At 35.5% G+C, this 72,089-nt stretch overlaps 3 protein-coding genes across 11 annotated transcripts in view; all 3 read right to left on the bottom strand.

Moving 5' to 3' along the window:
- Window positions 1–19,831: 19,831 nt before the first annotated feature.
- LOC131151859 (uncharacterized) lies at window positions 19,832–32,616 on the bottom strand. Of its 5 annotated transcripts, none has more exons than XR_009135778.1 (6): window positions 32,378–32,616; window positions 31,324–31,759; window positions 28,576–30,595; window positions 21,471–21,555; window positions 21,282–21,366; window positions 19,832–20,378 (listed from the first exon to the last, which is right to left on the bottom strand). XR_009135778.1 is itself a non-coding variant. In XM_058103311.1 (3 exons), exons 2-3 carry the CDS (start codon window positions 31,723–31,725, stop codon window positions 29,774–29,776), a joined length of 1,224 nt encoding a protein of 407 aa, XP_057959294.1. In that variant the 5' UTR covers window positions 31,726–31,759; window positions 31,979–32,159; the 3' UTR covers window positions 29,516–29,773. The 5 variants fall into 5 exon arrangements, 2 of the variants coding, with proteins under 2 accessions (XP_057959294.1, XP_057959293.1); XR_009135779.1 differs by having other exon boundaries at window positions 21,282–21,333; XR_009135777.1 differs by having other exon boundaries at window positions 19,832–22,699.
- Window positions 32,617–34,762: 2,146 nt separating this feature from the next.
- On the bottom strand, window positions 34,763–47,283 carry LOC131151858 (tRNA (cytosine(38)-C(5))-methyltransferase 2). 3 transcript variants are annotated; one of them, XM_058103309.1, is made up of 10 exons: window positions 47,158–47,283; window positions 46,930–47,040; window positions 43,273–43,366; window positions 43,078–43,196; window positions 42,869–42,991; window positions 42,256–42,607; window positions 42,041–42,135; window positions 41,134–41,199; window positions 40,967–41,031; window positions 34,763–34,937 (listed from the first exon to the last, which is right to left on the bottom strand). In XM_058103309.1, the coding sequence occupies exons 1-10, from the start codon at window positions 47,227–47,229 to the stop codon at window positions 34,883–34,885; spliced, it is 1,152 nt and encodes a 383-aa protein (XP_057959292.1). In that variant the 5' UTR covers window positions 47,230–47,283; the 3' UTR covers window positions 34,763–34,882. The 3 variants fall into 3 exon arrangements, 2 of the variants coding, with proteins under 2 accessions (XP_057959292.1, XP_057959291.1); XM_058103308.1 differs by lacking the exon at window positions 34,763–34,937 and adding an exon at window positions 36,632–37,140; XR_009135776.1 differs by lacking the exon at window positions 34,763–34,937 and having other exon boundaries at window positions 41,007–41,031; window positions 41,134–41,208.
- A 10,509-nt stretch (window positions 47,284–57,792) lies between these two features.
- LOC131151346 (pentatricopeptide repeat-containing protein At4g32450, mitochondrial) overlaps window positions 57,793–72,089 on the bottom strand; it is a 19,149-nt gene continuing 4,852 nt past the window's right edge. Inside the window, exons 2-3 of one of the 3 annotated variants that reach the window (XR_009135716.1) lie at window positions 58,413–58,461; window positions 57,793–58,197 (exon numbers count right to left, since the gene is read on the bottom strand). The gene's annotated coding sequence lies outside the window, so the exon portion shown is untranslated. Of the gene's footprint in view, window positions 58,462–72,089 lie in introns of all 3 variants that reach the window. The other 2 variants (XM_058102586.1, XM_058102587.1) reach the window with 2 other exon arrangements.

Genomic DNA, 72,089 nt, shown 5'->3' with positions numbered 1-72,089 from the left:
CTCCCCCTTTTTGATGATGACAAATCGAGAGCAAAAATAATAAGTAAGATTTTAATATTCATGGCTCCCCCTATCAATAAGCATAATATATGTAAAGGTATAACTAATCCTTGAATATACCATACATATAAGTACAAAGAATATTCATCCATCCATTAAAATTCACAAACTATAATAAAGGTTTACAAACCATAAGTGTTACAAACCATAAGTGTATCGTATTTTTGCACTCACAACTTCCTCTTAAACATTCTCCCCCTTTGGATATCAATCAAAAAGGAGAAACAGATACAAAAACAGAGAAATGCTGCAAGTCAAAGTACTAGTTTTAGAACACCAAAGATTGCTCATCCGATAAAACTTGAATATATAAAAACATATAAAAGTGATAGATAAGAGCACATCAGTTAGAGGCTTCCATATTTTCACTTTCATCATCTCCTTCTTCTTGGTCTCCAGATTCATTATCTCCTTCCTCCTGTTCACTTTCATCTTCTCCTTCTTCTTGTTCTCCAAATTCATCCTCACTGGATGTAGCAAAACTGATACTCATAGGAGATTTTCCTTTAGAGGAACTGATCAACTGTTGCTTAATCTTTTCAACTCGCTTGTCAATTTGTGAACAATGAGTTTCTATGGATGTAACCTTCTCTTGTAAAGTACCAAGGCTAGATTTCATACCATCACTGAACGTCAAATAATGGTTAAAAAATGGAACAAACCATAAAGGAGTATCTGGATCAGGCTAAACTGAATGTGTTTGGATGGAAGATGAAGAAGGTGGTGGTGCAGATGAGATATTCCTATGTCCTCTATGGAACCACCCTTGAGGGGAATTTTTATAGCCCATTCGTTTTAGAACAATATCAGAAAAGATATCATAGTATGTCTTGCCAGTGAAATTGAATGATGGTGTTAAAACATTAAAATTAGCGAAAACCATATTCAACATTCCCGCATATGGTAGAACAACACGGGGAGCATCAACTTTCATGATAATCCACTGAATGATCAAACTTGGAATATCTATCTTCTTCCCTTTGAGAATGCACCACATTACAAAATAGTCCAGAAACGAAATGTGATTGTGAGAACCAGATCGTGGTAAAATATTGTTTGTAATGAGCTTGTGCAAAATTAGGGCTTTCAAACTAAGCTGCTTATAATGTGGAGGATGGCCAAAGTTTACAGGAGTGTCAGTCATAACCAAAGGCAAAAACTCTTGTGGTATAAAGCCTTGAGCCATAATCCATTGCTTCTCGATAATATGAACCTCAAAATCCCCTGGCTTAATTCGAAAAATCTTTCCCAAAGATATTGAAGTTAAGTGGATGTCTTTCCTAAGAAAATTTGTTTTGATCCCATTTTCTCATCATTCCATGTTTGCATAAAAGATACGTACAACATTGGGATAATAGCCTTTAGCTTGGTAGGTGATAAATTTATCCCATCCAATGTTTTTGAAAAATTCCATGATTTCGAGAAAATTGGAATTGAAGAACGTTACGTCGAGAACCTTACCTAATATCGGTTCAGCTGAAGCAATTTGATTTCGGTCAAGGTGCTTGGCGTGTGGAGTGACCTCATCGTTATTGATTCTTGTGGAAGATGAGGATCCTTTAACACCAACAGATTTTGATCTAGGCATGTTTGTATAAAGAAGAAAATCAAGGAAACTTTAAGTTAAGTTCAGGTTTTTGTGTGGAGGAAGGATTTGATATGAGGTAGCTAGATGCTTTGAGCAGGATTTGTGTATGGAGAGTGATGGAGACGAAGGGTTTCAGAGGGAAAAATGAATGGTCAAGCGCTTGGTGGGTTTTAAAATGACTTAAAATAGGGTTTTAAACCCTACCCACCGTGAGGCAATCGCCTACTTGAATGTGGCAGGCGCCTGTCTTTGTGGAATTCAAAAAGACAGTAGTCTGGCAGTCACCTGGCACCCTGGTGGCAGTCACCTACCAACCAGAACAATGTTTAGCTTACTTCACGACTATGAAGCATTCCCAATTCCTTTCTTATAAATATGAATCTTTCTTCTGAAAAAGGTTTTGTAAAAATATCTGCTAATTGATCATGTGTATTTCCAAATTCCAGTGCTATATCTTCGTTTTGTACATGATCTTTCAAGAAATGATGTCTTATATCGACGTGTTTTGTTCTTGAGTGAGATACTGGATTTTTTGAAATATTAATAGCACTTGTGTTATCAAATTTAATAGGGATAGTTTGATATTGTATTTGAAAATCTTTTAACTGTTGTTTCATATACAAAGTTTGAGCACAACAACTTCTAGCAGCAATGTATTCTGCTTCTTCTGTGGATAGTGCTACAAAATTTTGTTTCTTTGAAGACCATGAAACTAAAGAATGTTCTAGAAAATGACACATTCCACTTGTGCTTTTTCTATCTATTTTGCATCCAGCAAAGTCTGCATCTGAATAACTAATCATTTCAAATTCAAATTCCTTTGGATACCATAATCCTAGTTCAAGTGTGCCCAAGAGATATCTAAGGATTCTTTTGATTGCTATTTGGTGCGATTCCTTAGGAGCTTACTGAAATCTTGCACACATATATACACTAAACATAATATCTGGCCTACTTGCTATTAAATAGAGTAGACTTCCTATCATTCCTCGATAGTGTTTAATATCAACTTGTTTCCCTTTTTCATCTTTGTCAAGACTAGTTGAAGTACTCATAGGAGTTCCTATGGGTTTACTTTCTTCCATATCAAACTTTTTTAACTCAGGGCACCAATCTAATACAGCAGTTGTTGCTCCTTCATCAGATAACTCAGGGAATGATTCCTCATAAAGGGTGTTAATTCCATTCGTACTCATAATTGCTCACTTTCAGATGTTTATTGCATTCCTAAACTAACCATGAGTCTTGTCTCTGTTGGTCAATTGTGTGATGCATATTATTTTGTCTATTTTTCCTCTACTTCTTGTCATATGCAGGATCCTCAATCCAGGAAGCTGATTGGGATAGGCCGTAGAGAGATTGTCATATATGTTTTGGATTAGCTGCGTGTTTTGATCATGTGGCAGCATTAAGAGTAGACCTCTCCTTATTCCGCTTGGATTCCTCATCTTCTATTTTTAATTTCTGACATTATAGACTTGGTCATGTGTCGGCCTCTTATTTAAAAATTTTGGTATCTGATGGTGTTTTGGGTGACTTATAGATACATGATATTTCTGATGATAGTGGTTGCAAATTGGAAAAGTTTTCTACATTACCTTTTAATCACAACATGTCTATGTCTATTGCACCTTTTGATTTAATTCACTCTGATGTGTGGGGTCTTGCCCTTGTTGACACAAAAGGGGGGTCTAAATACTATGCGTCTTTTATTGATGATTATACTCGGTATTGTTAGGTCTATTTAATGAAACGTCGATCTGATTTCATCCATATCTATACTGCCTTCCGATCATTTCTTCGTACTCAACACTCTACTGTAGTTAAGTGTTTTCGTTTTGATTTGGGTGGGGAGTATACTTCTAAGGCACTTTCTGAGTTGCTTATCTCTGATAGTACTATTCATCAATTTTCTTGTACTAATACTCCTCAACAAAATGGTTTTGCCAAAAGAAAACATCACCATATTGTTGAAACAACTAGCTCTCTTCTCTTATCTGCTAAGGTTCCTAGTGAATTTTGAGGGGGAAGCAGTTCTTTTAGCTGTACACTCGATTAATATAATCCTCACATCCCAAAATTCTTGTCTCTCCCCTTAGGAAAAATTATATGGTTCCCCCCCTGATTACTCTTGTCGACTCTATGAGTCATATCCCATTTTGACAATGACAAATCTCTTTGTATTTTACCTATGCCTTGAGCTTTTGTACAAGATTAACCTTAGCACTTATGGATGATAAAGATACAGTTGATGTCATAAGAAACCAAATGCTCACACCATAAGATGACACTTGAAGAGCAAAAGGGAATGAAGACAAATTTTCTTTATTGTAATAGCAATTAAATTTTTGGGTCTATAATAATTATTATGGTTTGTAATAACTGCATCTCATGCATGATAGGACTTTAATGCTCAAATGCTATAGACTTACTATAGGGACCAGACCTTTCACTTAAAATCTTTTTCAAAATTGTTTAAAACTTACAAAAGGTTTTGGAAGATTTCATCGACCGACGTTAGATTTTTGGGTCAAATTAAGGGCAAAATTGTAAATTGAAATGTCCTCGATCGACCGACCACCCTTGAGTTATAATATAACGATCGACCGAACCACCATTTGCCTGGCGTCAAAATGTTGACCATGGCTCAATCGACCAACCCAACTTTGAACTGAGTGTCCACGGCGACCGACCTCCGCTCTACCTTCCTTGAATGACCGATCCTTTAGTTCAAAAGAACTCCAAGCAAGCGAATGTCTAGAACCAGCTAACCGAACCATTCACCGAGTGACCGAACCTACGAAGGCTCGGGAAATCGCCTAACTCATTCGACCAATCTTTGCCCATGGTCAACCAAACCCGAAAAGTAACTTTAAATCTTTGTGAGTATTCGAGCGACTGACCCTAGGCGCCTGGCGATCGAACCTCTCGGATTCTCTATTTTTACCGCACTAATCAAGGGTTAATTTTTAATTAACTTTTTCCAAAATTCCCTCCGTATCCCCAACGGTCTAAAATTTTGGGAATCCTATATATACCCCATCATTTTTCTACATTAGCAATTTGATTAAGCAAGAATTATCCCTGAAATTTTTGAGCTTTTATTGCTTATACACTTAGATTCTTCAAGCACAATATACACACTCTCTTTGATTCTTCTTTGCAAAAATCAACTTTGATAAGAGAACATTTATTTCATCCTCTTCATTTGCATTATTGTTGCAACTTGAAGAGTGAGTATATTTGTGAGCTTCATACATATACTACAAAGCTAGTATACTCTCATTCATTATTGTTGAAAATTTTTTTTTTTTAGAGAGTTAGCTTGAATTGATTCCAAACTATTTCATTGATAATATTATCTTGGTATAACTCTTTTCTGCTTGAGAATCTTTGCATCTTTTTTATAAGATTTAAAGGCTAGGTTTTGTCCTTATTGCAAAAAATATTTTTGAGAAGCTAATCTTTACTATCTCCTGATTTTATTGTTGAAAAATATTTTGTGGAGATAAAGTTATTTGAAGTATAGATCTTTGAAATACCATTACTGACTTACACCTATTTGATTCAAAGATCAATCTTAACATCATCTCTTATATGAGATTAAGTATATAATCTCCATTGAGCATAAAGCTCTATCATACAAGAGTGCATTGGTTATATTGTGGTATAAATCTGCTTAGTATAGAAGTACTTGTATTGTATACAAATTTGTATTGATTGTTGTATTCCAAACGTGGCCTAAAGAGGGTGTACTCTGCCCTGTGAAGGAGTGGATTGTAAAAGGTTGGGGTTAGCCCTGTGAATGTGACCTAGGTTATTTCCTCGCCTAGTAAGGAGAAGATAGTGTAATAGGTGCCGCTCCATCCATAAGTGAGCAAGGTTTAGTGGAATCCTCATAGCTGGTGTAGCTTAAGGCAAGGGAGTAGGCACGGTTGCCGAACCCCGATAACATATATGGTGTTATCTCTTACTTTATCTGCTTTATTTTCAGGTATTTTCTTAGTGAGATTTATGTGCTGAATTTATTGCATTAAACTGTTAAAATATTTATTTGTGATTGTCTGAAAATACTAGAAACAGACACTTGTGCAAATCAATTGCTTCTTCATCTATCTGTAAATTCAATACTTGTTCTAGACATACTCTACGTTGTGATATACTAATTGCAAAATATTTGACTTAGAATTTTTAAATCTCCAATTCAACCCCCCCCCCCCACTCTTGGGTATACACCAATTCCAACAACTCCACTCTAAAAGTCTTTGGTTGCCTATGTTTTGTCATTCGTCCCACTATTAAGCATACTAAATTATTGCCACGTTTTGCCATGTTGTCTTCCTTGGTTATGGAGAGGGACAGAAGGGTTATAGGTGTTTTGATCCTGTTGCTCAAAAATTTTATGTCTCTCGTCATGTTGTCTTCCTCGAACACATTCCTTTCTTTACTATTCCCACTAGCTCTCCTTATATGGCATAGCCAGACCTTATTCGTATTGACCCTTTCTCTGATGATGAAAATGGTGGCGATGGTGGTGGTGATGATGATGTTCCTCTTGCAGCCCCCAAAGCGTGCTCGTAAGTCTACTCAATTACTAGATTTTTATTATTCTTGTTATTTTGGTTCTTTCACTTCCTTTTTAGTAGTTATTCACCTACTTTGTGAGCCTACCTCGCATAAGGAGGCTACTTGTGATCCTCTTTGGCAACAGGTTATGGCTGAGGAAATTTCTGAGTTGCATAAAACTCATACTTGGGACTGGGTGTCACTCCCTCCTGGTAAGAATCTATTGGTTCTCATTGGGTTTACAAAATCAAAACGAAGTTAGATGTATCTACTGAGCAATACAAAGCTCGTTTTGTTGCTAAGGGTTTTACCCAAGAGTATGGTATGGATTATGAGGAGACTTTTGCCCCGGTTGCCAAGATGAAAATTGTTCATGCTCTTATTGCTGTAGCTGTTGTTCGTCGGTGGCCTATTTCTCAGTTAGTTGTTAAAATGTCTTCTTAAATGGGGATCAGTAGGAGGAAGTTTACATGGTACCTCCGCCTAGTGTCTCTCATGACCCATGTGAGGTTTGCAAACTCAAGAAGGCTTTATATGATCTCAAACAAGGTCCTCGAGCTTCGTTTGAGAAGTTTTCGATGATTGTCACTTCTCTTGGCTTCTCTTCCAGTACTTATGATTCAGCTTTATTTGTTAAGAGTACTTATGGTAGTCGTATCTGTAACGACCTGATTTTTCATATCATTTTTTCCTTATAAATATATATTGTGAAATTTCACTACCCTAATACCTTTTATTATAAATCATACCACCATCATCACGGTCCAGATAGGACCCATGGAACCCGAGACACAATAAACTACCTAAACAACGGAAAGCAAAATACATTCAACCATATCGATATATACAATACCAAAGTGTCAGAATATTTTTCAAAATATATTTATAAGGAAAAAAATGATATGGAAAATCAGGTTGTTACAGTTTGGTATCAAAGCCTAAGTTGTTAGGTTCTGTAGACTTTAAAGTGCAACGGAAGCAATACCAAAGTATAGGAAAGGATTTGTGATTTTTTTTGTGGTCTGGGTATAAGATTTCCATGGTAGTTTTTTGTGTTTTTCCTGGGGTGACGATGTCAGGAAGTCATAGTAAACTATTGTTGGGTCGTGTGTCTAGGTTACAGGATTTGATTTTGAATTAAGATAAAGAAAAATAGTTAATAGTGAATATAAGATTTTAGTTGAATGAGTTAAATTAGATCTGTATGGGAGACAGAGACCTTAAATAGTGTTCTTTGTCTTTTCAGAATGGATCCAGGGAGCAGTGGTACGAATGCTGGGGGTGATGGAGCGGGACCTTCCAGTATGGGAGGTGGAGATACTGATGCGATATTGCGCAACGTCACCCAGTAGGTGACGGCCGAGATGGCCAAGAGCTAGAGGGAGCGTAGCTGTTCGATCGAGCAATTTATGCGGATGAAGCTCCCATCTTTTGTTGGAGGTGCTAACCCAATTGTGGCTGAAAATTAGGTCCAAGACATTGAGAACACATTGGCAGTGCTTCCATGTACGAACGAACAGAAGGTAGTATTTGCAACGTTCAAACTGACAAGAGAGAAAAAAAACTAGTGGAGATTAGTGCAATTGATTAAGGAGCAGAAACCGGATCCAGTGCCAGTGACGTGGAGTCAATTCAAGAAGCTGTTCTTCAAGCGATATTTTCCTACTGTCGTTTGGAGCGCAAAGATAGTAGAGTTTATGCACTTAATTCGGGAGCAAATGACAGTATCACAATACGAAGTTTGATTTATTGAGTTGTTTCTATTTGCCCCACATTTGGAACCATACAAAGAGAAGAAGGCAAGGAAATTTGAAGAAGGCCTGAGGCAGAACTTGTCTGAGCAGGTTATTGGTTTCTGGGCTCTGACATTCGCGGAGGTCGTAGATAGGGCTGCGATTATTGAGAGTGGCATGCAAAGAGACATTGCAACTCAGAGTCAGAGAAAAAGGCCTACGCCTTAGGGTTTTTAGGCAGGTTCTAGTCGGGGCCCATGGAGAGGAGACCATTATAGGGAAGGTCAGAGGCAAATGATGGGATCTCATGAGAATCAAGGTGTGCATAGATTATAGAGAAATAAACAAGGTAACCATTAAGAACAAATATCCTCTACCCCGTATAGATGATTGATTTGATCAGCTTTAGGGTACACAGGTATATTCTAAGATTGACCTTAGATCAGGCTATCATCAGGTGAAGGTTAAAGAAGAAGATATCTCTAAGACAACATTTCGATCCAGATACAGGCACTATGAGTTTTTGGTGATGTTGTTCGGATTGACTAATGCACTAGTAGTATTTATGGATTTAATGAATTGGGTGTTTCATCAATATCTAGACCAGTTCTTTGTGGTTTTCAATGATGATATATTGGTCTACTCGAGGAGTTTAGAGGAGCATGAGGCACACTTACAACCGGTACTTCAGATGCTTAGGGAAAAGGAATTGTATGCCAAGTTTAGTAAATATGAATTCTGGTTAGAGAAAGTTGCATTTCTGGGGCATGTTATATCAGGGGTAATTTCATTGGATCCTAGTAAAATAGAGGTAGTGGTAAATTGAGAAAGGCCAAGGAATGTTCAGGAGATTAGGAGTTTCTTGGGACTGGCGGAGATATTACCGTCGGTTTGTAAAGGGATTCTTAAGATTGTCAAGGCCTTTGACACGACTGACCAAGAAGAATACCAGATTTCCATCGGATGATGAATGCGAACAGAGTTTCTAAGAATTAAAACAGCAGCTCGTCATTGCACTAGTACTGACGATTCCATCTGGAGATGATGACTATGTAATTTACAGTGACTTGTCTTTGAAAGGGTTGGGTTGTGTATTGATGCAGTATGGTAGAGTTGTAGCTTATGCCTCCCAAAAGTTGAAAGAGTATAAAAAGAACTACCCTACCCATGATCTGAAATTAGCTGCAGTGGTACACACACTAAAGATTTGGAGACATTACTTGTACGCTGAGAGATGCGAGATATTCTCTAACCATAAAAGTTTAAAATACTTCTTCACACAAAAATAGTTGAATATGCGAAAAATGAGATGGTTAGAGCTCATCAAGGATTATGATTGCATCATCAGTTACCACTCAGGTAAAGAAAATGTGATGACTGATGCGCTAAGTCGTAAATCATAAGGTACAACGTAGTTAGCAACAATATTTCAACACTCAATTCAGATGGACTTGGAAAGCCTTGGCGTGGAGTTAGTGAAGGATGATCACCAAACATTTATTTCTAGTCTGGTTATGCAGCCTACGCTATATGAAAAGATTAAAACTGCTCAAGAAAAGGACCCAAAATTAGTAGAGGTAATAGCCAAAGTACAGCATGGTCAAGGAGAGGATATCAAAAGAACGATTCTAAAGGAGGCTCATAGATTTCTATACACAGTTCATCCTGATAGTACTAAAATATATAGGAATTTGTGAGAGTATTTCTGATGAAGTGGCATGAAGAGGGAGATTGCCAAATTTGTGCAGCAGTGCTTGACGTGCCAGCAGGTTAAAGTTGAGCACCAGAAGCCAGCAGGGCAGTTGCAGCCACTTTACATCCCTGAGTGGAAGTGGGACCACATATCCATGGATTTCATCACTAGACTACCGCCGGCGCCGCATGGTCAAAATGTCATTTGGGTAGTTATTGATTGGCTGACAAAAAAAGCTCACTTTCTACCTATTAAAGTTAGCTACCCTATGAACAGATTGGTAGAGATCTACATTCAGGAGATTGTTCAACCTCATAGAGTGACAGTATCTATAATCTCGGACCATGACCCACATTTTACATCACGATTTTGGAAGAGCTTGCAGGAGGCTTTGCGGTCTCAATTAGCATTCATTACTGCTTTCCATCCTCAGACAGACGGTCAGACAGAAAGAACGATTTAGGTACTTGAGGATATGCTGTAAGCGTGTGTATTGGATTTCGGGAGTAACTGGACCCAGTATTTGTCGTCGGTTGAATTTGCCTACAATAACAACTATCAGACCAACATTGACATAACACCTTACGAAGCGTTGTATGATAGGAGGTGTTGTTCTCCTTTATACTAAGATGAGTTAGGTAAGAGGTGAGTTTTGGGGCTAGAAATAGTGCAGCAGGCGTACGATAAAGTCCGACTTATTCAAGATAGAATCAGTGCAGCTCAGAGTCAACAAAAAAGCTACGCAGATACTCGCCGCCGGGAATTGGAATTTAAAGTGGATAACCATGTGTTTTTTAAAATAGCACCATTAAAGGGAGTCATGAGGTTTAGGAGAATGGGGAAATTAAGGCCTAGGTTTATTGGCCCGTTTGAGATACTTGAGAAGGTTGGGTCAGTTGCCTATTGGCTAACTTTACCATCGGTGCTGTTCAAAATACATGACGTATTTTATGTTTCTATGTTGATGAAATACGTCCCAGACTCTTCTCATGCCATCAGTTATACAAAATTAGAATTCAGTGATGCTCTGGCATATGAAGAATCTCCAGTATAGATCTTAAACAGAAAAGAACAGGAATTGCGCAGTAAGAAAATACTACTAGTAAAAGTCCTATGGAGGAATCACGTGGTGGAAGAAACTTCTTGGGAACTTGAGGAGGAAATCAGAAAAAAAAAAAAAAAAAAAATACCCGCACCTATTTAGTGGGGTATAGTAGTGATTTGTAAAGTTCAAGTAATGACAGATTTATTTTGTTTAGTATAGAGTGACAAATGTGTAACTATAATTTAGAATATAGGATAGGTAGTGTTTTGGTTTTGGGAGAATTTTCTTTTATGAGTATATTTGTAATCCCCCATAACTACTTATGTAACCATGGTATTCCTCTACTATAAGTGAGGGTTAGTAATAAAATAAGTAGCCAATTTTATGCTAAGAATGGTGTACAATACAGATAGTAAATTTCGATGACGAAATTTTTATAAGGAGGGGAGAATATAGAGACCCGATGAATTATAATAATTAAATAATTAAAAAAAATATTTTTTAGGAGGGTCATAGTAGGATCTCGTCGCGTTCGTCGACGAAGCGGCTTATTGGGATCGTCGACGAGGACACGCGTCTCGTCGATGAGAAGTTACCGAGAGGGCTATTTCAGGGCCTAAAATTTATCGACAAAGGTTATTAGTTCATCGAAAAACTCCCTTCTTGGCCTCGTCGACAAAATGACTTGTCTCATTGATGAAGCCAGTAATATAAATAGCTTAAACTCGGGTTTTCAACGCAGAATTTCATCCATTTTACCTTCTTTCTCTCTAAAAGTCAGTGCTCCCTCCTTCTCTCTAGGTTTTTGGCTCCGATTGTCCTCGGTTTGATGATCAGAAGCTATTATGATAATCCTGGGGAGATTCTCTACAACATAACTGGAGCGAAATATTGATTTGAGAAGTTTGAGAACCATTCCAAAACTAGGATAAGTAGATTATTTGAGTATTTTCAATATTACCTAGTTCATTTAAGGCCAGATTCTGTATTATATGTGAATATACTAGAGTTTTGTGAAGTAAAATCAAGGTATTATATTTTCAAGAATATGGTGTTTTGGAACCCTACAGACAAGGGTTGAGGACCCCAGTGGGTAGTGTTTCAAGAACGCAGGTAAAATGATATATGGATTATAGTTTAGGAATTGAGCATATGTGGATTTGGGGAAGTATGTATGCGATAATTATTTAGGTGAATTCAATTGTTTGATTGAGAAATTATATGTGTATTATCTTAGGATGTTGAAGTTATAAATGCCGCATGTGTGAGACTGTAAATAGCAGCTAGTGTTTAAATAGTCAAGTAAGGGAAATATGCTATGTTAGGAGATTTTAGTATGGTTCCCAGTATAAAATATACGTTTTACCAGATTATTATTTAGATTATAAAATAATAGTATAATAGAAAATACAGGTTTTTCAAGCATGTGAATTCAATTATTTAATTGTGTGGCATAAGCTGATAACAGAGTAGTACAATATTTATACAATTACAAATACCATGTTTTACATTATATTAGCAGAAAATATCATTAGATATATATGTTTTATAAAATATTGAATTTTCAGTATATATACAAATAAAAATTATACAGTATATTTAGAAACATGATTTACAGTATATGTACAGAAACATATATTTTAAACAATTTCAGAATACAATAATTTCATAACCATAACACCTAGATTCTCAAATATTCAGACAGATATTCAGTTATACAAATATTAAATATTCAATCAAATATTTAGATTTTCATATTATTCAGATCAGTTTTACAGTGTTATGATTATTTCAAAAACATGGTAAAACAGTAATGTAGAAATATTAGTTATATATATATATATATATATGGACCAGATTCAGTCAGCAGAGCACAGTACCGTAACTATATTCAGTTCAGAGTGCAACCACATAACTTAGATAGTATGTGGATATTCAACAGTCGATCGTGCCTATGTTATGGACAGACTTCCCATCAGTTAGGGTTAAGGAGACCGATCTGACTTTAAGAGTTCAGTTGCCTTATCCTGGTTGGCCAGCCAGGATAGGTCTCGTCTTCGAGCCGCACAACCCTATCATGAGGGGTTAAATCATGACTTTCAGTTATCCACCTAGGAAAATTTTCTCAATTAATATATATATATATATATATATATATGCATATTTAGATTTACAGAAACCGTAGACATACCTATAAATACTAAAAGTATTATGAATAGAATATTCAAAAAATCTGTTTATGTTAAGCAACATAGGTATGAGCTATATTGTAATATTTATATGTGTTTTCTCAGACTCAGTTATTTATGGTATTTCTAAATCAGATTTCACAAGTATGTAAACTCACCTGTCACACACTAGTAATAGCATATTTCATCTTACTAAGCGTTATCTCATCCTAGTGATTTAACATTTTTCAGGTAATCCAACTAGGCGAGTAGATCAGACTCGCAGATAGAGGGGACTACAGTACTGCCCTGTCTGTAGGATGAGTATTTTGGAAATTCATTTTTTAGTAGTCCCTAGGTTTAGATGAGGGTATTTTGGGAATGGTTGTGTATACATATTTTGGAAAATATTCTGACACTCTAGTATTGCATATATCGATATGATTGAATGTATTTTACTTTCCGCTGTTTAGGTAGTTTATTGTGTCTCAAGTTCCACGGGTCCTATCTAGACTGTGATGATGGTGGTATGATTTATAATAAAAGGTATCAGGGCAGTGAAATTTCACAATATATATTTATAAGGAAAAAAATGATATGAAAAATCAGGTCGTTACAGTATCATTCTTTCTTTGTATGTTGATGATATAATTGTTATGGGTGGTTATGTTGATGGTATTACTCACTCGGATATTGCTTATGTTGTTCATATCGTGAGTCAGTTTGTTGCTTCACCTACATCTATACATTGGTCAGTTGTTTTGCACATCTTGTGATATCTTCGAGGGACTCTATCAAAATCTTTATTCTCTTCAACCTCGTCGTTGAAGCTTTGTGCCTCGCGGATTGGGCTATTGATCCTACTAATCGAAAATCCACTACCAGCTTTTGTATATTTTTAGGTTACTCATTTATTTCTTGGAAAAGCAAGAAGCAAGCAGTTGTTTCGCACTTTTTTACCAAGGCCGAATATCGTGCAATGGCATTTACCACAACTGAGATTGTGTGGTTACGTTGGTTGTTGGCTGATATGGCTTATTGGCCTTACAAGGCATAAAATCTTGTTTTGATAATAACAAACAAGAGGAACTTAACATATTTGATTAAGTGATGATATTTAAGACTCACAAGGATCAAGCATGCGAATAAAAGGTCAAGTGCTCACAAGAATCATTGGAAGCTTATACTCCAAAGCAAGATGAACTTTTAAAGTTTGAAGAATATGAGAGTATGAATATTAAAGAGAACTTGCTAAAAGCTTAAAATATATTGAAACTTGAAGACAAGATGGAGCCAAAAAAAGACAAGCATGAATACTTAAATGCTTAGAATGTCAAAGTCTTAAGAAGTCTTCATGTAAGTATTTCATTCGATTTCAATATGGATACATGAAGCTCTTAGGTTAATTACTTGAACCTAGATACCTTTTAAAATACTTGAAAAATATTTTTATAAGGTCAAAAATTATTTAAAAAAGGTTTATATTATTTTTGGAAAAAAAAAGCACCAAAATCGGATTTTCCAAATTCTGTTATTTTTTTTATATCTGTATTGATGAGCATTTTTTTTTCTATCAAACACTTTTTATCTTAAAAAGTGTTCAACATGAAAGTTATGAGATTTTCTCTTAACTTTCTAGTGATATTAACTTTATGTTGATACTAAGAACGTTCAATTTGGAGTTATATAGGAAAAGCTACAACCAAAATACTGAAGAGTGGTCGAAACTGACAGCACCTCAACCAACTGACTGGTCAGTCAACTGACCAAGATGAACTGGGTTTTGTCAGCCAACTGACTAGTCAGCCGACTGACCAATTTGAACTATGTTCAATCAGCTGATTGACAATTATTTTTTAAAAATCTTGGATAGACAAAATGGACTCAGCCGCCTGTCCAGCTAGCTGACCCTGTATAAACTCTTACCCAACCGTCTGTCCAACCAACTAACCCTACGGAAATTTAAATTTTGAACTTTAACGAGAAAATTATAAAAATTTATTTTTCAAATCTAAACGTTATAAAAACTTGGGGGACACTACAAGCAACTTGGGAAACAAGGAAACTCACTCAAAAAAACTCTATAAATACTTCTTTAACCCAATGAATTAATTGAACCAAGTCATTGAAAATCAATTCTCAAAGCTAAAACTCTCATACTCTCAAAGCTTTCATGCTTTCTTCTTTGCATATCTAAATTGCTGAGATTTTATGAAAGCAACTGATCAATCCTCTTCTGTGTTTCTGAATTGTTGATTCTCATCTAGAAGGAAAACTTGGTGAAATCCCTTTTGAGCTTCAATTGTATTTCATATTAATATTTTGATTCAAGTATATAGTATTTGAAATTGTACTAATCCACCCTATCTGAGGGTAATTCTTTGTACATAGATTATTGATCTTATTCTTGTAGATTTGAAGATTCAAGGATTGTTTAAATTGTTGCCCAAGCGTGGGATATCGCTTGGAGAGGTGATTACTCTAGCCTAGTGAAGGAGTGTTTGAGCATGAGGTATTATTGCTTGTAAGGTTTTGTTCCGCCAGGAAAGGAACTGGTATAGTAGAATCCTTAGGTGGTTTGCCTAAGGCGAGGACATAAACTGGGAATAAGTCAAACCTCGTAAAAACCCGATGTCACACTCTTTCCCTTACTCTTTTTATTTTCAGCATAGATTAACTGCGTGGATGATTTATATTTCTTAATCATAAAAATTACGTGGATTGAATTTTAAATAAGCTAAAATTTAATTTGTTTTTTAGATTGCGGAAACCGAAAGGGAGTACGTTGGTTGATCAATAATTTACGGAAACCTTAAGAGAGTACGTTGATTGGTTAACAACTCAAAACCTATTAACGAAAGGTTTATTTGAAATCTGAATTTTGGGAAGAGTGTGCATGTTATATTGATTATCATAAAGAAAAATCAAATTCATTCTCTGCAAGGCTTGAATCAAATTTCATATACACAGGGTTACAAAGGCTGAAACTTATCTAAGAGCTAAAGCTCATATATTAATTGAATATATTGTAGTTGAATGGTTTAAAGTTTGATATTGATTAGGGTGTGTTGATATTCCAAAGTTGTGGTTAAGCTAACTAAGTATTAAAGGTTAAATTAATTTTGATAGTACTGCAGTGCATATATTGACTTATGCTTGGTAAATCAATTGTTTGATTGGGTGATTAAATTTTAATAAATTGTGTTTTGGTTTGAGGATTGAATAAGTAAACACTTTACTGTGTGATTGTTAAATCAACAAGAGGTTACGAATCTTAAAAAAGAATTAAAAGAAAATTTAAATAACTCAATTCACCCCCCCCCCCCTCTTGGGACTACACCTTAGTTTTCATGAGTTTTATATTTTATGCTCCTACTTCTCTGTGTTGTAACAATAGGAGTGTTATCCAAATTGCAAGGAATTCAGTGTTTCGTGAACGGGCCAAACACATTGAAATTAATTGTCATGTCACCAGACACCACCTTCAATAAGGGAGGATGTAACCGATAATAATTATTTACATTTTATCAGGGTAGAATAGTCTTTTTCTATTTTATTCTTGTAGGGTATATGAGTTATCTTTATCTCTTATAGAACCCTAATGATTCAATGAAAGCTTTTTCTTTTCCTAATTTTTTGCTCCTCTTTGATTCTATGAGAGACAGCTGACTTTGTCTTACTCACTAGCACTATTGCTCCCATAGGAAACAATAAGCAAAGGCAACAAAAATAATAGAAAGATTGAAACACTGACCTGCTTTTGGAAACATGAAGTTTAAACTTTCAATTTGATGCATGTGTACTTAAATAAAATTCAGTAAAAATTATATTGAATTTCTTTGAAATCCACAAAATTCAAATTTTAGCCTCAAAATCTATGCTCTCAAACACTATTGAATGGAGGAACATTGTGTAGGTACTTTAACCATCCCCCCCTACCCCCCCCCCCCCCCCCCCCCTTTCTCTCTTAATTTATGCTCTCAAACACTATTGAATAGAGGAACATTGTGTAGGTAGTTTAACCATCATCCCCCCCCCCCCCCCCCCCCCCCCCCTTTTCCCTTTTTTCCTCTTTTAATCTATGCTCTCAAACACTATTGAATAGAGGAACACTTTAACCATGACAACAAAACTCCCCCCCCACCTCCCCTAATAGACCTCAAATTGAAGAGGTTAAAAAGGACGGACCATTTCTCTTGATTTCCTATTTCAACCAATTAACAAATTGACGAAGTTTTTTCCCGTTTTATCCTTTTTTTAAATATATTAAATAATACCTTTTCTGAAAAAATATTTCTCGAAATAACTCTGACGTAATCTCGTTACTTGAAGTAGCGAGATTTGCTACATGTCATTCCCACAAAAAAATATTATTTAATATATTTTTTAAAAAAAATGATAAATCGGAAAATAAATTATTCAGCATAATAAATCGGGAAATAAATTATTTTAATATATTTTTTAAAAAAATGATAAATCGAAAAATAAATTCTTATACGTAATAAATCGATTTATCATTATTATAATAATAAATGATAAATTTATTATGCAAAAGAATTTATTTCCCGATTTATTATTTTTTTTAAATATATTAAAAGAATTTATTGCATAATAAATTGAAATTTTGAACTTTATTTAAATTACCAATTTTAATTGTACCTGAAATTAATATATATACACATTGACGCAACAACAAAAAATTACTTTAATATTTATTCAATATAAGATTTTTTATCAATATCAATTAAGAAAAATACTTATTATTAACACTGCAAAACTACGAGTAATAATTTCAATATTTATTCAATACCAAATTTTTTTGTGATAAACTGCTTCTTCACTGTACAAAAATGAATATAAAAAAAAAAAAAAAAAAAGTGATACCATAGTTTAAATTCTAATTATTGAGATTAATTAGACAGTTTAGCGTCACTTGAGTTGTTCCAAAGACCCATACATATTAAAATTATGAGCAATAAAAAATAAAAAAATAAAAAAATTAGGAGATATTTTAATTCAATTAAATTATCAATTTTTGGGATTTTTTTTAAAAAAAAAATTAAAAAACCAAAGCAATGCATACAAGGTAAGAATTACAGATAATTATAAGGATATTTTTAAAATTTTAAAATAGTGTAATATATATATATATATATATAATATATAATAATTTTATAAATGATTTTGTATTTTAAAATTTGAATAAATCTTCATAACTTTTTATTATTATTTCTTAAAATAATAAATATAAAAAGGGTAGAGATGCAAGTGTTTTCTTAAAATAAAATTTATTTTGGATCGTCATAAATACTGTCTTGCCCGCGATCAATGGCTAGTTTCAAATAATTATTATATATATAAATTTTCCAATCACAGGACGGGTATAGAAAGTTTTCCAAAACGTTCCCAATTTATAAATGTTAATTACTCAAAACTAATAATAAATGCTAAATTTATTATGTAGAAAAATTTATTTCTTGATTTATCATTTTTTAAGAAAATATATATTAAAAGAATTTATTTTTCGATTTATTATTTTTTAAAAAAATATATTAAATAAATTTTTTTATCAAAACTTGCTACTTCAAGTAGCGAGATTTAGTTAAGATTTTCTTAAATCTCGCTATTCCAAGTAGTGAGATTACGTTAAGGTTATTTTGAGAAATATTTTCTTAAAAAGGGTATTATTTAATATATATTTTTTTTAAAATGATAAAACGGAAAAAAACTCCAAATTGACGCCTCTCTAATGTCACATCAAATCATTAAATCCTCGTAACAACATACTTACTGCAATACTAAAGGCAATCTAACGCATGTTCAAGGAGCTTAATTGAGTAGTGAGGCGACAGTGGACCTAGAAGGTAATCTAAAAGCCTACTAACTAATAAGATAATAAACAGAAAATTCTAATAAGGAAACCTTGAGTGAATGTTCTTATGGTCATTGAATTATTGACTAAAATTTTTTTCCTCTTGATTGCAAATTGTTGCAATATTATTCTTTCCTTCCAAAAATAGCAGCCCTTTATTAAAATTGTTCACATGATAATTCTAACTTTTGAGACCCACGCTTACCACCTTTTCTTTTTTATTTTTGGAACAACAGGTGTTTACTACCACCCAGGGGAGATGGCGCATTCAGCAGTTTTGGGACAATGGGTGTTAGTACCAGTGGACATGGGGTTTCCGTCGGTTTTGGAACAATAGGCGCTGGAGGTTTGTAAGACAGAGAAGGTTTGGGTGGTGACGAATACAGTGGCGAGGGAGGCGGAGACGGGGTTCCCCGCGGCTTTGGAATGGTGGGCGTTGGCGGTGGATATGGAGCTTCCGACACCTTTGGAACAATAGGTGACACGGATTTTTGGTGGCTTTGGAACGAAGGGTTCCGATCGGAAAAGAAGATACGAAAACACAAAAAAGATAAGTGACTCTTTCACATGGGTCCTTTAGTTTGTAGATAGAAATAACGGCTGCACCATTAACATTGAAGAGGGAAAGAAAAAGAAAAGATGAAGATACCTCTTCAAAAAATTATTATTAAAGTAAATAAAAAAAATGAAACAAAAAATGATAAGTATGGGTCTTAACTATCATGTAAGCAATTTTAACGAAAGAACATTTCTGATCAAGGAGGGAGATTACAATAATTATATAGTTGAGAGATCTTGGTGCACCAAAAAATCATCTACAAACCTCATTGATTTTAGTCAATGATTTAATAATTATGGATACATTTAATCTAGAAAACTTACCTTGGTTAAGAGCAAATACAACCGCACACAAACCTGTAAAAATCTCCATAAGTAGAAATGGAAGTGCCAAAAGGACAGCATCGGAGAATTTTAGAACACAGATAAATTAGAATAGAAATATAAAACTGTCAATACGTAAAATAATGAAGAAAATATAGTAATGGTATGCAATCTGCAGAGGCAACGTGTGGAACAAACAGGCACCTGTTAGAAACTCATCGAAGTCTATTCTTAGTTGAGCATAAATGAAAAATAACACATTTAGCTCATTTTATTAAATGGATGCAGTATACAAGAGCTGGTACAAAGGTGAGCCTAAAATTTGCCAATTCCTCAGCTAAGCAATAGATATTGCAAATCAAGTTCCTACAGCGAATTTCTTCATTGCAGCTTTATGCAAACACAGGAATGGGATGAAATCGAATTTGTTAGTGTATCTCTATTTGTCCTCCATTCAATTTTTTCTTCTATTCCATTTCTTGTCCCGTGCAATACTTTCAAAAATAGAAACATTCATAGAGACTCAACCTCCCTCCATTGAACATAATACCTTTCCAATGCAAGCAATCTCATACTTTAATACACCACCGACCAGTCTTCAATGGAACTGGTTAACCCTCTTCAACCTTTGAAATGATTCCCCATTTGGAAAGCCATGAAAGTCTGTTAACCTTATTTCCATGTGGAATCTGCTCTTTGCATGATGATGGATGAAGAACTTGAACCATCCTCATATAAAAGGCACAATCTCTCTGGATTATGCTCATCATCCTGAGAAAAATAAAAGGAAAGAATAATAAAAACAAAACAAAGCCTTAGTTCCCACTAGATGGGGTCGGCTAAATAGAAAGAATAATGCAACATATATTTATGCACTCATTTTCTACTCATTTGATGTAACATTCTATCATGCGTTCTAAAAAATAAATGAGACAGTATATATGATGTGGCATGTGTCACCTCAAAAAATACAAAAAAGCAAGAGAAGTTTGTCAATAAATATTTTCCCAAAAAATTTGCAACAAGTGCAGCTCCTTTTCTAGCTACAAGCAGACATGCTATTTCAAACCAGCTTCAAAACAATCATAATCATCTAAGATGCCATTCGGGATGGTAACTTATAAAAACGACATTGTGCAGCTTGTGATAAACTGAGTGGCATTTGTTACTGTTTATTAAAAAAAAAAAATGCTTACTAGGTGTTTCTCAAACTTAATTTCACTAGCATCTATTATGCCTTGATTGAAGCCTATAGCCCACTTTCTCTCTTTTTTGGGATAAACCATAAGAATCAAACCACAAAATAACTTGACAAAAGTTAATCAATCTTATCTTCACAAAGTAATGTTTGTTATGACTTAAATGAAGCCTTGGTCTAACTCAAGTTACATTCTTCCTCTCTTTTTCTCCCTCTCTGACCAACCATATGAATCAAAAGAAAAATACTCTCCCTGCATTACGGATGCCTTTATTTCCATGCTCTTAGCCTCACCAAACAATGTTTCCCAAAATCAACACAAAGAAACCTTTTGAAGATGGTATGCCTGCTGGTTAGATAAATCCAAGGACCTAAATCCAGTCCCCAGTCACCAGAATCAAGGAAGTTCTAAGATATTGGAATGCCATAAGACCACAAAAAAGCAATAATAAAAATAAAATAAAAATAAAAATTACCACTACTGGGCTGTGAACATCAAACTTAGTTGATACCCACGTGGATAAAACCCTGAAAAATCCATAAGCGGCACTGCTTCATAATCTGCTATTGTTTATATTGTAAACATGAAGATAAAAACAATGTCATGATCATATAATATAATCTAACAAAGGTAGCACATGTCAAATAGAAGGAAGAAATAAAACCTTGCATCCAAGGAAATTATCTGAGGGCAGAAGCAATTATTGTTTCGTCAGAAGTACCAAGTGACAAGGTTTTTCTTTCAGGATGCTGCAACCAAACTTTTTCACACATTAAAAAAATATATAGAAGTGATAAACCAAACATTTTAACACCAAAAAAAAAAAATACAGAGTGAAATTGAGTGTGCAGTGACAATCAAGAGGATAGCGGCCAACAGAACAAGCAAGAAACCCTCCCCACCACCCCCCCCCCAAACCCACCTCCACCCTCCAAAAAAAAAAAAAGAGAGAAAAGAAGATCCTCCAGCAAACAATCCTGATCTTTGATTTTCCCATTGATAGGTGATAACTTCATACCAGCATAAACGCCTCTCATAAGACTACATTTATGGCACCCAAGCTTCTGGATTACCCCATCAAGTATTCAAGGCATCTATTTATTAACTCCTAATTTCAATTTGAAGAGCACTATAAAATGTGGATCCGGCACAACTTAAACCAGCAAGTACTCCTAATAAAGCTTAGGATGTGTTCGGTTTGGTTGCTAAGGCTTCCAGGACTGGACTGGTCTGCACAGAAGTAGACTAGCCTGGGCTGGCTATAATTAACAGCCCACCCATGTTTGGATTGGGATACCCATTGAATCATCAAATTATTCAAGAGACCAAAATAACCCTTAAAAACACATTAATTTTTTATTTTTAGTTCATTTGAACATAAAGAAATGAGCACAAAGAAAACATTATGATTTAAAAAAAGTGAGAGAAAGCAATAAAACTAGGCTGGTATATTCCCTCACACATCCCATCTGCTTCTCCCACCCCCACCCCCACCCCCGCCTCCCTACATTGCTTTCTCTCTATACCATGGAATCCAACAGTGGTCCATGCTTCCGACGGTTGAGACGCCATTCTGCAAATGAGAAATGCAAGCTCACAACTTTCCTCTGCTTCTTCTCTGGAAGAAGTCAAGCTTGCTACCTTTGTTCTCGCATGTCGCCATAGTTTTTCGGGCAATTCAAGAGCCGTAAGCAGCTTGTAATTCACTCTCAAGCATCACTCTTTTCATCATTGAATCTTGAGTTCTGTGCAATTCTAGTGCCATAAACAACTCATAAATCTCTTTGTATATTGAAATTGGTAGTTGATCATTTGTTTTTTTGCCAGTGTTTATTGTCTTTAAGACTCAAATTCTCCAATCAAATATCGATTGTGTCCGCCATTGGATTCATTCTGCACTGTTCAGTCGGACGATCATTAGTGCTTGGGTGATACATATTGGCCTCTACGAAGCTTAATAACAGGAAATAAACTAGCGAAACAACTTCATCAAAAATATTAATCATGTTTGATCTCAATATGAATGTCGGTTCAAGTGATTCCTCTCAGATTGAAGAGTCGATGAAGCTAGGGATGCTCCCAGAGAGTTCAAAAAGCCAAATGGACAAGACAGCGGCCTCAAATTCATCAATATGAATGTGGAAGCCTTCAGTGATGGAGGCAATGATGACTCCTGCTCAACTCAGAGCATTTTCTCGCCTTAAATTCTGACATATTGAAGGTCAGAGGTGATGAACTGGAGTTGACGTGCAGCTGTTCTCAATGAGTGGTGGTAAAGAGGGTGGAGATTCAATTCAGCGGGGAGCAAATGACAGCGAGGACAAAGGTGAGCCCCTAGATGATTGGCATGAGGGGAACACCTTGTGGGGAGATGCATAGAGGAGAGCTTGGCTGTTAGGATGGAGAAGGAAACCATCCAATTTGGACAAGTCAGGGTCTAGCTAGGGCTGGCCCGTGGGGCGAACCATGACAAGAGTGTGCCCAACTAGTTCAAGTGAATTTAGGCTGCTGAAATGTGACTTAATCACGCACACAAGGTCAGTTGTTGGCGTTGTGGATCAGCAGGTTTTGGCCCAGTTTTGTGACCATTTTCGAAAAGGTTCTAAAGGTTGAAAATATGTATGTCTTATGTAGAATTAAAGTTGAAGAAGTGCTCTTTTCAGCATATTAAGTTAAACATTACTTTGAGTTGTCTGCTATAAATTATGGTTTGAATTTTAAGTGCAGAGTCTGCCAGTTTAGGCTTTCTATATGTCTGTATCCCCTATGTAAGAAACGTGGTAAGCTCTTATTCTGAGCCGTTTTCTTTTGTTTTTTTTTTTGTCAGTGTCAACTATATTTAGCTACAAAACAAACAAAAGCAAGTATACAAAAGCTTCTGAGAGTACATATTAACATATGAGAGTGTGATTTTGAATGACAATTGGAGACTTTGGCCTCGCCTTGTTTCTCCTGTTCTACATCTCCTTTTTGAATGGTGAACTTTATATATTGAATTCTGTATATCTCTAAAGTAATGAATTATATGTGTCTTTCGAGTGGCAAGTTTTCTTGCTTCTGTATCCCTTTGGTGGATTCCGTTGTGTGGTGAGCAAGGCTACCTGTTATGTGTGTGAGAGTGACCTGCTAGTTCCTCATTTCTAGCAACTCAGAGTCAAACCATACCAACTCTATCCCACATAAATGGGCCAAGCACCCTCTTTTTGGCTAGCCTTATTCTACTTGTGTGTGTGTTATCCCAAACAGGGGCTCAGGACCCTTAGCCTAGTCTAGACTCTAACCTACCAGCGAAACAAGTGCAACCTAAATAGCTTTGATTGTTATTCATTTTTGTCTATTAATAAATTATATTGTGTATGCTTCTTATATTCACCAGATCCTCACTCCAAAAATGTAGCTAAAATTAAGTTTCAGCAACACAACATATGCTAACAATAAAATGAAAACCTGGTTTTGTCCTTGTTAACAGTTAATTAAAAGCTTAAGCTATTAGGTTGTGAGCCAACCAGGGACATCATGAACCAAGCTTAGCTGCACTGAGCCAAACTGTAACATGTTCAGCCTTGGCTTGTTCAATAAATGAGTTTAAAAATTGAGCCAGAGCTTCGTTCGTTTATAAACCAGCAGAGCTCAGTCCTCTATATATTTGGTTTGTTTATTCAACCAACCAAAATAGGTGAAGCCTAATCATGTAAAAAACTTACCTCATTTATTAAATGGCCTCTAAAAGAGTAAAGCTTGCAATTGCTCATTACTGTAAATAAACAACCTCTACCTGGACAGCCATCCAAGCTTTTGACAAATGACTCAAATTCATTTTTAAAGCACGGAAAGAACATAAAACAGAGGAAAAACAAAAACAAATAGAGAAAAAATTAACAGAACAAGCCACACTGGCTTCCTTGATTTGCAACTATAAGGCCAACAATTTATATCACCCTGCCCCGTGACCCGAAACAGATTTCTCTTTGATCGATCTCTCACATTTTACAGTCACTACCACAAAAACGATGCAGGAGAAGATTTCTAATTTTAAAATCTCATTTCTGCTTGTAAAATGTATTTTCTACTTCAGCTTTTTCGGTGACACTCCTGATGCAATACAAACCTAATTTAAGCACACACCCACCACCACCAACTGGAAGAAAAGATTCCATCCCCTGAAAACATCATCAAGAGCACAATCTTTAGTCGAACTACCTAGAGTCAGCTAACATATTTAATTACAGCTACCCTTAACATAGCAGTGAATCTCAACTAAAAACTAGTGCCTACTAGAAGACACAAGACTTACTAGAGCCGCCACCCATATACGATAATTAGAAGAGTGGAAGTCTCATCCAAAATGAATCGACTTGTCATAAACTTCCAATATTTTCCATTATTTGAATCAGAAGTTCAAAAAGAAATATCACTTTATACTAAGGGTCTAGAACTTCCACTCAAATGTTATCTTAATTGAGAATCTGAGAATGAATTAGTGTCCTAACAACTACATATGTCTTAAAATTTCTATCACTTATATTCTTATAAGATGAAATCTAACTTGCAAAGCAATGCGAAGACTTGGACCATTCTCCCCCAGTGAAAAAGTATGGACAAATAAAATAAAATAAAATAAAAAATAAAAACATAAAAAGAAGAGAAGGCATCACAAAACTATACTGCATCTTTCCCTCTCTCTCTCTCTCTCTCTCTCTCTCTCTCACACGCACACACACACACACACTCAAAACTAGTCACCCTCAAATCAAAATTAAAAAATGCAACTATGCTGGTGCCATTAGTTCCACTGCCCTCAGTTCAAAATTGATGACAATATATTGCCCTACACATTGGCTTGAAAAAGGTTTTATTTGGTTGATTTCTCATATTTTACTTAGAAATCCTTTTTTGGGTTTTACCTCTACAGTCACTGCTTCAAAAATGCAGCCGGAAAAGGGTTCGGCTTTTGAAAATCATTTCTACTTCATTTTCTTGGGTAATACTCCCAAATGGTATATCACCTGCTTTAAGCACAGAGCTGCCACCACCTACATTAAGCACAGAACCACCGCCACCAGCTTGAGGAACAGATTTTATCCACCAAAAACATCAACAAGAACACAACTTTAAGACCCACTATGTAGGGTCAGCTTCAATTACAGCTACAGTTAAGTGAAATTCTTGTAACTAGAAATACAAGACTTTTATAAGAACTATTAAAATGTATTATTAATTAGGCGAGTGAAACTCTCAGCTTGGAAACTGCCAAAATGAATGGACCTGTCATAACCTTCCATATTTTCCATTATTCAATCAAACGCTCAAATAAAGACTATTTTACCCAAAGGATCAGGGACTCCCACCTAAAGGTTATCTTAATTGAGATTGCATCCTGTTCACACAACTACATGTGAATCATAAAACTTCTATAACACTAACAAGATAAAATTGAACTTACAAAGCAATGCATGGCAGACTTAGGTGACTCTCTCTCACCCACTAGTCTCCTAATGGCAGACTTAGGTGATTCTCTCTCACCCAATAGTCTCCTACAAATCAAAATTGACAAATGTAACTGCGCCGGTGCCATTAGTGCCACCGCCCCCACCCTAGCAATGAGATCAAAAATTGATGAAAATATTTCGCCCTGCAAACTGACCAGAAACAGAAATCCTTCTTTTTAAAATCCTTCTTTTTTAGGATTCCCCTTTATAGTCACTACCAAAAACAAAAATGATGCAGGAGAAGAGTTCTGCTTTGAACTCTCACTTTTACAGCCTTTTGGGTAAGACTCATAATGGAATACCAACTATTAAATGAAGACCCACCACCACCTGCTCGAAGAACAGATTCCATCCACCAAAAAACATCATCAAAAAGAAAACAACCTTAAGACCCACTATGTAGGGTCAGCTAACAGATTTAATTATGGCTACATTTATACCATTTAAATATAAGAGTGAAAATCTTATAGTAACTAGAAGACACAAGACTGCCTAGAGCCGTCATCATGTATAATAAATTAATAATTAGAAGGGTGAAAGTCTTGGTCTGAAATCTACCAAAATGAATGTACCCATCACAAACTTCGATATCCTCCATTATATCAATTAAAACTACATCTGAGCCTCAAAATTACTATTCACTAGTAAGATAAAATTGAACTTATAAAGACAAGGGCACATACTAAGGTGATTCTTGCCTAATGAAAAGCAGAGACAAATAAAAACAACAGCTAAGGCATCACAAAACTACACAAGATCTCTCTCTCCCTCTTTCTCTCTCTCTCACACACACAAACACAAATAAGCTAGTCACTCTTACCAAGTCCCCCTCCCCTAAAGCTGACAAAAAGGAATTGTATTGTGTTCAATCAAGTGCGTGTAAGTCACGGTAAATTTGCGTAAAAACTAACTTATTATCCCCATGAAATCTCAATCAACTCCAAAACAATAAAACCGTAAGAACCAGATTCCTGATAATTACTAATGCTGAATTGCCAGCCTGAGGGGAAAAAAAAGGACAAAAATTTTGTTTTGACTAGTTGCTCTTCAAAAGATTCAATAACTACATTCAGAACTTTGACCCCCAATAGAATGGTAGCAAAGAAAATGTAACTGAAAAATTCCAGTAAAATCACATTTTTTATTAGTTTAAAAATTAACGAAATATGACATGCTGTGAATATCATGATAACATCCCCCAGAAAATAAAAGGATCCATGTCAAGTGCACTACTCCGCTTGTTGTCAAAGAAAAATACAATCCAAACATTATAATATCACGGGACCACAGATGTAAATAAAAGGAAAAAAAAATAAAATTCATAGAGACAGAAGAATACAACTTTTTTGGACAAAAAGAAGCATGTTATTAATCAGATGAAGATGGGAAGAATATGAGGGAGAGGGCCTAAAAGGTATTTTATAAGTATTCATCCGACTATCAAATGTTGATATAAAATTATAAATTACCATGGCAAACATCAATATAAGCTTCATCAACAAGTTCTTTCAAAAAATTATATTTATCTAGGGGTGGCAACTAGGGGTAAATATTTTCCAGTTTTTTACTTTTTCTATACAGTCACAATGCATTCCTTTCCTCGATCGATTGTGTTCATACTCCATGTAATTTTGGGAAGATGGGAAAGGAGGCCAGGCTGGAGCAACCAATTAATGACATTCCAAACATTAATATTATCAAAACAATTTAACTTTTATACATAGCACATTTTTTTTTGTAAGCACTAAGCATTATACAATCAACATTGTTTGATATATAGTAAAAGATAGGTTTTAAAATGATGTATTAATGTATTTTTAGGGTGTGTGTGTGGTAAAAACGAAAAAAGAATTAAAAAAACTAACTTTTTCATCATAAAATTGTACAATTTCATATTGACATGAATAAATCATTTGTATTTCCTTCTCACATTAGTGACGTGATTACTGGGTAATTTACATAAAACCACTTTGCATTTAATATACTGGTCACTTGTATAATTATTAAAGAGCCAACTTATGCAAACACAAGTAGCCCACTATCAAACACAGTCTATCAGCAAAATAAAGCCTACCAACAAAAGCCAAACCACATCAATGATGAGAATGCTCCACAGCAGCAATGAAAAGGGGAATGGGTAAGGAGTCGAACAATGTAAAAATTGAGAATTCTCGAGAGCATTAAAAATTGAATAACTGCCTGACAGCAATAACATGAAGCCCATAAGAAAGTAAAACACATATGAGTAGGCAAAACATGCAATAAAAAGATTGAAGCAACCTTCCATATCAGGATATTCATGGCAGCTCTTTAAGAGTACTGGTTCACTTCTTTCAGCACAAGATGTGTTGAGAGTTCACAGCTGACCAGAAGTGAAAGATATCATTGAACCAGAGCAAATAATGATTCCAGTGGGAAGCCATGAATTGCATTAATTGTAGGAAATTGATCGCAGATATTGCCCCAGTGCCTACACCAAGAGAAAGTGGTATCATCTTTAGACCCTTGGAAGCAATGCATTCATGCCTCCAACTTTGGCCCTGGAAAATGCAGGGGATTCATTAATAACAGCCTCAAATGAGATTTCCCATGCTCCCAAATAATATGGACTATGGAGGAACTGAAGCTATTCTGAATTTGGTTTATAAAGATGCTAATGACAAAACAGAAGAGCATAATATAACCTCTTCTTCAGAGTATTATATAAATCCATAATGTAATGAAATCCAAAAAGAAATGGGAAATGTGTGAAGAAAGTAACTAGCATGATTTCCACTGGCCAGAAGATACAATGACATTTTAACATCCAGCTTTGGATTCCAGTTAGAAAACCCTATAACCAATTACAGAGGTACGAAAGGTTGCAGTTTTGTAATTTTTATAAACAGAAAATTTTCTGGCACTCATTAAAAGAAAAAAAAAATAAAAGAGAGAATGATGGAAGTTTGATTTTTTACTCTGCAAATAAAATTAAAAAACACTTCCTTAATCACCTTGAGATATGGTCGTGTTAGTCTCTTAGAACAACTGCCAAAAAAGTTCCATAAAACCCATACAGAGCCACAAAAGATATATGTTTGGGAATCCAAACAGCACAGAATTTGTAGCTGCTAATTATATTTTCACATTTTTTCAGAATTACCCCTTGTAGTAATTAAAAGTTACTCAAAATATCCAATCAAAATAGTTAAGCACTACAAACCCAACAGAAATACAAAAGTAAAACCAAAAGGAGTCATTATGTATTCATTTCTATGGAAGAATTTCAATACATAATAAATTTCAAGTTACAGCAATTCACTGTCTAGATCACTACAAAGAGAGGTGGGGGGAAGAAAAAACTAAAGAGAAAAGCTATGGTATGTAACAGATTGGATGGCTTCTTACAGTGTTGCAAGGGCATTGGAAGAGCCAAGTAAAGCAAACTGAATGATGTACTATTTTAAAACAAAAAACAAAAAACAAAAAACTCCTTGATTTACATATAACTAATATGAGGGCTTGTCCCAAAAGAAATTAAGTTTCTAAGCTCCCTTGAATGTTCATCATTTGAAATGTTCAGTGAAAGACGAAGATTTGTCAACACTGCTTCTTGTTCCCAACTCAAGGGACCAGAAGCATACAATGCCTCTAGAGTGTTGCGGTAAGAATGCAACCCTAACATATGGACTCCTGCTGCTAATTCCTCTTTAGAACGAAAGGGACATTTTTCCTCCTTAATTACTTTAGAGGAAGAAGACTCCGCATCACTACAAAGTGCATCTGTATCCCGACTAGTACCCACTAAAAAACAACTGGACGACTTGTTTGGACTGTTACTGGCAACACTACTATTACCAACAGAGCAAGCATCACTATTAGAATCATTAGCTTCTAACTTTCCTGCAAGAGAACACTCAACAACACCATTTTCTTTTCGCCTTTCAAATTCATAGTACCCAATTGTTTGCTTGTTAAAGGAAGCATGCACGTATTTTTCACCCAGATTTTTTCCTGGGTGAGCTACAGCATCTACCTTTCCCAGTGGTGAGGCAGGAAACACTCGTTGACGCCTAGCCTCTGTCTCAATCACTCTCCTTTTCCTACTGTTTCCACCATATGCTTCAAAATGAGTACTGCGATACGAGGATGCTCCTTCCAGAAATTTTGAAGCAAGGCCAGCATTATGCCAAAGTGCTAAACATTCACCTGCAGGAGCCTCTTTCCTTTTTGTGTCAGCTGGCAGTTCCAGGAAGCTCTTCTGGTAACAATTCACAGTTGGTGGCATGTTAAATCTCACATCTCTAGAGGTACTAGGACCCTGTGCACAGAAGTCAACAGATAATCATTAATCAGTCCAGGAAAAAAGGCATGATAGAGCATAGTGAGAGTATTACAATACAAATTCTTGCAGTTATGAAAAAAAAAAAACATCAGGATTTGTGTTAGCGTTTCCCAGAAGCCCCAATTCCATAAATTAAATAGATTATTTAGAACATTATGAAGAAAAGAACTAAGTTAACTATTTCTTCTGATCCATAGGGAGACCCACTAGGCTTAAGCTACACATATAGGGGTAGACCATCCTGCATCCAAACCCCATCCCAAGGTTTGGACTAGAGGCCATAGTGTTCCTTTGTAATAAGATGCATTCTTAAAATGCCGATTCTTCTAAAGGAAATGAAAATCCACGAACACATGCATCTAAAACAAAATGATAACAATTTGCAAACCACTATGTCCAAGGATTGCATTTGGATTTTAAAGCAATAAAGCACCAATGGAAATTCTTTTATGAAAACAAAAAAGAAAAAAAACAAAAACAAAATATCAATGAGTACATATGTGGGTGTCATGTTCAACACACACACACACACACACACAACTGTTTGAAACCCCAAAACCAAAAATCAGGATCCTTCTGTTAAATTTATTTTTATTTCTTTTTTTCAATTTGGTTTAACAAATTAGGTCTAAAAACAACCTCAAAGAATAGCACTGCTGAGGAGTAAAACGGGATAATAAATAGACCAAGATAAAGAATATTACCTTTCCAATGACAACCCACTTATCATCTTGCCATGATTGCCGCAGCCTGATGTTAGATTTGTGTATTGACAATTCCTGACGAGACCCAAGCAGCCTCACAAAATAGCAACCTCCACCGATAAGGGTCAAAACCCTGGCAATTTTCCAACAAAAATCATTGAACACCTCCACAACATCACCAACCATCCAACTCTTTACACCATCCACAAGAGGAGGAGAAGGCCTAATGGTCTTCCTAGACACCCTCTCCACAACAGCCTCACTTGTCAATCCTGAAGAACAATCATACCTCACACTGTAATTGTGGCCATTACCAGATATGATCTCACCACAACGCCATGAACCTGAAGGCACCTCTGTCTTGTTCAATACCTCCACCTTACTCCCTTTCTTGAATCTCATGGTGGACGTAACAATCAATCTGAATGCTCAAACCCTAGTATAACCAAAAGACAATTTTTTAATCAGCCAACAAACTCAATATATTCCATCAGAACAAGCGTACCACCACTTATTTAATCCAGGAATTAGCAGCAAATCAAAACAACAGAATATAACTTCAAAAACAATACCAAATTAAACTATCGCCGCATAAAATATTTCACCAAAACATCCGAAGTTTCAAAAAAAAAAAAACAATCTAATGAAATCACACCTATAAAAGCAAAAAGAACCCGAGAAAGCGAGACATGGGTGAGGATCTGCCATGGAATACACCAAACATAAGATAATAAAGGGGAAAAAATCAAACTTACCCAAAAGCATTCCAAAACAGTCAAAATTTAAAAGAAGGCATAATAGAAGGATACTCGCACACCCACAATAAACCGTCTCATGAAACACAAGCTACATTCCCCAACCAAAAAAGAATAAATCAAATTTAAATCGAAACAAACTAAAAAGATAAAACCTAAAAAGAACTACACCCCAAAAAAAAATATATATATATATATATATATAATCTTTAGTATGAATAGAACATCAAACCCTTCTGCAACAGAATTACAAAACAAATTCAGAAAGGATAATAATTGATAAGCATCATCGCAAGTACCTTCGTGAACAATTCAGAGCCGTTTGATCTCAAAAGCTCCTGCCTTTGATCTCCTTTTACCAGCTAAATGGAGTCTGTGTTTGTGTTTGCCTGTTCTAGGGTTTCTGGAAATGCAGATTGAATTTACAGAGAAGGCATTGGAGCGCAGCGTCTTTTAATTGTCCAACTTTTTACCCCGATATTCTTCTATAAAGGAAGTAGGAAATATGTGTTTTAGATGTTCTAGAATTCTAGAGCCTAATTGGTTTTGAGTCATATATATATATATATCAATTTCCCATTATCACTTTAAAAATAATAATAAATTTAAAAATATAAGGCATATCACAATATTTTTTAAAAAAAAAAATATTAACCAAATCTTTATATCTCCCATTATCTCCTAAAAATAATGAGTTTAAAAATATGAAGCACATCAATTATTTTTAAAATTTTAAAAAAATTTAATAATTTTTCATTATCTTCTCAAATCTACATTATCCCCTAAAAATAAAAATTAAAAAAATTAAATATGTAATGGACACTCATAATTTTGCATGCAATAACTAGTCTATAATTATATTTTCTTTACACAATATTAAGGAATAAATAATTTTTAGACCAAACTATTTTTAGTTATTATCTTATAAATAGTGTAAAATTTTTTATAAGTAGAATTAACCATTTTAAAATTTTATATAATTTATATCCAACTTAGTAGAAAAAAAAAGATTTAGTCATGAATAAATTTTCAATGCATTTCCATTATTTGGCTAATTTAATTTCTCTGATCAAAATTTGGATAACATTAAGAGCAAAAAAAAGTTCATATGACTTCACTTTTTCATTTTTCGATATAAAAAGTAAAAAAAGAAAATAAAAATATCAAATTAGTCAACAAAAATTGAGTCCAAATTGATGGCTTCTCCGAACAAATTTACCTTATATTAGGTTCACAAAATGTCTATTTTTAAAAATAAATTAGCTACTAAAAAATTAAATTGATATCATAAAGTAAATAATAATGTGAAATTTTTTATGAGTTTGCGACAAGAAATAAAAAAAGGAATAACTATTCTCATATTTCACAGTGAGACTGTCCATTCCTCTTTTTATAATATGTAGAATGAAATATTAAAAAATATACAAGAAATATTTATTACCTTCATTCCTAATTTTTCAATATATTACATTTTATTCTAAGGAATACCTCTATTATAATTAATGCTAAAAATATTTATGTGCTATACAATTTTCACTTGAACTAAAGTTGAAAATATTTAATTTCATATAAAGTGATTGATTTTTTTTTATCTTGACTCATTAATATTTTAAAAATTAAATTTCAACTTATTCACGTCCAACTTATTTACACTAACTTTGCCCTAGCAGCTCCAACCATCAATCTTAAATTCTCAAATTTTGAATTTTAAAATTTTTTAAGTTAAATTTTGATTTTTTAGTGTATTTTCCCACTATTTAAATGTGTTGATTAAAAAAATTTTAAAAATAGTTACATTTAAGTTGACTTTGGACTCCTTAAGCTTAATATAACAATAAAATTTAATGTGGCAACTTAAAAATTAAATTCTTAAAGCCTAAAATATCAAATCTTTTGGATTTTATAAAATTTTTAGCTATATTTTGATTATCTATATATTTATGTACTGATGTCTTGATTGATTATTCGCTATTTAAATATATTTTTAGAAATGTGACAATTAAAAAATTAAATATGTAAATATTATAAATTGAATAATTATTTCAATGCATAAAATTATCCTCCTTTCACATTTCAATTCTTATATCTTTCTAAGTCATATAATCCATATGCTTTATACGACTATTACACTTATAATTCCTTTCTTAAACTCTTTTTTTTTTCTTGGTAAGGGTGTTTTGGGGAAATGAAATTTACAAATTTTGGTTTTAAATCTATCAGCCATTCAAATTTGTGTGCATTTTAAAGGAGTGTTATTGTTTTTTTTCTATTTTTTTGATAGTTAATGAAATTTTAATATTTACAAAATTATTTAACTATTTGCATGCCTTAGTTAAACAAATCAAGTATTTAATCTGCTATGAGTATTTGATGTTTAGGTTTTATGCGAAATCATTTCTTCTAATTCGATAAAACGTTGATTGAGAAACTAGGGCGGTATCCATTTTCATTGAATCACGTTGATTGAATGAGATCGGTATACAATTTTTTGACCAACTAGTGGTTTTTTTTTTTTTTTTTTTTTGGTGTTGAAATTTCATCGTGCTCCAGATATAATAGCAGCATGCTGATTTTTTACTATGCAAATTTTGGTTTGGATAGTAAAATTTGCCGTGCTATATTGCTTGGAGGTTTGAAAAAATAATAATAAGAATGATCAAATCACTTTCTAAGCTAATGATTACCTGCGTAAGTGGGTAGGGTGTCAATGAAGGAAATGTCATGCTGCCTGGAAAGCGTGTCTGCAGAAGAAGACCTCATGCGTAAGAAGATGGAGATGGAGATGGTGATGGTGATGGTGATGGCTAGGTTATTTTAGTAGTTGACGATTGACCATGCATGCACAACTTTTTCAAAGACCTGCGTATTCGCCAAGCGTTGCTATGTCAATAATATATATATATATATATATATATATATTTTGTGTCACCAAATCCAGTATAATTACAAGTCGTCCTTATCACTTGAGCCAACTCAATTAGACTAATAAAGTAATAACACTTAAAATGTTTAATCAAAATAGATCATTTACACTAGGTTAACCAATCAAAATGCAATGTATTATATATTGCGTCTTTGGGTCAAGAATGAGATGTAAGCATCTCAAGGAACAATGGAGTGAGATTAAGCTTCTATGAATCATAAATTCTATTGTAAGTCTAACAAGCTTATCATTTGCATTATAATCTTAAGCTTAACTATTCAGTGTGGATTGGCATGAATAGGCCATGCACCTTTGCCTAGATTTCATGATTAGTCTAGCAATATTCCCTAAGATGATATAAGAGCAATCCCACTCTACACTCATATAGGTGAAACCATCAAGTGCACACTACAAAAAAGTAACCGCCTACTGTGAAAGCTCAACCTCACACATTATAATAGTCTTACACTATTTTCACCATAGGAATAGACATTTATAATTTAATGATAGTGCATATTAAGTCAACCGTTGAGTTGTTATTATCCATATAAACCTACTTCACAAGATCCCCTATGTTGGATTACCATCATCATTGACCTTTGATTATAGGCGTAAGTCTCATTCCCCTCAATAAGTCACGCGCTAACTTTCCACCTAGTGGTTTAGTTAGAAGATTAGCTAAATTCATCTATGATATATCACATAACCTAGAGATATTATACTCTACTTGGCAATTATTTCACAACATCATGTCTTAGGTGTGTGTATCTATTTTTCCCATTATAAATTTTATTCTTTGCATAAGCTATCGTAGCTTGGCAATCAAAATCCATAGTCACAAATGGAATTGGTTTCATCCATAAAAAGATATCTACTAAGAGTTCTCACAGCCTTGGAGGATCAAGCTATAACAACTTAATTGGATGCTTTCCAAGACACAACACCTTCTTCAAGGATAATTACATAACTAGTGAATTTTGAGTCATAAGTTCACTATACATGAAACAACGATCCATAGTACCTCTCAAATAGAGTTAAAAACCATCACTCCGATACTTTGTCAAAATCTTCATATCACTGCTTAAATGCTTATTTTACACTATAAAGAGAATTTATCAATTTACAAACATAGCTTGTGACATATTTATCCATTAAAGTCACCATTCAAAAAAGCAATTTTTACACCTATTTGACAAATTAAACGTTTAAATCAAAGCCAAAACAACTGAAACTTAAATTAAATTAACTTAGCCACTAGTGCAAATATATCAAAATAAACCACATTTGTCTTTTGTCAGTGACCATTAGCAACTAAACAAGCTTTAAATTTATCAATTGACCAATCAGATTTATATATATATATATTGAATATCCACTTATATCCTATAAATTCTAAGGCAATTCCACTAATTCCCAAGTGTGATTTGACAAAGATTAAACAAACTAGTGGGGGTACATAAGTACAATGAGGAGCATACCAACATTTATTGGACATTCCTCACAAAAATCTGCAGATGGTAACCCCAGTTCAAATCCCCACAATCAAATTCCGGAGGATCTTTTCTAATAGACTTCAAAGGAAAATCGAGAAAAAAGACAAACCAACATAGCCTTCAGAGCAGAAATCATCTTGCAGAAATACAGAAGAATGTTGTATTTAACAAAACAACCCTAGGGTACCCAATGCCCACTGGTGAATATTCTGCCTTACATGGCAATTAGTTGACACAGGCTTCTGTTCTTCAGTACTATTTGAAATGAGTAAATAATCAAAAATAGTGTAAATGTACTGCTACAACAGGCAACCCTGTTACATTGGAATATTTTGTTCCACACGCCTGGAACAATTCTACATCTCTTATACTTTTTTTTTTCTTAAAAAATATTGTCATCATATGACCCCCATCCAAAAATTTTGTGGAACAGATGTAAGAACTTCAAAGGTCTGGAGTCATTAATTATCCCCGTCCATCTTCCCCCCAGGAGGATAACTGGTGATGAGTCTGCATGCCTAACGAGGAAAATCAGCAATTGTGGACGACGTCTCGTAATCAAATAGATCTTGATGGCTCTGAAAATAAATACTGAAGCAAGGGAGCAACAACAGATACACTAATACTGTTTCCCAGCAATGCATACCTGCAGAGAAATGCAAATTAGTCACATGCATTTTACTTAAGAAGCAAAAACTAGCTTCAAGATGATCTGTCTTGTCAGCTTATCTAGCAGATCAAACGTCTTTCTATGCCAAACTCGGCTGCAAACTTGCCACTCATAGCAGCAGGCAATGTAATGCATTCCCCTACTAACAAAATTTGTAGAGGTGAGAGGGGAAGGGGGAGGAAAGGAAAATAGGAGCAAGAACCAAGTTGGGGCGAGATTTTTCCTTGGTGAATAAAAAGGGTAGGAGGGGCCGATTGATCAGTGGGTAGGAGGGACCAATTGATCAGTGGGTAGGAGGGACCAATTGATCTGTGATTAGAGCCCTAACCAGCTGGGAATCAATGCCAAAAAAATGCCCAGAGGGGCAAGGCCATTTGCTGACTATTAGCAAGATACAACTGTGTAAATGCATACATACCTACCTTATATAAATTTACCAATGTGACACATTGTTGGGGACGTAGCTCATATCTAGAGCGGATCAGATGTACCGGAGAAAACTACGTGACGCAAGGCACAAAGGGACAGAAGCAAGGTGCAGCTAACCGTTGATGGTTTCAGGCAGTAGTTGCAAAGAGTTTTCTTCTGCTCCAAACCGTCGACGGTTTCCGTCGGCGCAGATTACGTATTTTCAAATCGAGGGCTTGTAGATTAGGCTTATCTAGAGGATTTTGCTCCAGGGGATCGATACAGATGTAGTTTAGTTATACTAGAACACTTCTATATGCATTAGATTGTTATATAAACATCATTATGTGACCCTAAATAGGATTAAGCTTCAAGTAAGCTTCAAACATTGTAGCTTTGACATTGATCATAGTGAAAACTAAAGTGCTGCTCTCGTGGGCATAGGCTATTGCCGAACCACATAAATCTTGTGCGTTCTAGTTGTGTTTTTATTCTTCTCATTATTGTTTGATTGCTTATTGAGTATATTTCATCGTTGAGTGATTGCAATAGTGGTTGTTGATTATTTCGTGATTGATTGTGTGCTTCCGTTGCGCGTGTTCAAGTTAAACGAACATCAACACACATATACCAACCTTGCATAAATTAACATGTGATCCATGTGTGTAAATACCTACCTTCTATGAATTAAACCATATGATTCATGTGCGTAAGAATGTCATATAAATTGAGCCCTTTAGGGCCAACAGCTGACACATCAATCATTCATTCATTTTTTCCGAACTTTGTTAAACTAATAAAGATCATGGATCATACCCTAGGGCGCTACCAAAAGATTGGTAAAATATGCACTTGATTCTTTGTTAGCACCAGAGGAGTCCCTGAATGTGTTTGAATCAAATAGGTGAGCACAAACTTGACCCAAAAGCTTAAATCTATTCGGTCTTGAGTCCAACCATGTATAAAAGCACCCATCTTTCATTCTATTTTTTCAATATGGGACAAACTCACAAGTAGAATTCTTAACAATCTCCCCCTTAGCTGTGAGTTCCAACTACTCCACCTTGAACAAAAATCATCTCCCTCATGAGAGCAAGCCCAATTCTCTAACAATTACTCAAGTGGGCCTTACCCCACACCTTACGTGCCTCGGATTGCATTTCACATGCCTTCGAATCAATCTTACCTCTCACGTCTTGACCCTATTTGGATCCATCTACCAAGATTAAATGATCCTTAATGGCATCAGTCACACACTTGGTTCTCGAATTGTTAGCACGTCAAGAGAATTAACTTCACACCTCAACTTTAAGATCTCACTCATCCAAAGTTATGAACAGTTTGCTTTGATACCACTTGTTAGCGCCAGAGGAGTCTATGAGTGGGCTGAGTGCACAACTATTGGGTCTTGGGTCCAACCATGAAAATAAACACCCATCTTTTACCCTATTTTTCCAAAGTGAGACAAACTCACAAGTAGAATTCTGAACATTCTCTACCCAACAAAGAGCCCCAAGCAATGATTTGATTGAAGCTAGTATTTCAAACTTGAAGTGAGTTGCAGAGTTTTTTTTATCACTCCTGGGAGGCAGGGGTTTGATTCACAACATCAAAAATATTCATACAGAATAACATTCCAAGGGATCTCGTTCCCAGAATGGGATGCCTGAGGATATTTTTTGTTTAGTTCATGTTGTGTGAATCCGAGGAATTTGCATGATGCCCAATGTTGGTGTTTGGTTCAACATTGGAATCTTGACAAGGATCTTAAGAAAATGGCCACATAAAAAATAATTGTATCTTCAACACAAAAACCTGCTAAAATATGTACCTAATTAAATTCCATGCCTTAAAATTTTCAACAATAATAAATTAAAAATACTCATCACTTAAAAATAAAAATAGCTGAAACATTAGGGGCAATATGGTCTCCAAAATTTAACCATTTAATAATAATAACATTGCCTTGATTTTATTAAAAATTTACTATTTTAAATATAATAATATCATGTAATACTATATTATGAATTTATGAGGGCATTGATTTCAAGTCAGCCAAAATAGTGAGGGCATTTTGGTCCCAAAAACCCCATTCCCATGACACTGTTAATATTCCTGCCAGGTCAGATTTCATCTCCCAAACAAACGTGGAATGAGATGCGATGAACATCACATTCTCAAGAATGTTGAAAGATGCCGTGAATCAATTGCCCCCTAAATAATTGGAATGCAAAGTATGTAACTGCTAGAGCAATTAGTACAGGGTTGGCCCAATACTAGATGCATAGGCACTGCTTTTAAACAATGTAGGCAAAAGTCCACAGCTTTGCATGTCTATATGCATATTTACTGCATACAGCATATATGTCCAATGAGCTTTAATGGATTTTGGAGCATGCATCTGGCTGAACCATAAAGTGTACGACACAACAGAAAATTCTATAAAAGACTTCAGACAAAAAACTGAATACACTTGCTCCCTGGACATCTTTGCAGCAAGGAATGGTGGGCCTGCCTAAAACAGGCCAACCAGGTGCTGGAAACAAGTAAGCCTGAGTGTCATGTCAACAAGTATACACACCAATCATTCACAAGGCATCCAACAAATCATAGGTTCTAAACCACACTAGCAGTTGATCTGAACAAAAACCTAATTCCAAAGCTTGTTACCAGTGGATAGAGTAGCAGCAGAATCAAAATAATTTGGGATTCTAACACTATCATTGTGCTTGAAACATTCCGATTGTAAATAAATGTTTTTAAGCTCCAAACAAAATGAGCTATATATCTCAATGCCATGCTTCTCATACATCCCAACTCCCATCCCAACTAATTTAAAAATAATGCAGAGAGAGAGAGAGAGAGAGAGAGAGAGAGAGAATGCACAAAACTTCAAAACCATCTCTTTTAACTCTATAATCTAATCTAACAATAAAATGAAATGAACGAAGGAAGAAGGGAAACTGTCTGTCCTCAACAAGGTAAACCTATCTAATTTCAAATTTTTTCTTAACCAGGTTTCCAGAATGTAATGATCAAAATCTTAAAAAGTAACGGTTAAGGCATGATATGCATTGTTGGCCCACAGCCTAACAACTTAAAGTTTTAGGTAGAGTGGTAATTTAACACAGTTTTAGAGTCATGGTTAACTGGAAGTCCTGGGTTCTAGTCTTCTTGCCCATGTTTGCCAAGTATGGGAGCTATTCATTGTTTGTTTATCTCTCCACATGCAATTGGGCCACACGTGCAAGCAAGCAGTAAGGCTTGATATACATTGTTGGCCCACAACCTAACAGCTTAAACTTTTAGGTAAAGTGGTAATCTAATAGTAATAAAATGTTTATCCTCAACAAACCCACTATGAACATAAATAAAGATGGAAAATAAAACATACCGTTGTCTCAAGCTTATATGGTGTGGGAAGTTGAAATCCTCAGGAAAAGAATGCAGATTAGCAACCTACTAGTCAAAGAAAATCATCTTGGCTAAATTATGTTGAAACTAACTGATAAGAAATTAAAAACTACAGACTACATATTAAAAAAAAGGGTATCCACATACCTCCTTAGGTGTAAAATATCTAAGGGCCTGCTCCTTCAATGAAGATACTTCATTGTTCTTCTTTGGCTAGAAGTGCTCCATTTTGAAAATTGCATGGGAAAAGAAATCAAAGTTAAGAAATAGAAACATCTTTCACAAAGCATGCTGGAAGAGTTAATTACAGATTTTAATTTTTAATATTAGAGCAAATTTCTGCAATAGCATTGCATGCAACAAAAAAAATTAACCAAATTATGCAATGCAATATCCAATTTAAACCTCTTGAAACCATTGCTAAGAAACATGCTGAACAAGATAGTAGACATTCTAATTCTTATGAGTGTGGGAAATTACAGCCAAAGCATTGTAATGAACACCTACATTAACCAAATATTATGCGAGGTCATCTAACCAATTCAAACCTGCTCCAGATATTGAGCCAGTAGAATAAATGAGACAACGCAAATCAACTAGCCTACTCAAGAGATGATTATATGACACAGAGAAATGGGTCCATTTTTGTTAACAACCAGCTCACATTTATAAGACTAAACATCAACAAATGCTTCAGCAATCTTGCAATAATGAGCATGAGTCTAATATGTACTTAAAGTGCCTAGGAGGATCCTAGGAGGATCCGCTAAAGCAATTGAGCTACTACTAGCAGAATATAAACCATTTAACCATCTCAATTAAACCACCCAGCACACCAAACACATGACCCCATGTAAGCATGCTTCACTGTTTTTTTTTTAAAGACAAACTTTAGTGTATAAACAGAGAAGTAGTTTAGAAGTTCAAGATTCTGATCTATGAATTTTCTATTTAAGATCAACCAAAATCAGAAAGAGATATTTGCAGTTGCATAAAAAATAAATAAAAAATCTTAAGGCATCTAAATTATCCACATATCTAAACAAGAACCTACCTGGACCATTGCCAAAAGGGAGCCAGTACCCTTCACATAACGATAGTAACTTTTTGTAAAGCAACAACATCGCTTTGAATCAGGATAGACAATATCTATACTTGTTCAAGGATTTCTTGGGAAAGAGATGTGCAGCTATTTATACAAAATAACAAACAAACAAAAAAGTGCCCAAAATGCTATCAGCAGCTAACAAGGAAAAAAAAAAAGGATACCCATGGCACTTCCCCACCTTTCTATCAAGCTTAATGGAACAAAGTACTGGCCTAACAAACCAGCAATGGATCCCTTTTCTTCATCATTTTTCTCCAAATCTCCAGAACCAGCTGTAGAGACATTGATTGCACACAAAACTTCAGACCCCACTTCTTGTTGGTTACAGGAATTCCTGAATTCAAGAAATCTCTCTATTGGCGCACAAGTTTGGAGCAATTTATCCCAGCTTTCATTCGACTGACCATGCTCATTGATTATTGCACTATCGTCATGCCCAAATAACGGGCTTGGTGTCCGAAGTAGCCGCTTGTTTAACAGTGGGTTTAGAAAGGATGAAGGTTTTCGTTTTGCCTGCAAAATAAAAGGCAAAGCCACATGGATAATTTAAGATTCTTGTGAATTGTAACCTCAGAAAAATGGAAAGATTCTCTGCCTTTACAATAACTAGAAATTTGTTACAAAGAAATTCGATTCAAAGGCATTCTTTGCACATTATTCACAGCATAATCAAGAATGAATTATCCACGATCCATCAAGCATATAGAACCCCAAAAAGAAAAAACACATGCACACACACAGACAGACGGGGGAGAAGAGAGAGAGAGTAAATACCAGGCAGAAATAACGTGGCCTGGAATATGGCACACCAAATTGTAATGGGCTCAAAATGAATTCCTGCGTGACAAAGCCAGTTTCAGCCAATATTTTGATCATTTGACTGTGCGTATCAGATGTCTGCAACAAAATCAGCAGAAAATAAGTAAAGAGTTAAAAATAATTTCAAAAAATAGTTCGCATGTTGAGTTGAACTTAGAAATGACCTCAAATCCAACAACATTCTCCACAAACAGCATAAGTGGAGGTCGTAAACTGTGCGGTATAAGTTCAAGAAGTTTGAGAAACGAGGATGCTCGAGCATCACCAGAATCCTTCTGGAGACCTGAAGATATTCAAGAATCAATAACATAAGCTATTGCAAAGAAACATGAAAAGAGAAAGAAGTAGTAATAAACCACCTTGCCTTGTGTATGGTTGGCAAGGAGGAGAAAGAAGCCATGCATGTGCTCTATAGCGGTCGAGTTCAGCAGCACTCAGGCTTTGGATGTTACCCTATGCGGCCCACAACAATATTGATTTTCATGATATCCTTATTTTGAAAGCAGCTAATAGATAAATTTACACATACAAGGACTTGAAAGAAAATATCTAGTTTTTGAGCAGCTCAAAATCAAAAAAACAAAAATTTATACAAATCACACAAAAAATCTCCAACCCTCCATTTGGTAATCAACAAAACAGAGGAAAATTTATTCTTATTGTTAAAGCTTATAAAATTAGGAAATTCACCTCCACCACACCAGTTATTGGGATTGGATCAATGGATCCAAGCAACAAAATTGGCGATTTATACATTATTCAACATCAGACATAATTCAGAATTCTGGAGTTTTATGAATATTCTTTTATAAGCCAGGAATGTCTTGACAACATCAAAAATAAATTACAAAGGAAGTCCAAGATAAACTTGAAAGCAAGAAAAAAATGAGTTCTAAAGAAAAAGGAAAAGGAAGTCTTCAAATTTTATTTTTATTCAAGAGTCATAATTATACATAATAAGCTTGAAGATTGTTAATAGACCTAAAGCAAAGAGAGGTTTGATTCTAGGCAATTTGGTGTCCAAAAATATTACCTTAGCAGAAAAATGGTATGGGGTTCCATTTGGAACATAACTTGGTGACTACTAATGCACAGGGTCATGAAGAGTAAGCAAGGCCTTCATTTGAAGAAGTAAGGATACCAAAAGGGCTATCTATGCTACACATGTACGTCCTTGGAGGTATGGTTATCAAATTCCTGATCTAGATCATGGAATCCTACCATCCTATGATCCATACTTGCCAAATTGATCCGGATCTTAAGCAGAACCTTAATCAAGAAGGATCCCAGTAGGATCCTATTTGGATCATTAGGATCTTAGGATCGCGATCCAAATTGCAATCCTACTGATCCTACTTGGTGATGGAATATGTATTTTTCAATTTAGGATTTTAAAGAAAAAGGTCCAATGTATATATTTTTATTGGCCCAAACACTTGACTTTTGAAATAGACACAAAATTTGGTCTAGTTGGCACAAATGCATCAAAATTAGGGCAAAACAACGAGTATGTTCTAGGATTTGTTTGACCCAAGTCAAAAGAACAGCCAAGCATCTTTTGAAAGCTCTCTTCACTCAAAATTGAAAGCTCTCCAAGAGCTTAGAGTTTTTGACATGCAGATCCTAGGTCGTTTATCAATAGGCTTGTATTATTCCTTCTTCCAGCAACAATAGAGGCCAGTTGAGAGCTTTGAGATCTGCAAAGAGCTTCAAGAAATAAGGAGTTGCACAGTTAGACTAAGAGCTTAAAGTTGCAGGCTTGTTACATTTATGCATTATCTTTGTAGTTTTCTATAATTTCTTCCTCTTCATTTTCTCTTATTATTGACAATCTAGTGAGTAGAGACCTATCTTTTTTTCCCAATGTAGAGAGCATATAGCTTTCTTTTTTCCTCTTATTTTCTTTGCAACTGATAAAAAATTCTTCAGCAAAAAGCTTTTCTTTCTTTTCTTTTTCTCTTTTTGCCTTCTTCTTATGGTCTGATGACAAAACCATAGAAGTTGAGAAATTTGCATCACTTCATTGAATTAAGATCAGCAATTTCTTCTTCATTTTTCTCTTCATTCTTTTTGTTATTATTTTTTTAATTATAATTATTAAATAAATAAGCTAGCAACAGTCTACCCTTTGCAGAGCACTTTGCAGTTCAGACTATTCAGATTTTATTAGGTTAAATTTGTTGAAGGAAAAACCTGCTAGGTGCTAGCTAGAAAGCTAACTACGTTCCTAAAATTTGTTTTAATTTCTTAAACTTACTACCAAGTTTTCATGACTGTTTTATTGAGAGTTGTCATAAAATGCCAAATATATAAATTTTTAATTTATTTTATATTATAAGTAGAATCTTACAATCCATGATCCAATCCTACAATCCGATCCTGCAGAACCTCCCACCGATCCTATGTAGGATCCCGGTTCTAACAACCTTGCCTAGAAGTTCATTTCTCAGGTTTCCTATTTATTTTTTTCCCAACTTTCCATTACTTCTTACAAACGTGGAGTTGGTTCTGTGCATTTCAGGTAGGACATTTGGGTCCTTTGTCTGTTTCTTTTCCTCAGCTTTATAGATTATCATACCTTCATGATGACCATGTTTCTTCTTTCCGTCTTTTGGGAGAGACTTTATTTCTTGGGATTTTCATTTCTTTAAAAAATTCATTGATATGGAACTAGAGTTAGGTCTTGTACTAGTTGCTCTTTTGATCTCTCAATTAAGGGAAAAGATGAGGATTGGACAGTGGATGATTCTAGCCTTTTTCCCCTATAAATCTTACTCGATGCACTTATTGAAAGCCTCTCTCTCCTACTTCCTCTGTAGACAAAATTATCTAGACAGCAAAGCAAAAGTCCTTTTAAAAGTTAAAGCCTTCACTCAGACTTTAATTCTTAACAAAATTGATACTAATGCTGTGTTGTAGAGAGGAGAGTTTAGGAGACCTTCCAGGTCTAGTAGTTTAAATATTTGTGTTATGCGCAAACCTTCACCTAGGAGTAACTCCCAACTATAGTAAGGTTGCTAGTTTTGGGTATTTGAAACGTAGGCCAAGCAGCGCACCTTTGAGGAGTGAATTTGTTATTGATTCTGATAGTTAAAAGGGTAGGAGTACACCTAAAATAACTTTGAACGAAGTAGTAAGAAAGGGCTTGATAGCTCTTAAGATAGTGGAGGACAATGCCTTCGATTGGCTGAATAGGTGGAAAAGGATTCATCTAACTAACCCACCCAGTAGGACTTAAAACTTGCTGTAGTTGTTGTTCTTGTTCTTGTTATAGTAAGGTTGCTAGGTTATTTTTTTTCTCTCTTTTATTTTGGTGAGGTGTGTTTGCGCCCTCTAATGCAGCAAATTTTATGAAGATTGAGTTTGAAAGGTTTGGGAGAGGAACAATTTTGAAGATTGTGTTTGAAGAGCCCAAGAGAGGCACAAGGGGGCAGGCGCAGCCGCCATCCAGGCAGAGGTGTGCTTGCTTTTGGCGTCCTTGATGTTGTGATTAGGGAAAATGAGATGATCTTCCACCATAAGTTCACCCCACAATAGATTCACTCTTCCACCTTTGCTTTGGGGTAAAGTTATGCTCCTAATTTCTTTCTAGGCTATTTCTTTTGGGGCTCTGGAAGGACATCTTTGGGTGATTTCTAGCAGGATTGGAGTGCTGTCTTCCATAATATTTTTATTTCTTCATGGGTTTTTTATCCTCCCTTTTGGTTTCCAGGAAAGTGCCTCATCATCCACCGTCATATTTTCTCCTCTCGCTTAATAAATCTTCTTTTTCAATCTAAAATAATCATAGTTCAAGGTTCCAAAAATTACTTGAAATTTGTTCATAATTTCAAAATATTCAGAACAACCAACAATTTGCAAATATAAGGGATAAACTCACGTTTCATTTTTTAGATGAAATAATAATAATAAACTTCGGAAATAAACAAGAATTGGTAGAGGAATCGAACCCATAAGAGTCACTGAAAAAGAAAGTAGGGATTTTTCAACGCAGTTGAAACAAACCAAGCAAACACCTGATAGGGGCGGTGGCCGAAATTATGTTCATAGACATCGTTTGCTTTGTCATTGATGTCGAAAGCTTCCAGTATTTTTGCGTTCACCCCTGCCCGAATCATCGAGTATCTCTGCAAATTACACCCGTTCAAATCGATTAATAATAACAATAAAAATAATAATAAATACCAGGATGCGTGCTTGTGTAAGTGGATTGGTAGAGAGAGAGAGAGAGAGAGGTTGAATACCATGCCGCCAATGCCACTGTAAAATTCAAGGACTCTCCATGGCTGCTCTTGGCGCTCTAGACCCTCCTCCATCGTCGGCTCTTCTGTGGTCTTCCGCCGAGGCTTCTACTTAACTACTACAAGCTGAGAAACCAGCATCTAAACGGCGTCGTATTTATGTCAGTTGAAAATAGAGGGCTATCATCGGGACATGGTACCGCACGTGCACCATTCTTGGGAAATATATTATGCATGTTGAGGATTTTATGAATGAAATAATTAGGCATTTTGATATTTTCTTTTAATGTTAAAGTAAATTTTATTAAAAAATAAAATAAAATAATATTCAGCGAGGATTAGTTTCCATCAACTTCCCTTACTGCTGCATAGTTTACATTTGTTACCTTCTCCCAATATAGCACATACATAATTCTTACTGTTGTGTGTAATTCAGTTGACTGCTAATTCTATTTTTAGATTTTAATCAAAGCATTAATTACAATCACACCTAAACGAAAACCTATTTATTTTAATATGTGTGTGTATGTTAAGACTGAACAAGAAAAATATTTTATTCATCAAACCAACATTCAACCAATCAACAAAATTCAACAAAATGTAAACATGTCATAAGTACAATCTACAAGAACACATTTACGTGATTCGGCCCAAAAATTGACCTACATCCATAGCAGAAACTCACCTTCGAAGATACTATATTAAATCCGGTGGAAATAAATATACATACACAAATTTTCCATTTCTTGGCTTGCCAATCTCCTTTGGAAATCAGCCCAAGAATGACTCAAGAAAGCCCCTCTTCGCACTTGCGAAGAACTCTAGGCTTCTCCCTATCTTTCTCCCTGATTTCCCTAAAAGAAACTCTCCCAAGAAATTAGATCTGTGCATTACCTCCCCTTTACCTGAGCGTGCACCTCCGTTGGAAATCCCTAAGGCCGAATGCCGTCCCGCCGTCTCCTTTTCTCGCGCGCAGGTGAAGGATCTCTCTAAGCTGCAGGTGCTCTCTCTCGGCTGGGAAGGAATCTCTCATGGCTGTCTCACTGAATGGGCAAGAAGAAGACCCTCTCTCGGTCTTGCTAGTGTCTCTAGTGGCTAGAGAAAAGGCAAGACCTCCTTCTGCTCTGCTGTAAAAAATTGAAGTGCAAAACCAAATCCCCCGCCCCCCTGCTATTTTCATTTCATTTACAATTCATTACACATGAAATTACATCCATGCCCCAAGCTAACAATGAATGAAACAGCAGCCATTGGATCTCTCCAACTAAACGTACGACCTGGATTTCCTTCAATGAAGCTTGACACTCCAACAATTCTCCACCTTGGCAAGCTTGTGACCCTTGCACCTCTTTAGCATCTCCTATGGTGATTCCTGCAAAACAAACACTAGAAACTTCCAAGGTTAACCAAGTTTGAACAATGTTCAAATTTGGATTTAGGTACTACTTTAGTCATCATATCCGAAGGATTATCCTCCCTTGGAATTTTCCTTACTTCTATTTCTCCACTAGAAATAATATCCCTCACAAAATGCAGTCTAACATCTATATGTTTGGACCTATCATGATAAACATGATTCCTAACCAAATGAATAGTGCTTTGATTGTCACAATAAATTATAACTATTCCACTATACATTCCTAACTCTAGGCACAGTCCTTTTATCCATATAACCTCCTTAAAGGCTTCAGTCATGGCAATATATTCAGCCTCCGTGGTAGACAAGGCTACCACCGACTGCATGTGTAATTTCCAACTAATAGCACTATCTAAAAAAGAAAAGACCATACGAGACAAAGACTTCCTGGTATCTAGATTTCCAGCATAGTCAGAATCTACATATCCTTTTAACCCTATTTCACAATGCATATCCTTTTTTCCAAATATTAATCCTAACTGTTTTGTTCCAGACAAGTATTGAAAAATTTGTTTCAAAACATGCCAATGTGGCTTTCCAGGTTTGCTAATAAATCTACTCACTTGACTTACAACATAAGATAGATCATGTCTAGAACATACCATAGCATACATTACACTACCAACCATACTAGCATAAGGTATTCTATTCATAAATAGTGACTCATTTTCAGTTTCAGGACACTGTTTTCTAGACAATTTAACATGTTGTGCAATAGGAATAGAAGTAGATTTAACATGACTCATTCCAAATCTTTTCAACACCTTTGAAATATAAGACTTTTGAGACAAGTAGAGAAACTTTTTATTCCTTTCTCTAGTTATTTCCATACCAAGTATCCTTTTAACAGGTCCTAAGTCTTTCATTTTAAATTCAGATTTAAGCATGCACTTAACTTGATATAACATATCCATGTCTCCACAAGCAACCAACATGTCATCAACATATAATAGCAAATATATATATATGACATTTATCACATGACTTAAAATAAACACAGCCATCATAATTGCTTCTACAGAAATCATTTTGAATCATGTAAGAATCAAATCGTTTATACCATTGTCTAGGTGATTGTTTCAGCCCATATAAAGATTTCTTTAATAAACATACACGATTTTTATTCATTTCCGTATCAAAGCCCTCGGGAGATTGCATATAAACTATTTCTTCTAAAGTACCATGCAAGAAAGCAGTTTTAATATCAAGTTGTTCCAAATGCAAGTCATGTACGGCAACAAAAGATAATAGAATTCTAATTGAACTATACCTCACAATAGGGGAAAATATTTCATTATAGTCTACCCCTTCCCTTTGTGTAAATCCCTTAGCCACTAACCTAACTTTATACCTAGGTGGTTCAACTCCAGGGATTCCCTCTTTCCTCTTAAAGATCCACTTGGATCCTATGAGTTTTTGTTTTTCCGGTCTAGGTACCATCACCCATGTCTTATTTTTGTTTAAAGACTCAATTTCTTCTTGCATTGTAAGAATCCATTTTTCAACCTCTTTACTATCCATGGCCTCTCTAAAAGTCTTAGGCTCCACCTCAATTTCTATTTCAGCAACAGAAAGAGCAAAAGCTGTCATATCAGCTTCCCCATACCTTTGAGGAGGTCTTATGACCCTCCTCACCCTATCCCGTGCTAAAAGGTAGGTTTTACTTAATTCAGAGGTTTTTGGTTCTAAGTTTTGCTCCTCAAAATCTGCAGCATCTATTTCTAAATGGCTATGAGAAGTGGAGGGTTGCTCCACCTCAAGCTGCAAGTCACTAGTATTAGAGTGCCTAACACTTTCATATGAATTTTCTAGTTTTCCCCCCATTTTAGTTTCATTTAAAACTACATCCCTGCTAATAATACATTTTTGTTTTCCAAGTTCTATTACCCAGAGCTTCTAGCCTTTAAGCCCCTCTGGGTATCCCACAAATATGCATTTAATAGCCCTAGGCTCTAATTTATCAGTTCTAATGTGGGTATAGGCTACGCACCCAAAAACTTTTAAACCTTGATAATCAGCAGGCTTACCCGACCAGATTTCTTGAGTGGTTTTAAAATTTAAAGCTGTGGAAGGACACCTATTAATAAGGTATACAACAGTGATCACCGCCTCTGCCCAAAAGGTCTTAGGCAGACCTAAAGTGGCTAACATGCATCTTACCCTTTCCAAAATAGTCCTATTCATCCTTTCAGCTAATCCATTCTGTTGGGGAGTATCCCTAATAGTCCTATGTCTAGCTATGCCCTCGGTTTTACAAAATTCAGAAAATTCATTTGACAAGTATTCTAATCCATTGTCTGTTCTCAATGTTTTAACTTTTTTGCCAACTTGATTTTCAACTAAGGTTTTCCTTTCTTTAAACTTTTCAAAAGTATCACTTTTACGTTTTAAAATATAAACTCATACTTTCCTAGAAAAGTCATCTATAATTGACAAAAAATACCTAGAACCACCATGAGAACTAACCGTAGTAGGGCCCCACAAGTCTGAATGTATGTAATCAAGAGTCTATTTTGTGTTGTGAGTGGACTTCTTAAAACTAACCCTAGTAGACTTACCCAAGACACACTCCTCACAGAATGACAATTCCTCAAGTTTCCTATCTCCAAGGAGCCCCTGTTTCTCTAGCTCCTTTAGGCCATGTTGGCTAACATGTCTTAGCCTCTTATGCCACAAGGAAACCTGATTTTCTACCCTGTGATTGATAGGTGAAGCCTCACCAATCACTGTCTTCCCTACCAAGGCGTACAACCTATTCTTTAGCACCCCTTTCATCACTACTAGTGAACCTCTACATACTCTTAGGCTACCTCCTTCAGACTTAAACGTGTACCTTGTCTTCTCTAAGCTACCAAGAGAAATCAAGTTTCTCTTCAACTCAGGTATGTACCTCACATCTTTTATCACTCTTTCAATCCCATCATGCATTAGAAGTCTCACAGTCCCAATACCCTATATTTTACATGACTTATTGTTTCCTAAGATAACATGACCTCATTCTAAGCATGTAAAGGACTCAAACTAGTTTTTCAATGGACACATGTAGAAGGAACATCCTGAATCTAATATCCATTCTTTTCCCGAATCTTTATCAAATACATTCAACACTTCCGCATTATCATACTTATCTAAAATTACAGCTGCCTTACCCTTTGATTCAGAGGTGGTGACATTTGCAACCTTTTTCCTCTCAAGGCAGTCCCTCTTAAAATGTCTTTCCTTGTGACATGCAAAACACTTTAGTGCCTTGCTCTTAGACTTTGATCTAGACCTCTTGTCTTTTCCTTTCTTGTCCCTCTTTTCAAACCTATCTCTCACATTTAACCCTTCCCCTGACCCTGATTTAGACTCAAACTTAGTGTGCAATTCCCTAGAGTGCAAAACGGCTTGCACATCTTCTAAAGTCAGCCTCAATCTCCCATACATCATAGTTTCTTTAATATTTTCATATGTGGAGTCAAGAGAACTCAATAAAAGAATTATCTGGTCTTCTTCATCTATACTAATATCAATATTAGTAAGATCCAAAAGAATTTTATTAAATTCATCTAAATGTTCATCAATCGATGTTCCAGGGGTCATTCTAAAGGTGTAGAGTCTAGTCTTCTTATGGAGTCTATTTGCTAGGGATTTTGTCATGTACAAATTTAAGAATGAATGTAAACATTTTTGATATTTTCTTGTAATGTCAATGTAAAAATTATAAATATAAACAAAAAGCTCAAGGGAGGATTAGAACGTCTGGTTTCATTCACCTTCCTTTTTTTTTTTAATTTACATAGAAACTCTAGCCACCAACGAGCCCTTCGAACCCACTGGTGCAGCACCAAACCTACGGATCAACATCCTCCACCCCCAAGTCTTGATGATCAGGGTAAAGTTCGTATACGAACACTGCTTCTGTGCATCAGTTGGACGTTCGGCCAACCCGACTCCCAGGACACATCTCCATTACCATCCACGGTCCCCGCTGGCTCATAGAGAACTCTCACCATCCATTCACCTTCCTTTTTTTTTTTTTTAATTTACATAGAAACTCTAGCCACCAACGAGCCCTTCGAACCTACTAGTGCAGCACCAAACCTACGAATCAGTATCCTCCACCCCCAAGTCTTGCTGATCAGGGTAAAGTTCGTATACGGACACGGCTTCTGTGCATCAGTTGGACGTTCGGCCAACCCGACTCCCAGGACACATCTCCATTACCATCCACGGTCCCCGCTGGCTCATAAAAAACTCTCACCATCCACAGTCTCTGCTGGCTCACAGAGCGAACTCTCACCATCCACGGTCCCCTCTGGCTCACAGAGTAAATTCTCACCATCCACAGGTACCACTGGCTCCGTGAGTGTATCTACTTGGAATTGAACCCCTGATACTCCTTCTTACTTGCTGATGCCTTTCCACCGCGCCATGTCGTGGGAGCGTTCATTCACCTTCCTTATCACTACATTTGTCAGCTTGTTCCAGTAGGAGTGGTAAAATAGGTTAGCAGGTCGGGTTTGGACTATCATAAAAGGGTAGAGGTTAAACAAATTTGAGTTTGGGTTTACCCGTTTACTAACGGGTGACTAACATACAAACTCAAACCCGCCCATTTAATAAAGGAGTTTAGATATGCGTTAATAAACCATTTTAAAATATAATTTATTTATTTTAAATTTTTTAAAACATTTCATATAAAGTGACATTTTAAAAAAAAAAAAAAAACAGCACTCTTGTATTTTATTTATTAATATCTTAACAGAAAAACATAAAATGTAAAAAATAGTACATCAATTTAATTAATATTTTTTAATGTAATATATATATCAAATTAAACAGGTCACTCAATTGGTACCCAACTCAAACCCATCTAACTTGTTTATTAAACGGGGCCGGTTCAGGGTTGACCCGTTTATAAACGGATCCTTATGCTAAACCCAAACCCGATTTAAACGGACGGGTCACAGGTCACCTGTCGGGTTCCGAGCCGTTTTGTCACCCTCTATGTCTCAACATTCATTGTAATTCATTTGTGATTGAATAAAATTAGATTATTTATGCTTTCATTTGTAATTAAAATTTTTATATGTACTATAGATATCAATCTATAATCAGATTTATGTGATTATCTTTGTGATTGTTTACTTGTTAAGTATAAGCTTTGATTAAAAGGTCTGTCTAATGAACTTGGAAAGTAAAATTGGTGTTAAACTCAATTAAGACCCATAGCCTATCAGGTTATCCGTTGGTGTTGTGTTCTTGTTGTTCTTGATGTTCAAACAAGCTTTTATATGTGAACAAGCAGCATAGGTAATCACAACCAACACATTAATGCTTTGAAGAGCTGGTTTGATAGATTTGTCGACCTTGTTATAAGGTAAGAAGACCATATCATTGCTATTCAATAAGGGAGTACTAGTGTTGCCCAATTTAGGAGTAGCCAACCTAGGGACGTGGAAGCCTAGACTTTTTGCCCGACCTTGAAGACATCAACCACCATGTTAATATGATGGCATTGCCATGAGAGCTCGAGGTAATGGTGATAAGTATAGTGAATGTGACCTCGATTTTAACAATGAAAAAGGTAGCAAATATACAAGTGTCTAAGTCTTGTGTGAGCTTGAGGAATTCCTCTTTGACATGCAATGATATTTCAAGGTTGTGAGGGCCGAGGGTGGGCAAAAGGTGTCATGATGTACCTTTCCAATGATGCCAAGTTGTACTACTAGTTCAACAAGGATGACAAAAATGTAATAAGGGATATGTAACATTAACACTTGGTAGGAATTGACAAGGAAGTTTAAGGCTTAGGAGGAGTTAGTTTGCACTTAATGACCTCTAATAAAGAATATTCTCTTAATGGTCTAATATTAAGTGAATTGGCATTGTTTGGTTAACCTATGAATGGCTGCTGAGAGTCTTCTAACCCAACTAGGACTTCCCCCTTCCCCTACTAACTCGACTAGCATCATCTTATGTGTCATTTTGACACATTTGCCTCTTTCCTTTCTTGTCCTCTCCACCAAAGACGCTCCGACTAAGTGCCATATCCTCTCTCTCCCTCTCTTTACTAACTATCGCCTTTAGCAACTCCCTCACCATCATTACCATCCCTTTCAACCCCAAACTCTAAACTCCACTAAACCCTTCTCCCTTCCAACGCCTCCAAACCCTACTCACCTCCAACGTTCTTCGCTGCCAAACCCTTCTCACCTACAACGCTCTCTACCACTCCCTCTACCTTGTACCTCCCCACACTATCTAAACTTGCCACCGCAACCCAAAAATCTCTAGTGTCTTGTCCATCCTTAAGTTCGCCATAACTAGCTTCAATAACTTTGTCCATAGGGAGATTTACTATTAGGTTACTGATTGCTTTGAATCCTGTTCTAATTTTTAGATTAGGGATTTTAATTTGGGGCAATTTTCTTGAGAGATTGTTACTAATCAAAGGGAACGGAAGAGGTAATCTGCAAGGGAGAATTTGTTTTGTACACTAGGATATTTGCACCAACAAGATAGGGGAATTTTTTATTTCCTTTTTTCATTTTTTTTATAATATCAATGGTTAAAATAGTAAATACATATGAATATTTAGATGTTTGAACAAATTTTTAATAAGCAATTCTACATTTTTTTTAATATTCAATGGTTCGCATTGATTTTTTAAGTCCAATTTACAGATTTAACATGTGGAATACCATGCACGTTATGCCTTGTATGATTGGGGGGGCACTAGTACTATTCATGAAAAGATATTTCCATATTTCAAATAAAATTCTCCTAAATTCCAAAATCAACCAATGGCGAATAGAATATAAAGAAAAATAATTTAACTATTTGAGTTTAGACATAAACATAAAACTATTTAAGCTTGGATTCAAGGAAAGAATTCTTTTTTTGGGGGGGGACCACACAAAAAATGATAAAAATTTAGATGCTTCTTCTTAGTCTTGCAAACGTTATGTCTTTCTTTCGGGTATGTAGAGTAATACCACAATAAATACAAACGAATAATAATAATAATAATAAACAACGTTATGTCTTTCTTTCGGGTATGTAGAGTAATACCACAATATATACAAACAAATAATAATAATAATAATAATAATAATATATTGAACAACACAAAATAGAATTTGATTGAAGCCTAATGCATGTCATTGGCAGAAATTTCCATGGGTTAGAACTATTGAAATCAAAGAAAATATGGATGGGGAAACTAAAAGGTCAGAAATTGAAAAGATATTGATTGTGGAGTTCAAAAGACTGACAAATGAATCCACAAGAGAAAAGTTGATGCACATCACATAGGGTGGACAGCTACAAACTAAAGTGATCATTCAATTTTTTAGGGGCACCACGAAAATTAAATTTTAAATAAATTTGTTTGTAAAGATTTTGTCATCATTATAAAACTTGTCACAAAAGGCTACTATGAAATGTGGTTTTGGCTTTTACAAGTAGTATAATAGTCAAATGACATTATTGAGCATTATTGATAATCTAATGCTCTCATGATCCAAGAGAAAGGTCCAGTCAGTCAAAGGAGATTCTCTGACCTTTCAATCACTATTGCTTGAATAAACCAACATTCAACTCAATCAAATACATTTGGGGATAAAGTTAATTTGATCAATGAAAAGATTTTTTGTAAAGATAAGGATAAGAAGTGATAATAGTCAAATATCAGGGCTCATAAGTAGAATATCTTATCTTTATAGTACACAGTACTTATAGAATAGGTTTGATTTATTTTTGTCTCCTTCCTTAAAAAAAAAAAAGTCATGATTTTTTTGAAGGTGAACCACATGGACTAAGCCATAATTATTTATTTATTTATTTATTTTTGTCAATTTTACATCAGTATTACTACATCAACAATTTACTCCATTTGTTAGCAATGAATAGTTTAGCAATAGCATCATTTATCCTCCCTTCTTGTCATCTATGTGTGTGTACTTGTGCGCATGTGAATCTTTTTATTTCTCTCCTTCTTGATCTCCTGCACGCAGCTTCGTAATTCCTTCATTCTCCTTTTCTTCAATTCCTCCTATTATTTATCTTCTTCTCCATTCTTGTTCCATTTCCAAAAGTGGCAACTTGAACTTAGTCCTTGATTTCATTTTCTAATCTTTCCATTCTCATACGTATTTGTCAAAAGAGTTTCTTGCTGAACATGACAATAAAATCACTAGTAATATATTTGACGAGTTTAATTTTATGTTTTGTTCTGCTTTTACTCCCAATCAATTAGGCTCTTAATATTCTCATCAACATGCAATGTGCAATCTCATAGGTATGTTTTAGGGTGACGGAATTCTCCTAAAATCATTGGAACACAAGGAGAGAAGGATTTCATCATGGCTAACATCCATGGCAAGTGCAAGACAAACTGGAGTGATAAACATCTACCTCATAAACCAATAAGTAAACAAATTCTAAAAATTTTCAAAAACTAAGAACAACAATCTCACTCCACCAACCCACCCACCAGAAAATGTACTATGCATAAAGTAGAAGCTGATCAAACATAGATGCACTAGACACCAATTTAAGACTCTTTGTCTAGCTTCTAACTCTATGCCACCTTACATGGGAGGGTCAGGAAGATGACCATCAGTCTCGATACTAAGCCCTATACATGGTTCTTCACATCATATCAAAATGCTGCTCATACTTTATTTTTATCCATATGATAATTTAATTTTTTAAAAAAATTAAACCATACTTGGTTTTTTTTTTTTTTTTTGGTGGGCAAAACACTGCAATGAAAAAGATATTGCAAATATTCCACCATCATTCTGCTTCTGTAAAAACATAATAGCCACATTTCAACATTTCTTTCGATTTCATCCATGGAACAATTCCAATGTCCCAGCCAAATGCTGCGGTATTATTTTGAAATTTTAAGCTCCTAGCGTAGGATCAATGATGTAGGATCAATGATCATTAACACATTCGATATGCAGTTTTGATACTGCATTGAATGGTTTCTAATAATGATTAAATTAAAAAAAAATCATTCTTGATATAACAATGTGGAGCAATTTTCTTTCAAAAATATTGGTGAATTGAACTAATAAAAGACCACTAACAGCCAGCAAAAGCTCCTCAACCAAGAAATTCCTTAGCAGCCAAGAGTACCTTAAGGAAAAAAAATAAAACATTCATAACGACAACAAAATGTTGAATTTCATGTACAAATTAGTTACGCCAGGCCTACAGAATCATTCTACCTTCAGAATTGGGTTTTGATTCTCATATATTAAATTAAAGAAAAACGGATATTTGTTCGACTTTATAATGTTTATGCACAACAGTAGAATCAACTATTTCAGAGTGTGGGACTAATCCCAATCCTAATGCTCAGCATTAGTTGTTGAGCAATGCTAAATTTGTTAGCACTTTAGCATTCACCTCATCATCCTTGCATGCTTGGAAGAGCTTGAAAGTATTAATTAAAAATCCATTTCCAACCCCAGAACTTAATGCAATCAAACTGATGCAAGCATCTTACGCCATCTCTTCCTTTAGATTCCATCGCAGATGCTTGATAATCCTCTCTTCATTAACTCCACAATAGAGATAGCTTGTCGGTTAATCTACCCTAAGATTGCAGGCTTAATCCAACTTACCACCTGGAAAACAGAAAGGGCTAATAAAATATTAACCATAGAAGAATATGGAAGTTTTTTTACATCCCATTATGAAGCAATCCCAGCAAAGAGAAGTTTTGCATCCCAAGATTATCTCAGGTAACAATAGACAGGGATATAGAAGCTTCTTACAGCTTCTTACTCATTCTCGCTTAAAAAAAATTTCACTCAAGTTGTGTTAGACCTGTTTACTATACCTTCATTGCTGCTAAGCACAAGGAACTATCCATTCAGAAGCACCATCACCTGAAATACATGGGGAAGAGCTATCAATTGATCTGCTGACTTAGGATGATATCAAGTTATCAACCATCTTATTATGCACCAGAGAGAGTGCCAATTAAATAGACCTTGATCTGTTCTTTACAGGGTACTACTGTATTAAAAAATACACTAATGTTGCATTCGAGCCTGGAGGGTATGGAGTTCAAGCCTTGGGATTTGAAATTTTATGGAATTTTACAAAACATTATCAACACGGTATAAACAATTTTATGTAAATTTTAACACAAACAAACAAGGTCATAACAAAGTAATTTCTGCTATGCTGAGCACTACCATCTCATCGAACCACAAACAACTTAAACAAGAAATACAACATTCCTATATAGACAGGAAAAAGCGCAAAGCTAACCCACTAACAATTTTTTCCTTGATTAATCATTGTACTAAACCTTCTAATGATCAGATTCTTATATTCTTGGTTTAGAAGGAATTCAAAAATGTTGAAGCATGTTGAAGCTTGATATGCATTGTTGGCTGGCAACCTAATAGCTTAAGCTTGGATTTTTAGGTAAAGTAGTAATCTAACATGGTATGAGAGCTGGCTACTAGGAGGTCTTGGATTCTAGTCTTGTTGCCCGTGTTTGTTATGTGGTGTTATCTATTGTCTGTTTATCTCTCCACGTGCTGACGGACTTTTAGGTAAAGTTGTAATCTAACGAAGAACACACTTCAAATTTGCACAACTATAAACCATGAGGCCACCTGTCAAGGTTCTTACTTCCCCCTCCCTTTGTAAACCTTTTCTAGAATATGATTTGAACAGCAACAACAACAATAAGCCTTAAGTCCTACTAGGTGGGGTCAACTACAAGAATTTTTTGCCGCCAATTCACCCGATTAAGAATGTTTTCCTCGATTAGATTAAGGGCTAATAAATCCTTTCTCACTACCTCATTCCAAGTTATTTTAGGCTTACCCCTATCCCATTTCATGTCAAACATAATAACTAACTCACTCCAACTTAGATGTGCTCTACAAGGCTTGCGTTTCAAATGCTTAAACCACCTGAGTCATCCCTCCCTTATCTTGCTTTCAACTGGTGCTATACCTAAAGTATAACGCATATGTTCATTTCTTACTTTATTTTTAATTTTAGACCACTCATCCACCTTAACATTTGCATCTCAGTAACTTTTATTTTTTGTACATGTTGTTTTTTAGTTGCCCAACATTCTGAATCATAAAGCATAGCTGGCCTTATAGCCGTCTTATAAAACTTTCCTTTTAATTTAAGGGGTATTCTATGATCACATAACACACCTGACGCACTCCTCCATTTTAGCCAGCCTAGTTTAATTCTATGTCTTACATCTTCAATTTCCCCTTCAATTTACATAATAGATCCAAGAAATCTAAATCTATCAATGCTATAATCTCTTGATTATCAAGTTTAGTCTTCTCTCTATTGCTACTTCTTACATTACTGAAATTACATTTCATATAATCTGATTATTCCTACTTATCTTGAATCCTTTAGACTCTAATGTAGCGATCCAAAGTTCTAGCTTAGATTCCACTCCGCTCCTACTATCATCAATCAACACGGTATCATCTGCAAACAACATACACTAAGGAATCTCATTTTGGATATTCTCAGTTAGTTCATCAATTACTAAAGTAAAAAAAAAAAAAAGACTCAAAATAGAACCTTGATGTACAACTATTGTGATTGGAAAATCTCTAGATGCACTAATGATTGAACACTATACAATAATATTTCAAAGAAAATAAAAATGTAAGTCATGTTACTAAAATAGATGTGATCTAATGAGTTATTTTTATTATATTTTTTAATATCAAAAAAGTATGCATATGATCAAATTATTCCTTGAACACAGGATGCTAGGCGATCGTCATCAACTCATTCTCAGCCCTAAACCACCACCACCAGCTACAAAAACAACACCAACTTCCCCTAGCGCCCCCCCAACCAAAAAAAAGGCATAACAGCATTGGACAAATTGTAAAATGATGATGATGATCACAAGTTCAAGAGATCAACTTATGTCCATTAAACAAAATACTGTTTTCCAAGAAAAATGAGAACAGATAAATGAAATTCCCCTAATGTTTTCACAAACTCTCACATAAAAAGTTAAAAATCATTCGTACTAGATACGTTCAGTATGTAAGTGTGCTTGAAATTAGTATTTCCGCTATTATGAATTCCAACAGTACTGAAATTTCAATGTGCACCTTTCTGGTCCAAGCTTACAAGGTCACTACCCTTTTCTACAAACAAACCACAATTTTAGACACTTATATAATGAGAGCGCATAGTTATTTGCTCTATGGTAAATGAAAGTTTAAGATGCTCGTGTTATTAGTCTTATAAGCTAGAACCATTTCGGACAATTCATCACTTTCTCTCTTTTTACTCACTGAGCTAAGGTTAAAGCTGCCAACAACGCAAAGAGAAAAAGAACCACAAAACTTGCAAAGCTGTAGAGACTGGGCACATATTGTCATATCAGAAAGCTCCAAGTAACTCTTCCTTAAGGATCAGCTAATGAAATTTCAATTTACTCTTGGCAACAATTCCATAAGGAGACCAGATACAGTTACACAAATATCTATAGAACATAATGTTTCCATAGACAAGACTCTGGATAGAGGTTTGAAGGAGGGGATTGTAGTGGGGGATGAGAGGGTTGTGTCCCATTAAGGGGATGTCACCCAAGTACAAACAACAAGAGAGAATTGCCCATACTGCAGGGTATCAAAAAAGTCAAGCATTACATCAATGTGGCTCACAACCAAAGCGCTCTACCAACTAGTAAGAGTAGCAATCTATTGATTAACAACATGAAGGGAGATATCCATTCCTTTGAAAGCTCTTCTATTCCTTTCCCTCCACAGAGCCCAAAAGATGGCAAGGGGAATGAGGGACAAAATCTTCCGTTTCCTTTCTTGAGTGGATTCCTTTCCAAGCCCATAACTCACCTTTGACTATTCTGGCAATAACCCACTGCTGCCTGATTATAGAACTGGCCCGATTCCAGAAGTGGTAGCCAAGAGATGTTCTTGAATATTCTCGTATTTTAAAGATTTTTTGAGAGGGTTTATGCCTTAAAATTAATATGGGTAAAAGTGGTGTAGCTACAATTACTTCGTGTACGTATAGATCTTTAGAATTTTCTTTAGTGAATTGTGGTGCTTTAGAACAGCCACTGATTTAATTACAAGCTACAGTGGGTGACAATCTAAGGACATTAGATTTTACCCAGTTGTGATAAAGTATCTAAGCATCTTGATGGGTGGAAGGATGCCTTGTTTTCTCTAGGGGATTGGATTACTTTGATGTAGATGTGTCTTGCTATTGGCCCACTATTCCTCTTTACTTTTTGCCTTTTGGCTCTATTTGGGAATCTACTAGGGGTAACGGATATGATAGAAAAATATTATATGGGATTTTTCCTTCAGTCGAGAGTGGGTGAGAAGAGGGATCAGATGGTTAATTGGGATGCGTTCTGTAAGTTAGAGGACAATGGTTTGGGTATCAATAAGTTGGTGCTTAAAAACACAGATTTGATGGCTAAATGGTTATGGCAGTTTCATTTGGAGGGGGAATTCCCTCTGGAAAACATGTTTATTTATGGCAAACATATAAATTTGGGAATGGTTGGGATTCTAATATGGCAAACATGTTTGTTTATGAGTGCCCTTGGAGGTTTATTTTGCAGATTTATTTTTTTATCATTTCATCCATAACATATAAATTTGGGAATGGTTGTCGTATTCATCTTTTAGAGGATGTCTGAGTGGGCGGCATTTATTCTTCTCCCTCAACTCTTCTGTCTTCCCATAGTTCACAATGCCTGCATCTCTTATTTCACGTACTTGCTAATGATTTTGTATCTTTGGTTTCCATTTTAGAAGGAATCTTAGTGATCAAGAGGCTGAGGTGCTTTCTTCGTTGCTCTCTTTGTTGGATGTTTGTCGTCTCTCTTCTAGGAGGGATGTTTGAGTATGGGCTTCAGATGGCTTACAAAAATTTCCTAGCAAATCTTTATTTTGATCATTTGATAGTTTCTTCTTTCTTTTTTGCTTCATTCCACTATTTTAAAGAAAAAAGTTCCCCTCTAAGATCAAGGCTTTAATATGGCTGGTGGATCTTAAATGGAGTTGACACCCACAATCTGCTGCAAAGTAAGGGGGCCCTATAAGGTTTTATCCCATGACATGTGTTTTATGTCATGAGATTTCTGGCATAGAGACTGCTTATCATCCTTGTTTTGTCGCCTCAAGATTCTAGACTCAATTATTTGGTTTGTTCAGAAAGTTGGGCTTGTAAAAAGCCTCTGCTTATATCAGTTCAAAGACTTTTGGGACTAAGGATACTAGTAGACTGTGGGGTTATTCGGTTTTTTTCATTGTAAGGAATTTGGAGAGGAATGCAAGAATCTTTAATGCAAGGGTTTTTTCGGTATCTTTTCTGTGGGAGACAATCTGCATTATAACATCTCTTTGGGTTTTTCTTAAAAGGACTTGCTCCTCTAACTTCCCCTGTGATTGGCAAGATGTTTTTATATGATTTTTTATTTCCTTGTTGTCTTAATTGATTTTTGTTATTCAAGAGGATGTCTTATCCTCAGCTTTGTACATTCTATTCTCACTTTACAAAATTTATTTTTTATTATATACATATAATATATATAAAGACGTGCCACTGCCATCTCTTGCAGTATGCTGCCAGCAACCACAACCACCCACCGCCACCGGTATCCATCAGCCACAAGCACCACCAAATGCCAGATGCCAATCACTCAAAAGAATACAGTGTTTTTAAACTATCCAAACACATTCTTTGTTTTCATTTTCAGGAAATAAAACTCTAATTTAATTATCAAAACGCATTTTTTAATACAAAATATGCATACTACAACTTCATGTTTTTATTAAACAAGAATCCAGATAAAAGTTTTTGGATCCTTAACCAAAGGGTAACTAGTCATTTTGATTTAATTCTAAGAATTTTTCAGAAGTTGTACCAAAGTCTCAGAGCCAAATTGCCTCCATCTAGGAGTTTGGGTTAGTTGGGGATGGGAAAATATTGAACACTATGCTTTCTAAATGCCATATTGCTTTCTGAACATTGATTCAATTCTTTTTCCTTGAAAGAGATGTCATTCTTGGATCTCAAGTTCTTATTTCAACTCGAGAAATATATCTGAAATAAGCTATAATTAGAAGTTGCTCTTCTGGATAACAAAAAAATCCATTATATAAAACAAATCAAAAGTACATTATATGGTGGACAAGGAACCCTCCAGAAATCAACTAAAAGCAATCACAACAATGCTGCCCTCCAATCCCTTTCAAATCAGACAATGAACTTCCCCAGAAGATCAAATGAATGTGGCCAAAAAGAAGCGAGAAAAACAACTTCGTCCAACAGAAAGTGAAAAGTTGTTTCAGCATAGAAAATACTCACATTCCATTCAACTCATATAATCCTAAGCATAGCATACACACATCACATGTCCATAGAACCTTCTCTTTTTTACTTTTCCCAAAACCCCAGAATCACACCAACAAGAAATCATCCACATTTTGAGAGACCACCCATGCAAAACAAGAGAAACAAACATTCCAAAGTTTGCTCGCCACCTGGCTTTGTAGAAAGAGGTATGCATTGGTCTCCTTAGACTATTGGATTATCATGCAAAAATCCAGGCTAATGGCCTTATAGTTAGAAGTAAAATTGCAGAAATTGACATCATCTTCATGTGAAATTTTGACACTTCAAAAATATTGCTACAAAAGTTAAATTAACTCATAATCCATGATGTTCTAAAAATTTACAAGCAAATCCTTGAGCTGAGAATTGCTAGAGAACTATGTGTTGCTTTGACACTTCTCCTATGATGTACAAAACATAGCATTTTGGCTGGAACAAATAATCAGACACTAAAATGAGTGACAGGATCTCACATGGTTCAAGCTGCAGTAATGGCATGTTTAGTTGATATACCAATACTTTCAATATGGTTCAGACAAAATACACATAAATTTCATTATTAAAGAACATTAGTGTCAACCAGCCACTCTAAAATGATAGTAATATTTTCGTATGAGCACATCACCATCATCATCTACTCTAAACAGCTATTCTGCAGCCTTCACTACCAGCCACAAAACCCACCCATCATCAATAACAGTCAATTGTGGTATTTCTCCTAGACAGCCATTCATCTGTAAAAATATAATTAAAATTTTCGTTTGATTATGATTGAATGGTGTGTTGCATGAACCTATCCAAATATAAAGAGAGTTCAGCAACTTGAGCCATATATAGAGACTCAGGTCATTTTCAATGAAATCAGTAACTTGTATAAAATTGTTATGATCTTTTGATAATAAACAAAATATATTAGGATAGAGAATGTACAATTGAAGCAGACGATAATAAATCCTCATAAAAATAAAATAAAGCAAAGGAAAACTCAAAAAGAGAAAAAAAAAAAGAAAGCAGAACAAAAAAATAAAAAACAGGAATAATCAGCCAAGAAAACCCCTCTTCAAACCCTGCCCATCATAATTCACTGAACACTTCAAATTAGCTAATTCCCTCCGACCCTTCTTCACCTTGGACTTGGCACCATCAAGCCTGACTCCGTTACCTTCTTGATCAGATAACCTGAGGCCCAGGTCATCCAACAACCTCTGAGTATCAATATCCTTCCCAGGAATTTTGTCTTGAACAGGAGTAGGCAGAATTCCATCCTTAACCTTTATCATCTCTGTGAACCTCATCTTCAAACAGATCAATACCATCTAAACCGTCTAAAGGAGGAAGACGCAAGTATGACAGATCTACAAGACGATCAATAGAAGAATCAGAGGAATATCCACACTGTTCCCAAATATGGTCCAAAAAGTAAATCTTTTTTCACATTCAAAATTATTACTCCCTGCTGTCCTCACCCGGAACATCTCCCAATCTCTTACTCAACTTTGCCCTCTCAACAATTGGCTCTTCCACTATACTTAATTGTTGTAATAAGACCCAAATGTCAAATCAAACCCTCAATCTCAGTCATCACACAACCCCTAGAATCCAAAGATACCCTCAGTCTCCACCCCCCTTTTCCCAAGACACTCTAAACCCCTTTCGCTATCCCCTCCCTTCCCAGAGAAAGCAATTTCCATTGAGGAGATCACAACCCTAAAATGAGCTAGAAGCCCAAGATTGACACATGTTTCATAACCCATATTGTATGGTATGTTCAAAATTTTTGCATTCAAATATTACAAAATAAAGGAGATACACATAAAACTTAGCATCAATTGCTCAAGCCATATTGCACCAGCCCACGTGTTACTATTAGCTCTAAAAACTCTCAAGGAAGCCATGCACACATCTATGAAGCGGCCGAGGAGCCTCTGCCACATGCTCAAACAGATGCTGCCTTGTAACCAATGTATTTCTTAGTTACTGATTTACGTGACAAATGAAAATGAGTGATAAGTTAGACATAGCACCTCTTTTCCACTCATCCATCTTAGCATTCTCATTTCATAAACTTTTACTTTTAGATAGATATGTTGTTTCCCAGTTGTTGAGCATCCCAATCCATATGGCATAGTTAGTTATCCAACAGAACTTCTTAATTTTAAAGATATTCTATAATCACACGACATGCCCAAAGCACTTCTCCATTTAACGCCTTCTACCTTTCTTCAATTTCTCCTTCAGCTTACAAAATAGAAACAAGATACAGAATCTATGGTACTAGGGATTCTTGACCATCAAGTTCAATATTTTTTCCGTTATTCCTCCTAGATTGTCTAAAATTGCATTTCATTTATTTTTTCCTGCTTCTACTTATCTTGAAACATCTAGATTCTAAACCTCTTCATAATTCCAAGCTAGATTCTAATACACCTCTAGTTTCATTAATCAAGACACTACTATCTGCAAAAAACATAAACCATGAAACATCCACTTCATAATTCCTCCATTCATCTCGCATTTTCTTAGTCTTTATAATTTTATTAAAAAAAAACTAGTTCCCCATATTGCTCTATTATCTGATAGCAATTTTATACTTCAATAAGAGTGTCATCTGATCCTACAGCTTTTCATTTTTCATCTTCTTTAATGCATTCTTAACTTATTTGCTCTAATTCTGCAAAAAAATCTCAAATTTTTAGCTGTTTCCTCATTGGTTACAATTATACATTTAGGCATTCAATTTGGGTTTCATTACATAGCTTATTAAAACAAGTTTGTCATCTGTCTTCTACATCTACTTCTTCAACTAAAACATTATTTTCATTTTTTTACTTTTGACATTACCTAAATCTCTACCATTTCCTTCTCTAGCCCAAGAAAATCTGAATGTATTTTTCCCCATCTTTAGTACCTAACCTAGTAAAAAAAATTACTATGTTTTTAGTCAGCAATAAAAATTATTATATTATCCACAATTAACTTTAGTAATAGCTTTTTCTACATCATATTTTCTCTCTCACTGTTTTTTTCAGATAGATAATAAAACAAATCTATTAAAAATAAAACATAATTACAATAAAATGAGGATAAGGAATCCCTCAAAAGGCACAAAAAAAAAGACCCCCAATAACCATAAAAGAATGAACCCAAAAAGAAGCAAGAAAAATAACTTTCTCCCAAAGCAATCTTGGAGAAGCCTTTTGATCTTTAAAAACTCTAGCATTCCTTTCCAGCACAAGCGATCACAAGATTGTAAAAACAGCGGAGTCCCAAAATATCCTTTCTCTCTCCTTCCTGAAACCCCAAAACTTCACTTTCAAAAAATCCTAAATTGTGGCTGGAGCAGCCCAATAGTCGCTACAGTAAGAAAATAATTTTTTCCACATGCATCTTGCTACCTTACAATGAATTAACATATGACTAATAGTCTCATTAGACTCATTGCACAGCATGCAAATATCTGGACAAAGGGCTTTGTAAGACCTCCTTTTTCGTAGTATATCATTGGTGTTTATCTTGTTAAGAATTAAGGTCCAAATGAAGGCCCAAACCTTAAAAGAAATCGTTGCTTTCCAAACAGATTTTTGTAAGAGGAAAAGTCTAGGATTTGTGTATTCTATGAGATTGGAAAAGAAAGACTTTGAAGAGAAAAACCCTGGAGCATCCCCAATCCAAAGCCTCGTCTTCCCCCGTGAATTTGGCAAGAAAGAATCCAGCACACCCAATGAAAGTTAACTCACCAACCTCTCTTTAATTAAGACTTCTAAAGAAATGAAAATCATAAGAAAGAGAGCTCCCTTCAAAAAAATAAAAAGCTGTAATTGTTGCATTGTGAACAATGGAAAGTCTAAACAGACGCAGCACCAACAGCTCCAACAAAGACTCACCAACCCAAATGTGCTCCCAGAATTGAATTTTATCCCCATAACCTCCTTTAAAATGAGTGAGAGGAAAGAAAAGACTAGCAACCTGAGAAAACAAACTTCCAAGGACTCGCATGAGTGGCATTACTGCTCCCTTAGGAATCCCGTCTATTCTTATATATTCCTTATTTACTCTTTCTATTACCTTGTGCCATAGGGAATCAGATTCTAAGGGAAACCTCCATAACCATTTCCCTATCAAGGATATGTTCTTAGAAACCACATTATCAATTACCTTGCTGCAAACCCCACTCTAACTTAGGCCTCTTAACAACATCCCACAAACTAAATGGTCCCTCTTATTCTCACCGACATCCGACCACAGAAAATCTCTCATAATCTTCTCCAACTTCCAAGCCATCCTAGAGGAAATTTTGAAAAGGGATAGAAAATAAACAGGAATATTAGCTAAAGAGGCACTAATGAGAGTGATTTTACCCCCTAGCAAAAGACAAGTGCTCTTCCACCCCTCAAATCTTTTCACCATTCCCTCAATCATAGGGTCCCAAAAGACATCCGGTAAAGGGTTGCCCACTAAAGGAAGACCAAGATAAGACAAAGGCAAAGCCAAAGACTCACAACCTACTAAAGATCTAAAAATCTCAAGATCCTACCACTCAAATTAGTACCAACAATACCACTCTTAGACAAATTTATCTCCAGCCCTGAGATTTTCGCATTATTCTCAAGGAAAAAAATATGTTTTATCATCAAACTAAAGATGAGAGACCACCACCCCCCTCCCTTCCTATAGACAGACCACTAATAACCTCCAAGTCCTGGGCATGAGAAATCATCCTGATAAGAACATCTACAACCAAAGTAAACAAGAAAGGGGATAAAGGGTCTCCTTGCCTTAACCCTATTGAAACACCAAACCAATACCTAGGCTGCCCATTAACAATCACTGAAATATTAACAGAGCTGAGAAACCCTCTTATCCACTTGCGCCAAAGATTCCCAAAACCTTTAGTCTACATAACTTTCTCCAAAAATAAAAATAAAAATAATAATAATAATAATAATAACAATAAATGCTTTTTCAAATCTAATTTAAAAACCACTCCCTTTTTGCCTCTACTCCTTACATCCTCTACCACCTCATTTGCTATCAAAACCGCATCTAAGATTTGTCCATCTTTCGTGAAAGGTGATTGGGGCACCGTATCCCCTAAAGACCTCTCTGACTTGAAAGAACCTTAGAAAGCACCTTATAAACACTAGCCACCAAACTAATAGGCCTAAAATCCTTCACCCTCTAAGACCTATCCTTTTTTTTGGGATGAGTAATGAAAGTAGAGTTGATGCCCTTACACACCAGTTCTCCCCTATGAAAACTCCTCAAAAAATGTCATAATGCCATGCTTTAACAATTACCATCAATCCTCAAAGAAAACCATTGAAAAGCCATTAGGACCTAGTGCTATCTTTATCCATATCAAAAACTGCCCTTTTAACTTCCTCCAAATCAAAAGGTCCATCCACCATTAACCTATTCCTGCACTCATCATTATACAAACCTTTAAAAAAATCAGTCATCCCTTCCCCAATTCGCCTATTATGTCTCACGACCCTCCCCACCTCTACCTTTAACTCATTAATAAGACTTGTCTTCCTCCTCGCATTGACCACCCTATGGAAAACCCTAGAACTATAGTCCCCTTCTTTGACCCAACTAATCCTCAACTTTTGCCGCCAACTTCTCTCTTCCCTCAACAAAAGCGCCACATGATCGTTATTAAGGCAAACTCTTTTCTTTCTATCTTCCTCCACCAAAAGGTCATACCCCACCAATCTATCAAAAATTTTATCTCCCTAAAATATTGTTTCCCCTCTCCTAAATATCCCCGAACACTTCTTTATTCTATCTCTTAAGCTTACAATTGACAAAATTCAGCTTCCTCATAATCTTAAAACCCTGCACAATATCTAGAAATAAATCTTCCCAAGCATCACTAAAAAGAAATCAACCAATAAGAGTCAATGTGTGTCGGTCCCAATTAGTCATCCAGGTGAAACTACCATTGTTCAAAGGGACATCTCTCAACCTACTATCCCTAATAAAAGGGTCAAAAGATCTCATACTTCCCGTCACCCTCGATCCCCCTATCTTCTCCCTAGAAGTTCTAATGACATTAAAACCCCCTCCCACCACCCAACAAGGACTGTAAAGCCCATGTAAGCTAGCCAACTCTTCAGAAAATCCACTCCTCTAGGAGTGTCTTGCAGGGCCATAAAAAGAAGTCAACCACCAATTCCCAACCCCTTGATCTCAAGTAGTATAGACAAAGAGAAGGAACCTTAAAACACAATCCTTACAAGACATAACTCTGGCATCCCAAGCCACAACCTGCCTCCCTAAAGCCCTGAGAAAGGAAGAGACACCCAACCCTTAAAACTTGGATCCCAAATAGTCCTAAAAACAAAGGAATCAACCTCATCTAGTTTAGACTATTGTAAAAACAAGATATCAGGGTTCACTTTATTCACTAGGTCTCTTGACAACTCTTCTCTCTTCTAATCCCCCCCTCCCCAAGACCTCTAATGTTCCAGGAAATCTTCATTTGGTAACACTGCCAACCCCAAGCATCTACCCCCTTTCTCATAGTTCACTAAGATTGATAATCTAACTAATTATCTACTCAACTTATTAGCTTTTTTCCTCTCCCCTATCCTCCTCCTTAAGCCTAACCAAATCCCTAGAGGGAGCAATTAAGGACAAACCCAAATCATCAAGAAGTTCTTGGGAAACTTGGTTTTCTCTCTCATTCCCAATAGATCAACAATATTTTGGTTTCCCTCAGATTCTAACTCCTTATGGCACTTCAGTAATTTAGAGTTAATTTGGGAAAACATAAAGTTAGAATACTTACCTACGGCAGTTGCAATGTTCCCCATGCTTGCTCCTGGATCGCTGCTGCCCAAATCATCATTCAAGGGACTTGCCTGAGTTGCCTCAAAAAAATCTTTCCCATGTAATTACGCTCATTACTTTGATGATACCCAAAATTCCAGCGTTGAAAGAAACTTCCCTGTAATTACGCCCACTATGTTGTTGAATCCCAGAATTCCAACAGTGAAAGAATCTTCCCCTGTAATTAAGCCCAAATGTTGTTGAATCCCAGAATTACTACACTAGAAGAATCTTCCCCTGTAATTTCGCCCATTATGTTGATGAATCCCAGAATTCCAGTGCTAAAATTTCTCATCACTCCCCCTACTCAAGGTATGGTTTGTGACCCCCCCCCCCCCCAAAAAAAAACCTCAGCACATTATCACCACCTCATTGAAGTTCAAGCTTTCATTTTGCATGTTTTCTTTAAAAACTTTGATCACATTGAAAAAATGTATCCATCCCATGCCTCCCTCCCTTCTGGTATGCAAACCATCAGTATCACACCTTCATTTGGGATCCTTCCCAGGGTTAAGAACTGACCAAAGTTGTCAGCTCTCAACCAAGGATCCTCTGCTTTTTCAAATACGAAGTTATGCAACTGTTCAAAAAGCCAGTTCCTTTCCTCTCTTGTTAGGAAGAGAGACAATGCCTTGTTCAACACGACGGCAGAAGAAAGGTTATTTGTCGGAGAATCAAAATTGCAAAACTCTAGAGAATCAAAATTGTGAAGCAACTTCAACGGTGAAGAGAATATGAATCGCAAAGCAACTTTTACAGCGAAGAGTAGAAACAGAATCACGAAGCAGCTTTGACTGCGAATAGATTTTGTTGATCATGATCTTTTCTTTTCTATTGCCTTAAAATCAGAATCGCAAAGCAACTTTGACAGTGAAAACAGTTCCTAAACCCAACCCTCATCCCCCTCCAACGCCTCCAATCAAAGTTTTCCACATTTCTATATTGTTGCCATGTCATAAACCAAAAGTCTTTATTAACTGCAATCTGCCAGCATAAGATAGCCTCTTTAAATTTTTATTTTTTATTTTTCTTTGAGGTTTTCCGATACTTGCCTAGGATGTAATTACCTCTCTCTCTCTCTCTCAATATTTCTTCATTTATCCTAAAAATAAATAAATAAAGTATTTCCAAGTTGCTAAACTAAGACCAGCACTAAACTAGCTTCACTAGCCACCCACATCCGAAATTATGCAAATCCCCAAATATTTTACATATGCTTAGAACCAACAACGCATATTGGTTCAAGATGACAACCTAGTCCACCTTTTGCCTATTTCTCACTTATATTGAAGTT

This window comes from Malania oleifera, chromosome 3 (genome assembly GCF_029873635.1).
Source record: "Malania oleifera isolate guangnan ecotype guangnan chromosome 3, ASM2987363v1, whole genome shotgun sequence".
NCBI classification, from domain to species: domain Eukaryota; kingdom Viridiplantae; phylum Streptophyta; class Magnoliopsida; order Santalales; family Ximeniaceae; genus Malania; species Malania oleifera.
This window is presented reverse-complemented; position numbering and strand designations above follow the sequence as displayed.

Excerpts from the sequence above, each read along its gene's own strand:
- LOC131151859 (XM_058103311.1), bottom strand. The coding sequence starts at position 31,725 with ATGAGATTCAAGAAAGGGAGTAAGGTGGAGGTATTGAACAAGACAGAG. Across the intron at positions 30,596-31,323 it reads AGTGGGTTGTCATTGGAAAG|GGTCCTAGTACCTCTAGAGA; the intron begins GTAATATTCTTT and ends TTCTGTGCACAG.
- LOC131151858 (XM_058103308.1), bottom strand. The coding sequence starts at position 47,229 with ATGGAGGAGGGTCTAGAGCGCCAAGAGCAGCCATGGAGAGTCCTTGAA. Across the intron at positions 43,197-43,272 it reads CCAACCATACACAAGGCAAG|GTCTCCAGAAGGATTCTGGT; the intron begins GTGGTTTATTAC and ends GAATATCTTCAG. Across the intron at positions 37,141-40,966 it reads CATATAAGCTTGAGACAACG|GTATGCATTGCTGGGAAACA; the intron begins GTATGTTTTATT and ends ATTTCTCTGCAG.